This window comes from Oncorhynchus tshawytscha, linkage group LG12 (assembly GCF_018296145.1).
Source record: "Oncorhynchus tshawytscha isolate Ot180627B linkage group LG12, Otsh_v2.0, whole genome shotgun sequence".
Lineage (NCBI taxonomy): Eukaryota > Metazoa > Chordata > Actinopteri > Salmoniformes > Salmonidae > Oncorhynchus > Oncorhynchus tshawytscha.
The window spans coordinates 51,545,541-51,617,629 of NC_056440.1; the positions used below are offsets into that span (position 1 = coordinate 51,545,541).

General features: G+C 43.0%; 1 protein-coding gene across 5 annotated transcripts; it reads right to left on the bottom strand.

The window, feature by feature from the left end:
• Nucleotides 1-8,622: 8,622 nt before the first annotated feature.
• Nucleotides 8,623-59,417, bottom strand: LOC112263452 (AN1-type zinc finger protein 3). Of its 5 annotated transcripts, none has more exons than XM_024439696.2 (6): nt 58,824-59,247; nt 32,110-32,150; nt 29,789-29,977; nt 21,195-21,260; nt 15,769-15,939; nt 8,623-10,775 (listed from the first exon to the last, which is right to left on the bottom strand). In XM_024439696.2, exons 1-6 carry the CDS (start codon nt 58,883-58,885, stop codon nt 10,621-10,623), a joined length of 684 nt encoding a protein of 227 aa, XP_024295464.1. In that variant the 5' UTR covers nt 58,886-59,247; the 3' UTR covers nt 8,623-10,620. The 5 variants fall into 5 exon arrangements, 4 of the variants coding, with proteins under 4 accessions (XP_024295464.1, XP_024295463.1, XP_024295465.1 ...); XM_024439695.2 differs by having other exon boundaries at nt 21,195-21,263; XM_024439698.2 differs by having other exon boundaries at nt 10,639-13,896; nt 21,195-21,263.
• Nucleotides 59,418-72,089: the final 12,672 nt, after the last annotated feature.

Consider the following 72,089-nt stretch of genomic DNA (forward strand, 5'->3'; position numbering starts at 1 on the left):
GTAGGTGAAACAGCTCCCATTTCTTCATCATGCTTGGCTAAGAAATCGACCGGAAAATGCTGCAACTATAACACCGAACATTTTTCAAAATTTGCTCCATAATATCGACAGAAACACGGCAAATGTTGTTTAGGATCCATCCTCAAGGTGTTTTTAACATATATATTCGATAATATATCCATCGAGGCTATTGGTTTCTCATAAGAAGCTATTGGAAAAATGGCTACCTCAGTATTTTATCTGGGTGTCGCCTGTAACATCAGTTCTGTGGCAATCACAGACAATATCTTTGCAGTTTTGGAAATGTCAGTGTTTTCTTTCCAAAGTTGTCACTTATATGCATAGTCGAGCATCTTTTCGTGAAAAAATCTCTTGTTTAAAACGGGAACGTTTTTCATCCAAAATGTTTAATAGCGCCCCCTAATGCATAACTGGTTAATTGAAATGCATTCCAGGTGACTACCTCATGAAGCTGGTTGAGAGAATACCAAGGGTGTTCAAAGCTGTCATCAAGGCAAAGGGTGACTACTTTGAAGTATCACAAATATATTTTGATTTGTTTAATACTTTTTTGGTTACTACATGATTCCATGTGTTGTATTTCATAGTTTATGTCTTTACTATTATCCTACAATGTAGAAAATAGTACAAATAAAGAAAAACCCTTGTATGGGTAGGTGTGCCCAAACTTTTGACTGTTACTGTATATATATTTCAGAGAATTAAGATTAAAATAGCACAACAGGGTTGTAGTGGTGGGCTTTTAAAGTCTCAGGTCCTCTATACAAAAATGTTTTCACATGCAATTTTCAGTTCTCAAATAATCAATGTATCACAAAAGGCACAGCAAATCTTAAGTAGGCACGGAAAACTTCACACACAATTCTACAAGTAGGGATGAATATCAAGTCTCAAAGACTAAAGTGCTCATGCAATAAATAAGGCCTTTGTACTAGGTCCAGGACTACTAGTATCACACATGGCAAAAATGTAAACACAAAGCAGACCAAACTCTTTGGTCTTTTAAAAACCTGCTGTATGTAAAACAAAGTGTGCTATAGCTTGGAAAGTAAATAAATGTGACTCTGGATGCCAACATAATGTTGTTTGTTTCTAACATTACTGCTGTTTCCTGAAGAAGTTCCATCCTCTGTGTGTTTTGTTTCCTGTATCGCAATTCTGGCATCATCCCGGCCCTACTTTATACATATATACAGTAAAACACAATAAATACTTTTTGTGACTGTCTTCAAGTCCCCCCCCACACAACCACAAGACAAGCTGTACTCAGAATACTCACAATGAACGCTTTCAAATGCACAGACTGAAATAGGATTGTCAAATGCAAACTGGAAATTCTTTGACTATGGTTGATGCAGGGACTTTGAGACAGCAGCAGTTCTGTCCCTGTCCTTTCCCAGCTCCAGGAAATGCTGCCATTTTAAAGGTCAACTGCATTTCCTGATTTGGCCTGGTTTTTAATCAATGCTAGCGGCCATGACAGAAGGCCAACAAGAGTTGTCTTGGGGTGGATGTGGGTATTTCTTCACAACAAACAAGGGCAGTAGCTAACAAGTTCAAGTAATTTGATAGCTACAGTAGCTTATAACAAGCAACAAACTTGTCATCAGGTTTGCTTGATTATGTTAGCTAGCAAGGATCAAATCTGTATTCAGGTGCAATGACAGCGATGTTAATCTCACGTTACACGTTAGGTAGAGGCTATGCATCTAGCTAGTTATCATAGCGGCATAGCCTATCAAATAATGACATGTAACTAGCTAGCTATAAACAAAATGTAGCTACTTACCAACAACACACCAGTCGCAGGTTTAACGGTTGACAGCCCAAGTAGAAGCTATTCGGATGTAATCCATATTCTGAGGGGTTTACTACAAAGCGGGATCAATGAGTTAGGCAGCAAACTTTGATAAAAAACTGAACTAACTATTGATTTTTCGGTTCATTAAGAAAGCTAAACTTATGTGTTTTTTGTTTTTGAGTCAATTAGACCATGCCCATTTCAAGCTAACTCATTGATCCTCATTTTTTTATACCCCTCAGGCATCTGCCCAGGATTGTTGAATAACTTTATGGAAGTCCATTTTCACTAGAGTAACTATTTCATGAGCTAGGGCAAGTACTACCCACTGTCTGGGAAGACATTCCAGTGGGTGAGTTTCTTTTGCGTGAACCTGTGCCCCGGGTGGGTGGGTTTACTAGTTTTTGACCTAAAGAGAGGTCTCTGCCTGCCCGGGGCAACGGGAAATGCAAAGCGAACTCACCCAGTCTTTTGCCAGAAAACATGGTGCCACTAGGTGTTAATAGGTATAAGGGGACAGGAATTGTTGACATTTTTTAATCCAAACCCAACCTTAATTTACTCGTTGTGACGCACTCAGGTTCCAAATGCCATTCAAGATGAGACTGACTTTATGACCAAAATGATCTTATTTACACTTTGTTTTCAATTTTGACACTAGAATTAATGTTCTTGACTAATATTGATGCGAAATAAGCTGTTTACAAAGGGTTTATTTTTAATTTTTAGGGGCAGTCATTCTTTAAGATACCAGTTGGATGTGCTCATCACAATCACACCTGCAATCAATTAACACAAACAGACCAATAGCAAGCTCACAGTTCACAATCTCATGATTACCATAATGAATCTAATAGAGGCACCTCCCTATACATGGTCCATGTCCAAGGCTAACGGCATTTCCATTTTTGTCACTTTTATAAAAAGCAGTGGAGACTCAAGCTTGTGCTAGGACACAAGATATTGTTAACTAACCAGAATTCAATGTGAAATAATCAAAACGTTCAGACATGTCACAGCCAGATGGGATGGGGCCGACAGAGATGGTTGCCTTGCGTCGAGTCCTTACGAAACTATGCAGTATTTAGTTTTTTTACGCATTATTTCTTACATTGTTTGCCCAGAAAACTGGATATAAGAGCAATGTCAACATACCAACATTACGACCAGGAATACGACTCTCCCGAAGCGGATACTTTGTTCAGACCACCACCCAGGACATTGGATCTAATCCCAGAGACCGAACCAAAACAACGTCGCCGCAGAAGAGGTAGACCGAGCAGCCTCCTGGTCAGACTTCGAAGGCATACACACCACCCACCAATTCTGAGTATATTATTCGCCAATGTCCAGTCTAGACAACAAGGTGGACAAAATTAGGGTAAGGGTTGCCTTCCAGAGAGACATCAGAGATTGTAACATTCTCTGTTTTACGGAAACATAGCTCTCTCTGAATATGTTGTTTGAGGAGTTACAGGCACCGGGTTTCTTCATTCTTGGCGCCGACAGAAAAATAAACATCTCTCTGGGAAGAAGGGCGAGGGTATATGCTTCATGACTAATGACTCATGGTGTAATCATAACAACATACATGAACTCAAGTCCTTTTGTTCACCTTACCTAGAATTCCTTCAAATCAAATGCCGACCACATTATCTCCCAAGAGAATTCTCTTAAATTATAGTAAGCAGATACCACAACAGCCCTCAAGGAACATCACTGAACTCTATGTAAACTGAAAACCATATATCCTGAGGCTGCATGTATTGTAGCAGGGGAGTTTAACAGAGCTAATTTGAGACAAGGCTACCTAAATTTTATCAGCATTGACTGTAGCACTCACGTGGGCAATACTAAGGACCACTGCTACTCTAACTTCCGCGATGCATACAAGGCCCTCCCCCGCCCTCTCTTCGGCAAATCCGACCACGACTCCATTTTGCTCCTACGTCCTATAGACAGAAACTCAAACAGGATGTACCCTTGACTAGAACCATTCAACACTGGTCTGACCACTCGGAATCCACGCTTCAAGATTGTTTTGATCACGCAGACTGGGAAATGTATACGCTGATTCGGTGAGTGAGTTTATAAGGAAGTGCATCGGAGATGTTGTACCCACTGTGACAATTAAAACCTACCCTAACCAGAAACACTTTCTTTACCCGCTTTGAGGACAATACAGTGCCACCGACACGGCCCGCTACCAAGGACTTCTCCGTGGCCGATGTAAGACATTTAAAAATGTTAACCCTCGCAAGGCTGCTGGCCCAGATGGCATCCTTAGCCGCGTCCTAAGAGCATGTGCAGACCAGCTAGCTGGCTGGTGTCTTTACGGACCTTTTCAATCCCAGTCTGCTGTACCCACATGCTTCAAGATGGCCACCATTATTCCTGTACCCAAGAAAGCAAAGATAACTGAACTAAATGACTACCACCCCATAGCACTCACTTCTGTCATCATGAAGTGCTTTGAGACTAGTCAAGGATCATATCACCTCCAACTTACCTGCCACCCTAGACCCACTTCATTTTGCATATCACCCCAACAGGTCCACAAACGATGCAATCTCCATCACACTGCACAATCCCATCTTCACAAGAGGAATATCTATGTAAGAATGCTATTCATTGACTACAACTCAGCATTCAAAACCATAGTAACCTCCAAGCTCATCATTAAGCTTGAGGCCCTGGATCTCAACACCACCCTGTGCAATTGGGTCCTGGACTTTCTGACTGGCCACTCTCAGCTGGTGAAGGTAGGAAACAACATCTCCACTTCGCTGATCCTCAACACTGGGGCCCCACAAGGGTGCGTTCTCAGCCCCCTCCTGTACTCCCTGTTCACTCATGATTGCGTGGCAATGCACACCTCCAACTCAATCATCAAGTTTGCAGACGACATAACAGTAGTGGGCTTGATTACCAACAACGACGAGAGCCAACAGGGATTGTGGACTTCAGGAAACAGCAGAAGGAGCACCCCCCTGTCCACATCGACGGGACAGTAGTGGAGAAGGTGGAAAGTCCTCGGGGTACACATCAAAGACAAACTGAAATGGTCCACCCACACAGACAGTTTGGTGAAGAACCTCTGGAGGCTGAAGAAATTTGGCTTGTCATCTAAAACCCTCACAAACTTTACAGATGCACAATTGAGAGCATCCTGTCGGGCTCCATCACCGCCTGGTAAGACAACTGCACCAGCCTCAACCGCAAGGCTCTCCAGAGGGTAGTGCGGTCTGCACAACGCATCATCTGGGGCAAACTACCTGCCCTCCAGGACACCTACAGCACCCGATGTCACAGGAAGGCCAAAAAGATCAAGGATCAAAGATCAACCACCCGAGCCACTGTCTGTTCATCCCACTACCATCCAGCAGGCGAGGACAGTACATGTGCATCAAAGCTGGGACCGAGAGACTGAGAAACAGCTTATATCTCAAAGACTGTTGAACAGCCATCACTAACACAGAGAAGATGCTGCCTATATAGACTCAAATCATTAGCCACTTTAATGGATCACTGGTCACGTAATAATGTTTACATATCTTACAGTATGTACATATGAGATGAGTTATGTATTTTATACCATCTATTGCATCTTGCCTATGCTGCTCGGCCATCGTTCATCCATATTTTTATATGTACATATTCTTATTCCATCCTTTTACATTTCTGTGTATTAGGTAGTTGTGAAATTGTTAGATTACTTGTTTGATATTACTGCACAGTCGGAACTAGAAGCACAAGCATTTCGTTACACTCGCATTAACATCTGCTAACCATGTGTATGTGACCAATACAATTTGATTTGATTAACAGTTGGGTTGAAACAAGTCAAAATATTTGAACTTCAATTACTTTTTCGAAAATCTAATTAGTCTTTTGTCAAAACAATGAAATCACACTGAAAATGTTGGTTGAAATAACATGGAAACCATGTAGATTCCACCCGTCTTTGCCCAGTGACAGGCCTACACTTTCCAGTCACGACGGGCTGAAACCTTACCACCTCTGTCGCCCATGCCTGCCTGTTTCCCAGACTCTGCAGGAACCCAATCCTGTATTCATCGCTAATGCTTCATTAAAGATTCATACATTTTAGTGGTTTATTGAGGGCAGTCCAGAAACTGTACTGTCAGCGGCATGGAAAGGTCACAGGAAAAACTGATATTAATAGGTGCACTGGGATTCTTCTGCCGTCGCCATCGATTTTCTCTTAAATGTGACTAAATATCAACGGGTCTACAGGTGGGAGAGCGGCTTCTATGGAACCTGTGTGGGAGCAAAATAGTTCAAGTAAATTTGGAGGTTTTGGGCTTTGACTGGAATAGCAGACATTTCCTATCGGTGAAATTGTATGGTCGTCATTTTGGTGTATAGACGTTTATGTGTGTTTGAAAATGTCTGTTTATAGGCTACTGTGCCAAAAATGAGATATTGGTATCCATACTAGAACCAGTTTCCTGGATTAATATGACCAATTCTGGACCAAGAACTGATTTTTAGAAATCTGTGTCCGGAAAAACTGGCCTACAAGATGCATTAAATACAATGTCACAAAATGCTCCATCCATGAAACACTTGCTGTCTGTGTCCCAAAGGCACCCTATTCCCTACATTGTGCACTTATTTTGACCAGTGCCTTATGGTCAAAAGTAGTGTACTATGTAGGCAATAGGGTGCCATTTGGGACACACACACTTTCAATACTTAGTGCACTGCTAAGGGGCCTTTTAATGCTGTCTCAGATATCAATGCTCGTCTGGTATCGTCACCATCCTCACAGAATGAAATAGAAGCCAAAAGCATCTAATGAAACTTAAACAGGTTGGCTATAGTTTACACAGATTTTAATAATAGTCCTGAGAGCGTTGCGCTAGCAATGCCAAGATTGTGGTTTCAATTCCCGCATGGATCAGACAAACTGTATTCACCCACTGTACTTAAAGGGGAAGTTTCCTGGCACAGATTAAGCCTAGTAGTGGAAGAAAATGTCCAATCAATGGAGAATCTCCATTGAAAATGCTTTTTAGTCCAGGATTAGGTTGAATCTGTGTCCAGGAAACCACCCTGAAATTGCCATAAAGGATTAATATAACAATAGCTGACTAATCATACACTTTGCTGATTGACTGGTTATCACAGACATTATTCGTTCTGAAATGGGCTCAGTTGGTAATAATGTGTTTAAGATGTAACTGAACCCATGCTTTTGTGATAATTGTTCTGGAATCTAATATAAGTCTAATATGCATGGGTTTCACTCGCAGCTCGGACATCAGCCTTTCTATTGCATTAGTAAATGAATCCGACTCCAACTACTGTGTCCACGTCGAGTCTTAAGAGAACACTTTCGTGTACACCTGGGCAGACCTAGCGATATGGGGCCTGGTTTTAAAATGAATTGAAGGGCCCCCCTAACCGAAATTATCCCCCGTAAATTAACTGCTATGATTATTATCTGACAATTAAAAATACCTTGTTCATATAAGTGTTTAATTTCTATGAAGCTGTCACACAATGTAAAATGTATGAATAACATACATTTTACATTAAAAAGTCAGTGTGGGCCCCAGTTTAATTTAAAACCTATGAAACATAGCTAAGGCAGCCTGTGTGTACATACACACACACACACTCGCTCTCAAACTCTACAATTTTGTAGATTCACTGCCTTAAATTGCGCATTCCAAAAACATTTGTGTTCAATTACCTTCTATTAAACAAAATTAGAGGTTAAATTGTGTGTATGGATTACATTTGCATGGCCGGCCAAGAACCAGCTAAATGACAGGACTCCTTGTTTGCTGTGCTGCAAATGGATGTCTTTACCCTTAACAGCATTTCATCTTCAAATCCCCCTTTACCACTATTGAGCCACTGGCAGCTACAGATCCCATTTCCTAATAACCAACACACAAACTCACCGGCTACTCTCTCTCACACACCCACACAGTGGTAATAACAGTGCTAAGATGTAAGAATGAACAGAAAATCAGCTCTGACGATAATGGATAAGATCAAATGAATTATCTGGATTTTAGATTTCTTGAATCGCTCGATTTAAAATAGAACGGATACCAAGCTTAAAACGAGATAGGGAATATGGCAGAAAGGTAACTGGGCTGTGTGCAGACAACTGAGCATATCGGTGGGTTAAGCATCTCTTATCCAAATTGGGGATAGTGAAGTACTACAAATTCTGCCCAAGTGATGTTGGCTGCTGGCCAATGTTAGCGTTCGTTTGAAGCCACCTTTTGATCATACATAGGTTTATCTTTTATCGAAAACACTAATTAGTGGATATAGGATGGCATCAAATACCCACCTTGCCTGTTTGTAAAAATCTCCATACACAAAAGCACATGGGCACCACACACGCAAGCACACGTAAATGCACACACTTAACAAATTATTTTTGTAATTCAGAGCAGATGCAAGTGGGTATACTGCTGCCAATAAACAGCTATTTACATCACCATAAAACTCTGCTACAGCCATCATGGCACAGAGCCAACAGCATGCACAGTGCCAGCAAACACTAAGTAGCAAACTACCTGTTAAATGTGTGAATGTGTGTAGACTGCACAGACACCATACACACGTGCCATTGAAATAGGATGTACGCACATTCATACAAGAGCTGACGACATAGGCATGTTTGTTCTAAGTTGCATATTTCTACCGAAACATTGTGCCCTGCTGAACACGGCCCAGTGTTTGTTCATGCTCCTCCCTCGATCCATCTCTCCATGAGACATGAGACATTGACCACCCTACACCTCCTCTCATCCAGTTTATTACTTTATTTTTTAGCAACAAAAGGGAACAAAAGAAAATGAAGGCTACAGAATTCTCTTAACCATTTTTTCTTAAATGTCAAACAAAAAATGCAGCACTATGCTAATGTGTAAGTAAAATAACATTTCAAAAACAAAGAGGGTTAAATAAGGGTTTTTCTTTCAGATACACAATATTATTTTACGACAATTCAATTTCTATTACATTTTTCCTCCCCGCTCTGCTTGTAGCCCCACAGCCCCACCTATGGCCAGGCCCCAACCTCTCACTCAGTGTTCGCTCTTTGGCAAGAAGAGGTGTGTGTGTGTGTGTGTGTGTGTGTGTGTGTGTGTGTGTGTGTGTGTGTGTGTGCGAGAGCAAGCAAGTGAGAAAATCAATACTGTGGAGAAATGAGAATGAAAGAGGGAAGGATTAATGGAGAGTAAGGTGGGTGAGAGCAAGACATGCTGTCTGGAAACGGAATGGAGAGAGTGAAAGGAGAAAGACAGTGGTGTGCGATGGCAAGGGCAGGAAGAAGAGCATCTGTGAAAGAAAGAGGGAGTTAGAATCCTACCGAGGGGTCGGGGATGGCATCGAGAGACAGAGGCGTCGCAGAAACATTTCAAACAGTGGGAGCTGATGGGAAATTAAGTCCATGGCTAAGATATTATGGGTTATATCGAGCGAAACCAGAACAACCATGAGGGTCCCACTGAAGAACTTTGTCAAAAGGTTCGCCACAAATTCAGCACAGTCCAATGTGTACCACTTGATTTTGCTTAGCTGTCCTTGTGCTCTGCGCATGTGGGCTGAACTGTATGTAAGAGTGTTTGTGTATGTATGTGCGCATGTGTGCAGGGGGAACCAGATTCCGATAGAGGCACATATAGAGGTCTCGTGACAGCTCTTTGCTTTTGTGTCCATCTTAGGAAGTTTATCCTTGGCCAGCACCCGTAGTAGCATGAACATCATGGCCAAAGGAAATCTCAAGGGGTGTGTTTTCCGTCTCCATAGCGACTGAAACTCACTCGGGGAGATGGATTAAATCCCTGACAGACAGACTGTTCCATTTTTAATCCAACCCCACTAACTAAGGGACGATCGGTGCCTGTTGTCTAGAAAGGAAGTTCTCTCTCCCAAGATACAGAAAATGGCTGCTGTGTCAACAGCAGCAGGCAGGTCAGATGGGGAGGGGGTAAGGGAGTTGCAATAGTCCACCCCCCCCCCTGCCTCTCCCCTGTAAACCCCTCTCCTTGGATTCTCCCACAACCTGAGGTGGTGGTGATGATGATAGGGACAGTTGCAATAAGCAGCAGATGGCTTTAGTTTTTTCTGAACAGGGATGTCCCTGATCTGGAGATGGGAGGGGTTAAGGCTGAGAAGCAGTGGTGGGTGTGACACGCTCAAAAGTCATAGGTCAAAATCACAAAACAGTGGAGGGAGAGGGATTCAAGGGATGTCTTGGGGTGGTAGGTGCTCCTTAGGTACAGATCTAAGATCAGCTTAACCTCCCTTGCATCATACCCTTTATCAGTGGGTTGACCTGAACTAAAAACTGACCTTAGATCAGTGTTTAGGGGGTAACTTCATCCCACTCTGTGATAGTGATGACATGAGGGGGCTCTGGTCTTTATTATGAGGTTGGCAGACAGGGAAGTGACAGATAGGTGGCTTTAGCAGTCCCTTGTCGGGGCGCGAAAACTAGAAGTGCTTTGTCTGCTTATTTGAGGTAAGAGCATTGTCACAACAAAAAGTGGCAGTGGGGACAACAGTGAGTATAAAGTGAGCATTTGTCTCCGTCCCCATTTGCCACCCTTTCCCCGAAGTCTCCACTTACACACTTTCTCACATTGATTTAACAACGCAACCAATGCTTTACACCAATCCTATACTTTTAAGAAATCCATGACGGGGTCTGTACAAGTGCACATTTCTGGATAAAGATGAATGATTTAGGACGCAGTCTCCTCTTCCTCGCTCTCATCGTCGGGGTTGGGGATGGGGGGGGTTCAGGTGCACTCCTCACCGATGCGCTGGCATGAGCGGCCCACCTTGCGATCCAGCTTGACCATCTTGAGGATGGCTTCTTCACGCCCGTGCCCCAGGTGGTCGAAGAGGCAGTCGTGCTGCTCGGGCAGCCGGTGGAGCATGCAAAACACATAGCCTGTTGGTGAGAAGGTGAGATGTTTTTTTACTTTTTATATATAGCATGAGTTGACACACCCAAAAAAATGTTGAAGTGGTGCTGACTATGCTCTTTGCCGAACGGAACGAGTGTGATCGTATACTCCCTTAAAAGACCTTGGCTTGAAAAACTAGAAAAACGCATTATCAATAGTAATGTTTGTCCATTTTGAGAAGCTGTAGCCAGTATACACTCAAAATAGTCCGAATTAATCTAACAAGAAGTCTGTCATTCATTCTGCCGTTTTGCCGAATAGATCTTAGTCGCACAATTTTACATCTAAGTAAGATGTTTGGTGAAGTATTTCTCAATGAAAAATGTGCATGAAAATGAGTCGTCTCATTAAAAGACTATTGAAGAATCCATACTGTTGACCAATCACCGATGAAGGGGCGTAGACTTCGGCTCCAAACTTCGGATTGCCTCTGGAAAATAATGTGTGCCTGAACGGCCGAAAAAACCCTCACCGAAGTCCAAAACTAACAAAAACATCACAGAATGTTGTCATAGATATACAAACTCTACCAAACTGTTTCAGCTGGGAAGCATACGCCTTATGGACATTTCCAAACCTAAATACATGTAATGCATTCTTCAACATAGGGGAGTTATGGAGTGGGGAGAAAATGAGGCAGGAGAAACGTTGTTCTCCTTTTTCAATTGGTTTACAGATGTGTCGTTGCACCAATAGTTAAACTCCCTTACTTTTCTGGCCCTCCCCCAGTTTTTTTAGGCAACATTTTGTCCTCTTTGGGAGCACCCTTGTTGTTAGGCTACATATTTTGATGGTGATGGGCAGGAAAGGGGGACAAAAAAGATTAAATGAAGATGTGAATAGATAGAGAGGAGATGGAGAAGGGGAGTAAGGGTGCAGAAGAGTACTTTTTCAAATTCTTTCAAAAGTTAAATTGGGCACAGACCACGATCCCCTAGCTACAGTATAGTGGCAACATTTTCTCTAATACGTCAATACATCCAGATCCAATTCAATAGAACAGAGACAAGCAAATGCATCTCCACGTTGTAAAGCTTCAACCCCAGCTAATGCAATTGCAGCTAATGCAGCTACCAGGGCTTTGTGGAGTGCCGACACAATGGAGACTCAATGGGGAGGATCGCTGGTGGTAGTGGCTTCACTGGCAATGATACTCAGGCAGCTTAGCTCCTAAGGACTGAGAACAGAGTATAGAGAATAAAGTATTCTAATGCTATTATACTCTGTTCTCAGTTCTGTGTTCACGAGAACACCAATGAGTACATCAAACACCGAATCTCAAATCAGTCCTAAGAAGCAACAAGGCCTGTCTTCAATACTCTACGCCTGAAACATGTAATCACAAACCAATTCTTAGGAGCTAGGACTGACCTCGAGTCAGTCATTAGGAGGTACAACACCCACTTTCTTCAATTCACTCCAGCCTGAGTATCATTGTCAGTCAAAGATCCCTGATCTCAAATCAGCCCTTAGGAGCTAAGCTGCCTGAGTATCATTGCCAGTGAAGACACTACCACCAGCGATCCTCCCCATTGAGTCTCCATTGTGTCGGTCCTCCACAAAGCCCTGGTAGCTGAAAGGAGTCTCAATAATACACAGAGAGAGAGTGACTCGTTAGTTACGTTGGGAGTCTTAATGTATTCGTTAATATGCATAATGTTCCTGACAGCGACGAACACTGATTAAAGTCTCAGAGCGACAGCGACCGAAGCGCCCTTTAATTGAAGAGTGGCAGAGGCAATTATTAAGCCATGCACAGGAATGAATAAAGAAAGATGTGGTAGTGTGTGGGGTGGTGTGGTGCTACAGCGGGGCTAGCATGGAGCCGAAGGTAATGGTGGAAGAGGGAGTGGCTGATGGACGCAAAAGGGGAGTGGGATAGGGGAGAGCGTGGCTTGGTGGGAGTATGAGGAGAAAGAGGTTTGGTGACTAAAGTAACTGGTGTGTGTCCCTGAAGTGGTGTGTGTGACTGTTGTGTACATATGGACACATGCACCGTACACACACACCCTCTGACATGTAAAATGCTAACAGATGTACCTACTTGTGTTAACAGTTAACACACAACTTCAAACAGAGCATGGTTAATATAAGATAAAGGGACAAAGCTATTGCACTGAAAAACGTTCACAGCCAAAAACAAAGCACAGCCAATAGATAAACGGATCAAGTGAGGTACTTCTACTGACAAACGGCAGGGAAAGCGCTTTCTCGAGTGATAGTTAACTTTGCTGTGAAAATGCTGCTAGCTCTAAACAGAATGTGCCATCAATTTGGTGGCGAAGCAGTCAGTCACTAACAGCGAGACGTGTCATTAAGCCATCATTAGAATGACTTGTTGTCATAATAAATAGCAGTGCTAATAAAGCACGGGCGTTGGCTTCAGTAATGACACATTAAGTAGCCTACAACTACTGCTTTGTGGCTGAAATGATAGGCTTACTAACATGATATGATTGTTATCAGATATATATATATATATAGCTAAGCCTTAAAGAGGTAGCATATTCAAAGTGATTTAGACTATTGATTTGTACTTGCTGTTGACAACATGAAAATAGGGGTAGTCAACTATGGTAGTGCTAAATATTAGTAAAGTAATCAACACCAAGTTAGTTTAGCTGATTATCTGTATCCATCTAGTTGTCTTTAAGCTAAGGTATGGCCAATCAGAGTTGGGGTCACTTCCCTTTTAATTCAGTCAATTCAGGACGTGACCTGAAATTCCATTGAACCTTTGCTTAATATATATTTTTTTAAACAGTTAAGAATATTGGAATTTCAGTCAACTTCAAGAATTCACTGCAATAAAATGGAATTTACCCCAACATTGTGGCCTATTTCCTTGAGCGAGGCCTAAATCTATGCCTCCAGGTCTGCAGTTCTAGAAGACGAGGGTAAAGCAACTTATGCGTCAGTTCTTAACTCTGATGAGTTGAGTCTATGTATGAAGTTTAATTTTTATGAAAAACAAGTTCATTAGCTCAAAGTAGGTTTCTTAAAACAGTATTACAGTTTTGTGTGTCAAGTACAAAATCTCAGTCCAGTTCTAATGCTCCAGAGGAAAGTAAAGAAAGGGAATCGCTTTCTGTCCCGGAATGAGGCCTAAACAAAAGCAGAAATGTGCTGTTAGATTTGTATTACCACTGAGAAATATCAGAACAGTATTTTTGTCAAGTTTGAGTATATACAGTGCATTTAGAAATTATTCAGGCTCCTTGCCTTTTTCCAAAATTTGTTACGTTACAGCCTCATGCTGAAATTGATTAAATAGTTGCTTTTCCTCAATCTACACACACTCCATAATGACAAAGCAAAAACAGGTTTTTGCAAATTTATTAAAAACAAAAACAAAGAAATATCACATTTACATAGGGATTCTGACCTTTTCCTCAATACTTTGTTGAAGAACCTTTGGCAGCGATTATAGCCTTGAGTCTCCTTGGGTATGACGCTGCAAGCTAGGCACACCTGTATTTGTTTCTCCCATTCTTCTTTGCAGATCCTCTCAAGCTCTGTCAGGTTGAATGGGGAGCGTCGCTTCACAGCTATTTTCACATCTCTCCAGAGATGTTCGATCAGGTTCAAGTCTGGGCTCTGGCTGGGCCACTCAAGGACATTCAGAGACTTGGCCTGAAGCCACTCTTGCGTTGTCTCGGGTGTGTGCTTAGGGTCATTGTCCTATTGGAAGGTGAACCTTCACCCCAGTCTGAGGTCCTGAGCGCTGATGCTGCCACCACCATGTTTCACCATAGGGATGGTGTCAGATTTCATCCAGATGTGATGCTTGGCATTCAGTTCAAAGAGTTCAATCTTTGATTTATCAAACCAGATAATCTTGTTTCTCGTGGTCTGAGAGTCTTTAGGTGCCTTTTGGCAAACTCCAAGCGGGATGTCATGTGCCTTTTCCAGAGGAGTGCTGCAGAGATGGTTGTCCTTCTGGACGGTTCTCCCCTCTCCACAGAGGAACTCTGGAGCGCTGTCAGAGATGACCATTGGGTTCTTGGTCACCTCCCTGACCAAGGCCCTTCTACTCTGATTTCTCAGTTTGGCTGAGCAGCCAGCTCTAGGAAGAGTCTTGTTGGTTAACAAACTTCTTCCATTTAAGAAAGACACCACTGTGTTCTTGGGAACCTTCAACGCTGCTGAAATGTTTTGGTGCCTCGACACAATCCTGTCTCGGAGCTCTACGGACAATTCCTTCAACCTCATGGCTTGGTTTGTGCTCTGACATGCACGGTCAACTGTGAGATATTATATAGTGGTGTGCCTTTCCAAATCATGTCCAATCAATTGAATTTACCACAGGTGGACTCCATTCAAGTTGTAGAAACATTTCAAGGATGATCAATGGAAACAGAATGCCCGAGCTCAAATTTGAGTTGTACAGCAAAGGGTCTGAATACTTAGGTAAATAAGTATAAACTGTATAATTTTTTTCATACATTTGCAAACATTTCTAAAAACGTGTTTTTGCATTGTCATTATGGGGTATTGTGTGTAGATTGATGAGAAACATGCTTTATTTAATCCATTTTAGAATAAGGCTGTAGCCTATCAAAATGTGTAAAAAGTCAAGGGGTCTGAATACTTTCCGAATGCACTGCGTGTCAACACAGGAATGTTAACATACCTGCATTTGTATGAGAACGTGTGAGTGTAAGTATGTATGAGCCTCTGTGTTTGCTTGCATGTGTAAAAGTGTCCCATATGTTTGTGTAACCTTTATTTAACTAGGCAAGTCAGTTAAGAACAAATTCTTATTTACAATGACGGCCTACCCCGGACGACACTGGGCCGATTGTGAGAAGCCGTATGGGACTCCCAAAATTGTCCGGATGTTATACAGCCTGGATTCTAACCAGGGACTGTAGTGACGCACTGCATCTCAGTGCAAGAGGCCTTAGACCGCTGAGCCACTCAGGAGACATGTAGGCCTATGTCTGTTTATGTTTTTATGAGTGCGTGTGTACTGACCACAGCGGCAGGAGCCGAGCTCTTGCTGTACCAGCTCCAGTTTGGTATGGCATTGGTGGCAGCGCCGGCATCTCTTCTGCTTGGGACCCCCATTGGTAGATGACGACTCCTTAGACCCGGGGCCCACCCTTGCGCTCTTCTCTGGGGATGCGTCACTCTCTGACTCAGAGGCTGCTCAAACACAAAAAGAAAACACACACAAAAAGGCCACACCGATCCATTAAGAGTGTGTTTTAGTGAAGGGTCGTACGCGAACAAACGGCTCTTTTTGAACAAATCTTCATGGTGAACGTTAGGAACCTAAACACATCGATGAAAGAGATGTTAATTTGGCTCGCTGATTTGCATACTGCCACTACTGCTTGTTGAGGTCAAAACAAAGTTTTGCAGCAGATAACTTACAAAATAATTATAAGTCTAAGCCTTCGGTGGGTTCTAAGCTGACATATGTAATTTTTTAAAGATAGCTAAATGATCCATAGAATGACTATTAGCAATAAAATACTGAATTTCACCTTTATTATAGTCCAGTGAAATGAACATGATTCCAAGTGTTATTTCATAGATTTGATGTATTCACTATTATTCTACCATACAGAAAATGAAGAAAAACCTAATATATATATATATATATACACATAAATACACACACACACAGTTGAAGTCGGAAGTTTACATACACTTTGGTTGGAGTCATTAAAACTTGTTTTTTTTAACCACTCCACAAATTTGTTATTAACAAACTATAGTTTTGGCAAGTCGGTTTTGGACATCACTTTTTCACCCCTCATGATGCCATCTATTTTGTGAAGTCCACCAGTCCTTCCTGCAGCAATACACCCCCACAACATGATGCTGCCACCCCCGTGCTTCACGGTTGGGATGGTGTTCTTCGGCTTGCAAGCCTCCCCCTTTTCCCTCCAAACATAACGATGGTCATTATGGCAAACAAGTTTTATTTTTGTTTCATCAGACCAGAGGACATTTCTCTAAAAAGTACGATCTTTCTCCCCATGTGCAGTTGCAAACCGTAGTCTGGCTTTTTATGGCGGTTTTGGAGCAGTGGCTTCTTCCTTGTTGAGTGGCCTTTCAGGTTATGTCGATATAGGACTCGTTTTACTGTTGATATATACTTTTGTACCAGTTTCCTCCAGCATCATCACAAGGTCCTTTGCTCTTGTTCTGGGATTGATTTACACTTTTCGCACTAAAGTACGTTCATCTCTAGGAGACAGAACGTGTCTCCTTCCTGAGCGTTATGACAGCTGCGTGGTCCATGGTGTTTATACTTGCGTGCTATTGCTTGTACAGATGAACGTGGTACCTTCAGGCATTTGGAAATTGCTCCCAAGGATGAACCAGACTTGTGGAGGTCTCCAATTTGTTTTCTGAGGTCTTGCCTGATTTCTTTTGATTTTCCCATGATGTTAAGCAAAGAGGTAATGAGCTTGAAAGGTAGACCTTGAAATACATCCACAGGTAAACCTCCAATGGACTCAAATGATGTCAATTAGCCTATCAGAAGCTTGAAGGTAGGCTTTGAAATAAATCCACAGGTATATCTCTAATTTACTCAAATTAAGTAAATTAGCCTATCAGAAGCTTCTAAAGCCATGACATCATTTTCTGGAATTTTCCAAGCTGTTTAAAGCCACAGTCAACTTAGTGTATGTAAACTTCTGACCCACTCAAATTGTGATCGTGAATTATAAGTTAAATAATCGGTCTGTAAACAACTGTTGGAAAAAATACTTGTGTCATGCACAAAGTAGACATTCTAACCTACTTGCCAAAACTATAGTTTGTTAACAAGAATTTTGTGGAGTGGTTGAAAAACAAGTTAATGACTCCAACCTAAGTGTATGTAAACTTCCGACTTCAACTGTACATACCCCAACAAGAAGCCATGGATTACAGGCAACCTTTGCACTTAGCTAAAGGGTAGAGCTGCCACTTTCAAGGAGCGGGACTCTAACCCGGAAGTTTATAAGAAATCCAGGCAAAGCGTCAATACAGGACTAAGATCGAAACGTACGACACCGGCCCGACGTTCGTTGGATGTGGCAGGGCTTGCCAACTATTAGAGACTAAAAAAGGGAAGCACAGCTGAGATCTGCCCAGTGGCACTAGCCTACCAGACGAGACAAATAACTTCTATGCTCGCAATGAGGCAAGTAACACAAACATGCATGAGAGCATCAGCTGTTCCGGACAACTGTGTGATCACGCCCTCCACAGCCGACGTGAGTAAGACCTTTAAACAGGTCGACATTCAAAAGGCTGCAGGGCCAAATGGATTACCAGGATGTGTACTCCGAGCATGCGCTGACCACCTGGCAAGAGTCTTCACTGACATTTAACCTCTCCCTGTCTGTAATGCCAACATGTTTCAAGCAGACCACCATAGTCCCTGTGCCCAAGAACACTACGTAACCTGCCTAAATGACTACCGACCCGTAGCACTCACGTCTGTAGCCATGACATACTTTTAAAAAGGCTTGTCATGGCTCACATCAACACCATTATCCCAGAAATCCTAGACTCACTTAAAATTGTATACCGCACCAACAGATCCACAGATGATGCAATCTCTATTGCACTCCACACTTCCCTTTCCCAACTGGACAAAATGAACACCTATGTGAGAATGCTGTTCATTGACTACAGCTCAGCATTCAACACCACAGTGCCCTCAAAGCTCATCACTAAGCTAAGGACCCTGGGACTAAACACTGGATTCTGGATTCTGTACTTCCTGACGGGCCGACCCCAGGTGGTAAGAGTAGGTAACAACACATCTGCCACACTTATCCTCAACACGGGGGCCCCTCAGGGGTGCGTGCTCAGTCCCCTCCTGTACTTCCTGTTCGCATGACCGCATGGCCAGGCGTGACTCCAACACCATCATTAAGTTTGCTGATGACAACAATGGTAGGCCTGATCACTGACAACGATGAGACAGTCTATAAGGAGGTCAGAAACCTGACCGTGTGGTGCAAGGACAACAATCTCTCCCTCAATGTGATCAAGACAAAAGGAGATGATCGTGGACTACAGGAAAAGGAGGACCGAGCACACCCCCATTCTCATCGACGGGCTGTAGTGGAGCAGGTTGAGAGGTTCAAGATCCTTGGTGTCCACATCACCAACAAACTAACATGGTCCAAGCCCACCAAAACAGTCGTAAAGAGGGCACGACAAAACCTATTCTCCCTCAGGAGAATGAAAATATTTGGCATAGGTCCTCAGATCCTCAAAAGGTTTTACAGCTGCACCATCGAGAGCATCCTGACGTGTTGCATTACTGCCTGGTATGACAACCGCTTGGCCTCCGACCGCAAGGCACTACAGAGGGTAGTACATACGGCCCAGTACATCACCGGGGCCAAGCTTCCTGCCATCCAGGACCTCTATACCAGGCGGCATCAGAGAAAGGCCCTACAAATTGTCAAAGACTCCAGACACCCTAGTCGTATATTGTTCTCTAGGTCCAAGAGGCTTCTAAACAGCTTCAACTCACAAGCCATAAGACTCCTGAACAGCTAATCAAATGGCTACCCAGACTATTTGCATTGTCCCATCCTACGCTGCAGCTACTCTCTGTTACCTATGCATAGCCACTTTAATAACTCTAACCTCATGTACATAATTACCTCAATTACCTCGACACCGGTGCCCCCCGCACATTGACTCTGTACTGGTACCCCCTGTATATAGCCCTGCTATTGTTATTTATTGCTGCTCTTTAATTATTTGTTATTCTTATCTCTTACTTTTTTAGGGATTTTCTTAAAACTGCATTGTTGGTTAAGGGCTTGTAAGTAAGCATTTCACTGTAAGGTGAAACACCTACTCATGTTGTATTCGGTGCGTGTGATAGATAAAATTTGATTTGAGATGTGTTTGTGCCGTCATGTGCATTAGTAGCACAATTTCAAACCTTTTGACATTTGTTTTTACTTATGTTGACTTTCCCATATTGACGTTTTAAGTTTCGGCAAACTTTTCTTAGCGGATGTACAATCATTGCAAATTGAATTATGGGGTGTTTCAGGCCCCAAAGTGAACATCACTGTACACTTGCAAACTCGATCAAAAACAAGGGCTGAGGAGCTTACATTAAGAACTTCCCTTGTTTTGCTAATCATTTGGACCAACTTCCAAGACAGTGACGGGGATTCCCCCAAGGGCATAAGATGAGGGTAAGTGGAAGAGGGTGTCTTTTATGAGTTTGAAATGCAGCCAAGGGCTTGATGATAAGTTGAATCAGGTGTGCTACCTCTGTAATACATCAAATGATTACTTCCGGCGCCGACAGAGATGGCCGCCTCGCTTCGCGTTCCTAGGAAACTATGCAGTTTTTTGTTTTTTTACGTGTTATTTCACAAGCATTTCGCTACACTCGCATTAACATCTGCTAACCATGTGTATGTGACAAATAAAATTTGATTTGAAATGCAAGGAATGGCTGAGGGTCCCCAAGGAGATGTTTGAGAAATGCTGCATTGGGCTAATTAAAGCATGTCCCCCATCACATTCTACAACAAAATAACAGACCACAATGATACCCATATACAGTACTTTAGTTAAAATGGCTGCCATTGACAAAATTAGTCAAGCATCTGCCCATAAGTCAGTTTTAGGTCAGGATTTTTCTCCTCCATCCCAGAGACGTTTCTTTCCTCACTGGTTCGGCTGTGGAACAAAGATCTTCGCTCGATACATTTCTGAGAACTAGGCCAAGTTGACCGGCGAATCTTTGGCATTCACGATCGATTCCTCCGCGCCCATTATCCTATGGAATCTCTCTGGGTGCACCATGTAAGGAATAGGGTGCCATTTGGAATGTAGAAGTTCCTTTGGTATCTCCAGTCTTTCTGCCTTTTTAATGGGTCTTCTTTTTAGCGGCAAGGGCCCTCAATGGAGGGTAGAAACATGTGATCTCCAGCAGAGGAAGAGGAGTTCCTTAGTCGTTTAAGTCTCGCTGACAAATGTGTGTGTGTGTGTGCATGTGTGTGCATGTGTGTCCACTCCTTAATGTCAACCTTAATAAGATAGAAAGGCCATATATTGCAGCCATATTACATAATACTGGAGCGCCTAAAACTATGGTCACTTCACTTACTTGCTCACTGAAATGCGGGTGCAGTTTCAATTGCATGGGGAATATACTTAATGAAAACTACCTAACAAATGTGAGGTAGTCTACTTTCCCCAATATCTCCCCTTATTGCATTCAATTTACAGTCTACCTATCGGGTCAATTAACTCTGCCATTTTGGATCAATTAACAGTGGTTGATTCCAATTCCCTCCGACACCAGTCTCACTCCATTCCGGCTCCGTTAAGTGGAGTTGACAGGCCCGTAGTGGGAACATGGCGCCTGACACGGAAACCTAGTGTTAGGTCCGTCGAGGCGTAGCTACCTGAGTTGCAGGGCCGTTTTGTGGGGGTGGATACTAGTATGCCGTGGGCTGTGTCTGTGCTGGAGACTTCTGGAAGAGAAAGGGGGAAAAAGAAAGAAAAGAGAGACTTGTGGTTGGTACAATCCATCAACTACAAAGAGCAGACAGACATGGAGGGTCAAGGTATGATGCAATCTAGTTCTTTTCTGACTGTGTGTGTGTGTGTGTGTGTGTGTGTGTGTGTGTGTGTGTGTGTGTGTGTGTGTGTGTGTATATATGTGTGTGTGTGTGTGTGTGTGTGTATATATACATACATACATACACACAGTGGGGAGAACAAGTATTTGATAACCTGCAAAATCGGCAGTGTTTCCTACTTACAAAGCATGTAGAGGTCTGTAATTTTTATCATAGGTACACTTCAACTGTGAGAGGCAGAATCTAAAACAAAAATCCAGAAAATCACATTGTATAATTTTCAAGTAATTAATTTGCATTTTATTGCATGACATAAGTATTTGATCAACTACCAACCAGTAAAGAATTCCAGCTCTCACAGACCTGTTAGTTTTTCTTTAAGAGGCCCTCCTGTTCTCCACTCATTACCTGTACTAACTGCACCTGTTTGAACTCGTTACCTGTATTAAAAACACCTGTCCACACACTCAAACAGACTCCAACCTCTCCACAATGGCCAAGACCAGAGAGCTGTGTAAGGACATCAGGGATAAAATTGTAGACCTGCACAAGGCTGGGATGGGCTACAGGACAATAGGCAAGCAGCTTGGTGAGAAGGCAACAACTGTTGGCGCAATTATTCGAAAATGGAAGAAGTTCAAGATGATGGTCAATCACCCTCGGTCTGGGGCTCCATGCAAGATCTCACCTCGTGGGGCATCAATGATCATGAGGAAGGTGAGGGCTCAGCTCAGAACTACACGGCAGGACCTGGTCAATGACCTGAAGAGAGCTGGGACCAGAGTCTCAAAGAAAACCATTAGTAACACACTACGCCATCATGGATTAAAATCCTGCAGCGCACGCAAGGTCCCCCTGCTCAAGCCAGCACATGTCCAGGCCCGTCTGAAGTTTGCCAATGACCATCTGGATGATCCAGAGGAGGAATGGGAGAAGGTCATGTGGTCTGATGAGACAAAAATAGAGCTTTTTGGTCTAAACTCCACTCGCCATGTTTGGAGGAAGAAGAAGGATGAGTACAACCCCAAGATCACCATCCCAACCGTGAAGCATGAAGGTGGAAACATTCTTTGGGGATGCTTTTCTGCAAAGGGGACAGGACGACTGCACCGTATTGAGGGGAGGATGGATGGGGCCATGTATCGCGAGATCTTGGCCAACAACCTCCTTCCCTCAGTAAGAGCATTGAAGATGGGTCGTGGCTGGGTCTTCCAGCATGACAACGACCCGAAACACACGGCCAGGGCAACTAAGAAGCTTCAAGGTCCTGGAGTGGCCTAGCCAGTCTCCAGACCTGAACCCAGTTGAACATCTTTGGAGGGAGCTGAAAGTCCGTATTGCCCAGCGACAGCCCTGAAACCTGAAGGATCAGGAGAAGGTCTGTATGGAGGACTGGGCCAAAATCCCTGCTGCAGTGTGTGCAAACCTGGTCAAGAACTACAGGAAACGTTTGATCTCTGTAATTGCAAACAAAGGTTTCTGTACCAAATATTAAGTTCTGCTTTTCTGATGTATCAAATACTTATGTTATGCAATAAAATGCAAATGAAATACTTAAAAATCATACAAGGTGATTTTCTGGATTTTTGTTTTAGATTCCGTCTCTCACAGTTGAAGTGTACCTATGATAAAAATTACAGACTTCTACATGCTTTGTAAGTAGGAAAACCTGCAAAATCAGCAGTATATCAAATACTTGTTCTCCCCACTGTATAGATTTATTATTATTTATGTATTTTTCCATGGAGGCATTTAATAGACTAATGTTGTTTTGTGGCCCTAAAATGTCAATCTTTACGTCTAGACATTTTAAGTTTGGATAGAGTCACCTATTTAGAAGTGAAACAACGCAGGTTTACAGTTCAATTTGTAGAATTGTAGATAATTATATAGGGGTAAGGCAGCAAATGCTGAATCTGACTTACTCAAACCTTTCTAGACTTGCTGGAACAGCAACTTGGCAGCATTAATCCTTTTCGTGACATATAAATGGTATCCAATGAATGGGATCCAAATTATCTTTACATTTGGCTTACTTAGCTACCTATGATATATTTTATTAGCCCTTTTTTCTCCCCAATTTTGTGGTATCCAATTGGTAGTTACAGTCTTGTCTCATCGCTGCAAGTCCTGTATGGACTCGGGAGAGGCGAAGGTCGAGAGCCACGCGTCCTCGAAACACGACCCAACCAAGCCTCATTGCTTCTTGACACAATGACCGCTTAACCCGGAAGCCAGCCACACCAATGTGTCGGAGGAAACACTGTACACCTGGCAACCGTGTCAGCCCGGCCCACCACAGGAGTCGCTAGAGTGCAATGGAACAAGAACATCCCTGCAGACCAAACCCTCCACTAACCCAGACGACACTGGGCCAATTGTGTGCCGCCCCATGGGTCTCCTGGTCGCGGCCAGCTGCGACAGAGCCTGGACTTGAACCAGGATCTCTAGTGTCTTAGACCACTGCGCCACTCGGGAGGCCCTAGCTACCTATGATATCTAATCTGTGTCTGACATGTCTTGGTCTTACAGAGGACGAATTGAGGTTGAAAAATCAAGAGTCGACTGACAAGTCAAGTATATTACACTAAATCGCTACAGAAATACATTTTCCCGTTCATTTAAATGGGTCCCAGTCATGACAGATCGCTAACGTAAAGTGGACTGTAACCACCTCTTTGTATACATAACCTGGGCAGATCTTCCAGATAGTGGAAGATCTGCCCAGTACTCCAACTGCCTTCCTTTCTCCCACCTCTCTCTCCTATGTATGCCAGGACAGATATAGCCTGGTCTGGGCAGCTCCACCGTTGTTGCAGAAAATAGCAGATGTGTCCTTAGCAATAGCAGGCTCCTGGACTAAAGGAGTAAGTGTGTGTGTTTATTGAAGAAAGCAGACTGTGTCCGTCTCATGTAAACAGGAGTCGCTAGAGTGCAAAAAAGACACGAAAAATCTGTATTAACTGGTGGTCTAGGTACCACAACGTCTCTGACTGTATTGTGCATTCCCGGTTATGTTTTTTAAATATACTATGTATATGACTCGTTTCAGGAAACTAAGTGTATATCGCACTTCACTACTTCACAGTAGCGGCATTTGAACATAAACATTTATATTTTATCAAAATGCATTTTTTGGGGCTGAAATGCCATCTGGAACGTTAACTCTCATGTGCTTTAATAACAAACTTCTATTCCATCCATAAATATGAATACAATTGGTCAATTACCAGCCTAGTCGGTTTAGCCACAGAAAAAGTCAGGAACCTTCCCGCTAGCCATGATTGGCTGAGATAATGGGTGGGCTGGACATGCTGGGAGATGAGTTTGGATTGGTCTGCCATGTAGCATGCTTCGGTCTATAACATAAGCTGTTCAGCACGTCTTGACAGTCCTATCGCACTGTTTTTGAAAGATATAACATTATCCATCAAGAATTACACAAGTTGTGCTACGTTTCTAAACCAAATTGATGCCCTGAATTCAGCAGGTGCTATCGACAGATCAGTTGGAAAAAGTGCTGGGCTAATTTCTGCACACGCCACGGTTAGTGTGAACCCGGAGTGACTTGACACAACGCTGGTCAAACAGCTACAAACAAAAATGGAGTTAAATGGTTCCAATCGGCCACAAAAGCGTTCATCCATGTATACGGGTAGGAATCTAGTTACATTTGCAGATAAGTTTCTAATTTTGTAATTTAAAGCATACTGTTAGATAACTAGCAAACGTTGCTGGCTCGCTAGCTAACGTTAAGTGTATGATCTGTGAAGTAATATGATACAAATCAGGCTATAACTAACAATGTAAATTGGTTCCTAAGGTTTGCTAGCTAACATTGAATGCTAGTTTGTTAGCTTTAGCTACCTGCAGATTCATACTACAGCTATGACAATGTTTTTATTGGTAGTAGTACGAGTTGGGTTCATTGTTTAGCTAGCTAGCTAGCTACATGTCTAAACAAGACTCCACTTCGGCCGGATTATTACATGACCCATCAAATTAGCCAAGTGTGTCTGGGTGATTACGGCCATTTCATAAACATTTTTATTTATTTTATTTATTTCACCTTTATTTAACCAGGTAGGCTAGTTGAGAACAAGTTCTCATTTGCAACTGCGACTTGGCCAAGAAAGCATAGCAGTGTGAACAGACAACACAGAGTTACACATGGAGTAAACAATTAACAAGTCAATAACACAGTAGAAAAAAAGAGAGTCTATATACATTGTGTGCAAAAGGCATGAGGAGGTAGGCAAATAATTACAATTTTGCAGATTAACACTGGAGTGATAAATGATCAGATGGTCATGTACAGGTAGAGATATTGGTGTGCAAAAGAGCAGAAAAGTAAATAAATATAAACAGTATGGGGATGAGGTAGGTAAAATTGGGTGGGCTATTTACAGATAGACTATGTACAGCTGCAGCGACCGGTTAGCTGCTCAGATAGATGTTTGAAATTGGTGGGGGAGATAAGTCTCCAACTTCAGCGATTTTTGCAATTCGTTCCAGTCACAGGCAGCAGAGAACTGGAACGAAAGGCTGCCAAATGAGGTGTTGGCTTTAGGGATGATCAGTGAGATACACCTGCTGGAGCGCGTGCTACGGGTGGGTGTTGCCATCGTGACCAGTGAACTGAGATAAGGCGGGGTCTGGCGACGAATATGTAGCGAGGGCCAGCCGACTAGAGCATACAGGTCGCAGTGGTGGGTGGTATAAGGTGCTTTAGTAACAAAACGGATGGCACTGTGATAAACTGCATCCAGTTTGCTGAGTAGAGTGTTGGAAGCTATTTTGTAGATGACATCGCCGAAGTCGAGGATCGGTAGGATAGTCAGTTTTACTAGGGTAAGTTTGGCGGCGTGAGTGAAGGAGGCTTTGTTGCGGAATAGAAAGCCGATTCTAGATTTGATTTTAGATTGGAGATGTTTGATATGAGTCTGGAAGGAGAGTTTGCAGTCTAGCCAGATACCTAGGTACTTATAGATGTCCACATATTCTAGGTCGGAACCATCCAGGGTGGTGATGCTAGTCGGGCGTGCGGGTGCAGGCAGCGAACGGTTGAAAAGCATGCATTTGGTTTTACTCGCGTTTAAGAGCAGTTGGAGGCCACGGAAGGAGTGTTGTATGGCATTGAAGCTCGTTTGGAGGTTAGATAGCACAGTGTCCAAGGACGGGCTGGAAGTATACAGAATGGTGTCGTCTGCGTAGAGGTGGATCAGGGAATCGCCCGCAGCAAGAGCAACATCATTGATATATACAGAGAAAAGAGTCGGCCCGAGAACACTGTGGCACCCCCATAGAGACTGCCAGAGGACTGGACAGCATGCCCTCCGATTTAACACACTGAATTCTGTCTGCAAAGTAGTTGGTGAACCAGACAAGGCAGTCATCAGAAAAACCGAGGCTACTGAGTCTGCCGATAAGAATATGGTGATTGACAGAGTCGAAAGCCTTGGCAAGGTCGATGAAGACGGCTGCACAGTACTGTCTTTTATCGATGGTGGTTATGATATCGTTTAGTACCTTGAGCGTGGCTGAGGTGCACCCGTGACCGGCTCGGAAACCAGATTGCACAGCGGAGAAGGTACGGTGGGATTCGAGATGGTCAGTGACCTGTTTGTTGACTTGGCTTTCGAAGACCTTAGATAGGCAGGGCAGGATGGATATAAGTCTGTAACAGTTTGGGTCCAGGGTGTCTCCCCCTTTGAAGAGGGGGATGACTGCGGCAGCTTTCCAATCCTTGGGGATCTCAGACGATATGAAAGAGAGGTTGAACAGGCTGGTAATAGGGGTTGCGACAATGGCGGCAGATAGTTTCAGAAATAGAGGGTCCAGATTGTCAAGCCCAGCTGATTTGTACGGGTCCAGGTTTTGCAGCTCTTTCAGAACATCTGCTATCTGGATTTGGGTAAAGGAGAACCTGGAGAGGCTTGGGCGAGTAGCTGCGGGGGGAGGGGCGGAACTGTTGGCCGAGGTTGGAGTAGCCAGGAGGAAGGCATGGCCAGCCTTTGAGAAATGCTTGTTGAAGTTTTTGATAATCATGGATTTATCGGTGGTGACCGTGTTACCTAGCCTCAGTGCAGTGGGCAGCTGCACTGTAGTGACAATAGTGACCCATCCACTTATCTAGATTTGGCTGGGGGTTAGTTACAGCATTTCCTTCACATTACCCATCAACTTAGACAAGTGTGTCGAGTAAGTGTCATCAAATAATGATAAAAATATTTTATCTGGACACTCTGTTTTTGATATTGCTACTATGCAAGTAACCACTTCACTGTATCGTTTACACCTTCTATATCCTGTGCATCTGACAAATAAACTTCAATTATATTTGATATAGGGTGTGTTTGCCACATAGCCTCACATGTGACTCCTTAAAGATATGGATGGGGCTAAAGCTTAAACAGAGTACGGAATGCCATTTGGGTCTTTGCATGTAAAAAAAGATCAGTGTGACGTGTCAAATAAGCTTGTTGACCAATCAGGACCTGAATATGACTGCATGTCATGTAATAATTTAACACGTTGATAAATTTTTTACGTAGTTATTACGCATTGATTACACTTTCACTCATATTTCACAACGATTCGTCGATATGTATGCTATTAAACGCGCACCTACAGTGCTGGTCATTTTTTTTAAAGCTAGCTAGCTCATGATGCATACAATGTTCTTCCCCAAAAACATAGCAAAACGACAATCTGTTTCAGTAGCTATAGTTACCTAGGTGTCATCTAAAATAACCCTAATTTGACAGAGATCTGCTGAAATCACACTGGATGTATTAGACTTTAAAATTGCATACCACTGCTGGCTTGCTTCTGAAGCTAAGCAGGGTTGGACTTGGTCAGTTCCTGGATGAGAGACCAGATGCTGCTGGAAGTGGTGTTGGAGGGCCAGTAGGAGGCACTCTTTCCTCTGGTCTAAAAAAAATATCCCAATGCCCCAGGGCAGTGATTGGGGACACTGTCCTGTGTAGGGTGCCGTCTTTCGGATGGGACATTAAACGGGTGTCCTAACTCTCTGAGGTCATTAAAGATCCCATGGCACTTATCGTAAGAGTAGGGGTGTTAACCCCGGTGTCCTGGCTAAATTCCCAATCTGGCCCTCAAAAAAATCACGGTCACTTAATAATCCCCAGTTTACAATTGGCTCATTCATCCCCCTCCTCTCCCCTGTAACTATTCCCCAGGCCGTTGCTGCAAATGAGAACGTGTTCTCAGTCAACTTACCTGGTAAAATAACAGATAAATAAATAAAATAAAAAATTAGGGGCAAACTTATTTCACTGTACAGCCTTATCTATGGATTGTGGCTCAATGACATGGGGTATCAGTCTACTCATTGACACCCAGAGAACATTAGCGTTGTAGCTCTTATTGTGGGACTCTGAAAGAACTATGAATTGAGCCACATTTACTGTCAACCTATGTGGATTGAACACTATTCCAAAGGAAAAACAACACTGCATGGATGTTTTGGAGTCTGATAACTCTGAGGAGGACGTTGGGAAAAAAATATATTGGGTAGACTGATACCCCATTTCATTGGTCCCCAATCCTTAGGTAAAGCGTACAGTGCAATATGACTGTCAATACACACAATAGACTGACTGGGGAGGGAATTTCATTCACAGTCCCGCGATAAGAGCTACAAAGCTAATATTTGCGTAAACTCTTCACAGTTGTGTTCTGTGGGTGTCACCGAGTAGACTGATACCCCATTTCATTACGTGACATTCCAACCTTGTTTAACATTATCTAGTCTAAATATGGCATGCTTCCACCAATTGTAACCTTTTGCATCACTTTTAAATAGGTACTTTTATTTTGAAAGCAAACACCAAATTCCAAAATTGTGACTAATCCTTATTGTGGCTAGCTTCACAACACATAACCTGGTCCAGCTATTTCTTTTCATGACCTGAAGTTCAATTTCAATAGGCTAACAACAAGTGGCTACCTAGCGAATACCAGAAGTTGTGGCCTAACACAACATTCTACAATTAAACTGTGTTATTTTACATGCCAAATTAAAAGCTTATTTAACGCGTCAACGCGTTATTTGACGTGTATCTTTTTTGACACGCAAAGACCCAAACGGCATTCCATATAAGAGGGTGTGAATGATGCTGAATGGGTATACAAAGAAACCTCCAGTAGGTGTACCAAAACATTCAAGAGTCATTTTCTCAAAAGTTTATCAACTTCCAAATCAGAATTACTTCCCCATTGTTCCTCAACTGCAGTGTATGATATACCATTTTCTAGCTTGGAGTCTCTACTTTTATCCAATGTAAAAAATGAATAAATAAAAATTCACATAAGACCGAATCGAGGCGGTCGATCACACATGTATAAAAAAAAATCAACAGTCCAAACTACAGGATATAGGCTCCTGTCCTTACCATCTTGTTCAGGTAAAGGCGTGGCTTGTGTGTCTCCGGGCAACGGGTCCTCTGAGCTGACAGGCGCTGACGAAAGGGATTGGCTACTGCTGCTGCTTGATTCGCTATAGAAGATGACTGACTGGCTGTTGCTTGAGCTGGGGGCAGGCTCTGGGGCACAGTCCTCGCCTGGCTGCTTCTTCTCAATGTCTGTGGTTATACAAGAGAGTGACGAGCGTGGGTGTGTGTTTGTATGTGTGTGAGAGATGCTGGATTCCAAAATAACTCCTACCCTCTAGACATTTCATTGTGAAGGGGGAGATTGAAGTGTGTGTGCGTGTATGTGAGAGAGTATGTGTGTGCGTACTGTATATGCTTACTTAAGCGTGTGTGTATATACATACAGTGCATTCAGGAAAGTATTCAGTCCACTTTAATTCCCCCCCCCAAAAAAATTGTTAAAGCCTAATTCTAAAATTATTTTAATTATTTCCCCCCCATCAATCTACATCTACATACATCAATACATAATGACAAGGCAAAAACACTTTAAATTAATAAATAAATAATAAATTAATACATTGTAATATCACATTTACATAGATATTCAGACCCTTTACTCAGTACTTTGTTGAAGCACCTTTGGCAGTGACTACAGCCTAGAGTCTTCTTGGGTATGACACGACACAAGCTTGACACACCTGTATTTGGAGAGTTTCTCCCCATTCTTTTCTACAGATCCTCTCAAGCTCTGTCAGGTTGGACGGGGAGCGTCGCTGCACAGCCATTTGTTGCTTAGTTAATTGTCCCGTTGGAATGTGAATCTTCACCCCAGTCCGAGGTCCTGAGTGCTCAGGAGCAGGTTTTCATCAAGGATCTCTCTGTACTTTGCTCTGTTCATCTTTGCCTCGATCCTGACTAGTCTCCCAGTCCCTGCCGCTAAAAAACATCCCCACTGCATGATGCTGCCACCACCATGCTTCCTCTAAACGTGACACTTGGCATTCAGGCCAAAGAGTTCAATCTTGGTTTCGTCAGACCAGAGAACCTTGTTTGTCATGGTCTGAGAGGTAGTTGTCCTACTGGAAGGTTCTCCCATCTCCACAGAGGAACTCTGGAGCTCTGTCAGAGTGACCATCGGGTTACTTGACCAAGGCCTGACCAAGGCCCTTCTACCCCGATTGCTCAGTTTTGGCCGGGCGGCCAGCTCTAGGAAGAGTCTTGGTGGTTCCAAACTTCTTCCATTTAGGAATGATGGAGGCCACTGTGTTCTTAGGGACCTTCAACGCTGCAGAATTTATTTGGTAATATTCCCTAAATAGTTGCATCGACACAATCCTGTCACGGAGCGCTCACGGACAATTCCTTCGACCTCATGGCTTGGTTTTAGCTCTGACATGCACTGTCAACTGTGGGACCTTATATAGGCAAGTGTGTGCCCTTTCAAATCATGTCCAATAAATTGAATTTACCATAGGCGGACTCCAATCAAGTTGTATTAACATCAAGGATGATCAATGGAAACAGGATCCACCTGAACACAATTTCGAGTCTTATAGCAAAGTGTTTGTATTTCAGGTTTGCAAACATTTCTAAAAGACATGTATTCACTTTGACATTATGGAGTATTGTGTGTAGATAAGGATGTTTTATTTTATCCATTTTAGTATAAGGCTGTAACATAACAAAACGTGGAAAAAGTCAAGGGGTCTGAATACTTTTCCCAAATGCAATGTAGGCCTATGTGCATCTCCCCACGTATGTGTGTGCGTCTGCTTGTTGTGTATGTGTTTGAGAGAGTGGTCGAGAAGTCACGCTTAGCCACACACTGCAGGACAGTATGGATCCACTATCCAGCAGTAGGTCTGTGGAGCGTAATGGTGGAGGAGAGAGGGTTTCTCGTCCCTCTCCCTACCTCATCTTCACACAATCCCCCTGTTTACACAGCGTCACTAAAGCCACTCCATGCCGGCCACAGCAGCAGAGCGGGACACCAGCTTGTGACAACACAGCAGCAGGGACGTGAACAAACAGATATACGTTCAGTCATGATGGCACTGGCACACATACGTGGGGTACAGGCACGCATACACGCACACTCACTCAGGCACTACACCCTCTTACATGCACTCAGACGCCCATGCTCACACACAAACTGCACATTTGCATACTCACCTATGCTAACACACACACACTGCAATTCACACAGTCTCTCCCACGCACGCACACCCTCTCCCCAACACACACAAATCTTTGGTATTGCTGCATGACTCAAAGCCGTCTGCTTTAAACTCCCTTAAGGCAAGGGGAAAGGGTGTGTGAAGGGAGTTGAGTGGACCTACCCGTAAAACATTTGGAACAAAGGTTCATGGTTTTGCTGGACCTAAAGAGAAGAGACAATGACAGGTTAGAAAGGGAGGTCAGCCCATCACATTATTATTCACAGGACAGGTGTACTTCGGCAAGCCTGATCGCTGCGTTCAATATTTTATTTTACTTCATCAGTCTGGCATTCCTCCTTATAGAAACAGTTTGATACTATGTCTGTAACAAAGATAGTTTTAAAGAATTAACTTGTCTGGGATTGGGTGGCCTTTAACCAACCAGATGATGGCCTAATTCAAAGCACAGTGTTTAGCCGCATAGGATTTTGTCCTAAACCCACCTGAGAGGTTGCTGATTGGACCGGTATTGGACTTATATGTGAAGTGAAACAGAATGGCGAACGCAGCAATCAGGCTGGTTAATTAACCAGGCTGTAATTTTGCATCAATATTGCCTACAATGAAAATGTCCACAAGAGCGACAGCTTGTGGGCCAGTTTTAACATTGGGCAGTGCGGTTTCCTTTATCTGCAGTTTAAAAATGTAAAGTCTTCAGTTCTAATCAACTTATTTCTCCACATGTAACACGACCACCTAACCAATGCCAAAACAATTGGCTAGATAAGACCAAATAAATCGTGCCACATTCGGTATATAAAAATGGACACCCTAAAATGTGACAAATAGCCTAAATAATATAAGTAAATTCCTTCATTGTATCCAATCCATCATCCTTCACAGTGGACCTGTTTGTCCCTTACCTCTGCCAACTTCAGAACTTTAATCTACGACACTTCGCCAGCTAAAGAGGGAGGCTGGCTCGGCTGGTGCTAGCACATGCATAGATCAAATACACCGTTGCAATGCAGATTAAATGCATTTATATATCCTAAATTTGAATGATTGCTCAGAAAACCAGGTGTTTTAATCAGCATTTGCTTACTTCAAATTTGACCTTTTATTTGGCCGATTAAGATAAGCAGAGTAAGGAGTTTACATCACTATTGCATAATCTGCCTACTGCCATAATGAGTTTAAAATCAAATTATTACTGTGGATGTAAACGTACTCAATGGTGCAGCTGTAGAACTTTGAAGATCTGAGGGCCCATGCCACATCTTTTCAGCCTTCTTTCTCCTCAGACGTGCTGTCGTACCCTTTTCACAATTGTTTGGGTTTGTGTGGACCATGTTAAATTCTTAGTGATGTGGACACTTGGTCTTGATCTGCTCCATTACATCCCTATCAATGTGGTTTCCTGTAGTCCATGATCAGCTCCTTTGTCTTGCTGGTATTGTGGGAGAGGTTGTTATCTTGGCACCACACTGCCAGGTCTCTGACCACCTCCCTATAAGCTACCTCATCGTCTTTGGTGATCAGTCTTACCATCGTCGTGTCGTCAGCCATGCAGTCATGCCACACAGTTGTGGGCGAACAGGGAGTACAGGAGGGGACTAAGCACACACCCCTGAGGGGCCCGCATGTTGATGGTCAGCATGGCAGATGTGTTGTTGCCTACCTTCACCACCTGGGGGTGGCCCGTCGGAATTCCAGAATCCGGTTGCAAAGGAAGGGCTTCAGTCCCAGAGTCCTGAGCTTGGAAGGGAAAATGGGTGTTGAATGCTGAGCTGTCGTCAATGAACAGAATTCTTACATAGGTATTCCTTTCGTCCAGGTGGGTGACGGCAGTGTGGAGTGCAATAGAGATTGCGTCACCTGTGGATCTGTTGGGGCGGTATGTGAATTGGAGTGGGTCTAGGATAATGGTGTTGATGTGAGCCATGACCAGCCATTAAAAGCATGATGCGAAACAATCACTTAGGCAGGTTACCTTGGCGTTCTTGGGCACAGGGACTATGGCAGTCTGCTTGAAACAAGTTGGTATTACAGATGGGGTCAGGGATAGGTTGAAGACACTTGCCAGCTGGTCAGTGCATTCTCTGAGTATATGTCCTGCTATTCGGTCTGGCCCTGTAGTCTTGCGAATGTTAAGCTGTTTAATAAGTCTTACTCGTGGGCCTCCCGAGTGGAGCAGCTGAAGTGCCACTAAAGCCTGGGGTTCGATCCCGGGATGTGTCACAGCCAGCAGTGACCGGGTGCCCCATAGGGCGGTGCACAATTGGCCCAGCGCCGTCTGGGTTAAGGGAGGGTTTGATCGGGGCGCTTTCTTTGGCTCATCATGCTCTAGCGACTCGTGACGGGCCGGGCACCTGAAAATTGACTTCGGTCGTCAGCTGAATGGCGTTTCCTCCGACACATTGGTGCGGCTAGCTTCCGGGTTAAGTAAGCAGTGTGTTAAGAAGCAGTAGTTTGCCTGTCTGAAAAGTAGTTTCATCTTGTGTTTATATTGTTGGTCAGTGTAGAATAGTATGGATTACTTTCTGACCAATATAGATGCAACTTTTACCCCATTCTGGAACGAGGGTTTATCACAGAGATCTTATTTAATTACTAGAGGGGCTATGGTTTAACCTACATTGAATCGGGTCCCATAGCCCATTTATTGTCCAACTGCAACAGCGCAAATGATAAACAGCCCAATAGACCATAGTTTTTACATGCAGAGCATGTATTCTCTCTGCTCACCTTGGCCATTGACCTATTGGCGGTTGCGCTCAATCAAGCCGCAATGTTTCTCTTCCATGGGGAGCAATTTACTAAAATGCACCTTACCTAGGCTAAGGTTCTTGAACCTGGCAATGTTGCTCTGTGTTGGCTCATGAACAGCCTGCTCCGGTGAAGAAGACCTTGCTTGACTGGCAGGCCTATACATTGGACCAGATGCCACGCGGAGGGAAATTAATCAACATTGACCGTTAGGCTAGAAAGGTAGGGATTGTTGAGAGGGTGTGACAGCGGCTGTGTGTTTTGTTTCATGGAATTGATGTATCCTAGCTTTAGAGGCTGATACTGTACCTTAGTCTACCGTAAACTATCCAGCTAGATAAAAAGTGCAGACGTTTATAAAAGGAAAGGCTCTGGATGAATAGGTTGGCATAACATGACCACTGATAGCACAGCCTCAGACCGTATGCGTGCATTTGTTTAAACTTCTGCTCAACAAAACAGTTGTCGGGATATGTGTTGTTGACATTCTCAAATCTTCAGCCCCTTCCCTTCCCTCACATTTCTTCATTCTGGAAGGATGAGCTTCTCAGAGCCCTTGGAAGCTTTTATTTTTGCTGCACCTAATTTGGAGGCAAACCCAATAAAACATGTTGGGCTGAATCTTAAACCGAACACTGACCACTCGATCATGCGATATGCGTGTTCACGAGTCAATCTCAATGGCTAATTGTCGAGTGATCGAGGGCTTCATTGAGCCCTTCAGGCAGCCTCTCTACCGAGTGGGCATCCTGTGTCAACTCGCCGCCCTTGGCAGCAAGTGCTACCCATGAATCTTCATAGTGAATTATGCTACAAAATAGGTTGTGGTAGACTATGCTTGAGAATGGGTTTAGAATATTGGAATATTGACAAAGTGGCAGTTAGGATGGAAGTGCGGATCATCTCAATTCTCTTTTGGCCTGAAATGGTAGCAGACTCGAGTGATCACTATCAATACAGATCAGAAAGTGGCCACTTAATAAAGGGCTCATCGGCCAAGTGTTCCGTTTGAGATTCAGCATAGTAGTCTGTTACTCCAGGCTCCAAAACAACTCAAATCAATTTAAGCACCTCAGTTTATTTAGTGTGTTTTCCCTACAGTACATTTCACCCCTTAGTGGGGCACACACAGGCCACTGAAGCACCATTCAGGGCTGCAAAACAAAAACCACCAAATAATGAAATTGAAACCAAGAGGTCAAATGTTTTTACACCTGGGGGAAACAGAGTGGGGTGACCAGCCTGAGTAACGGTAGTGGAAAAACTACCTGTTGGAGTTGCCATTGGAGACCATACTCTGCACCAATAGACTACTTTGGCATGCACACACACACACTTTATTCTTCCACCACCCATCTTTGATTTGCCTGAAGAAGGTTAACGAACGTGGGCCGCCCGGCTGGTGGAATCTTGATTGGCGCTCTTTGTCGACACCAGCCCTCATAAGCCTTAATTGCGGATGACATTTAACAGGAGATGTCAAATGAATCCCGGTCTCCTGCCTTGTTATACCCCCGGAGTGCTGCCGGCTTGATTGGCATTGAGTGATGGGTTAAAATGAGGGTGGAAGTAAGAAAGACAGGGGGAAGGGAGCAAGAGCCTTCTTTTCTTCCTTCTCTCTTTTTTCTCTCAAATTCAAAGTCCGGCTCAGATGTGTTGCTGTGGTCAGGAAATGTTTTTAACCACAAACCATACCTGGATTAAAATAGGCACAATCTATCAAATACGTTCAAATACTTAAACTGTGCTTGATTGAGCTAGCACTAGAGTCAAGGCAATAGATCAGTCCTAAAAAAAGCAAAACCTGCACTCCAGGCAGGCTCAATCAAATGCTCAAACTCCGGTCTGGTCCAAAACCTTTGTTGACTAGCCTAGGCTAAGGCTATTTGAAAATCCATTCAAACCTAGCTTAAGGATCTTCCTTTGCCATGGGTGAGCCTAACACTCTTTTCAGGGAATCCATGCATGGGCCTTTATGCTTAGTGAAATATGCACTCCGGGATCTTAAGCACAACAAATGCATAACATATTGCACAAAATAGATTGGTAACATATTACACACATTTCAAAAATCGAATATCATACCAATTTCAAAATATGTCACACAATGAAAAATGTGTATATCATCATACACTGCAAAATGTGTAATGTATCACACAAAATAGATTACGTAGTAGGCCTACACATTGGCTGACTTCTTACACAAAAAAAGGGGACCACTTTTGGCTTGTGAGAGTTCCTTTCAGAACTAGTGACTAAAAAGTACACGAGTGTCTCTAACTAAGAAACTGTCAATGGCTGTAAAAGGCATCACACACATTCAACCTGATGTTTTGGCATTGAAAACATGAGTTCAGTCTGTGCACTCGATAGCCCTTTGAGAGGCTTGCTAATGATGTTCTCATCAAATAATATTTTCATAGACCTACAGGTGTGGGTTGAATGCTTCACTGGCATCCCATGCTTGTTTGTGTTAGGTTAGTAAATTAGTGTGTGTGTGCGTGTTAGATTAATGAGAGTGTGTACAGGTGTTTATCTGTGTTAGATTAGTGCATGTGTTTGTGTGTGTTAGATTAGTGAGAGAGAGAGAGAATGTGTATGTTTGATATGTGTGGGTCATTAAGCTTCCTCAGTAACCACGTTTCCATCCAACCATTTCATGTAGATTAATTACCTGATGCATGAAAAAAGACATGACCGGGATGATGGAAACATGAAATGTCGGACCAGGTTATAAAAAGCTGACAGACAATTTGTTTGTTCGACATGGATGTATCTTTTTGAGTCTGTAAAATTGATTATGCGGTGGAAAAGCCACAAATATTGATATAATAACCATCATATCGAAGTAAACTTGGAGTCACGCGATGATATTTGTTTGGTCCACCCATTACGACTTGGGAAAGCATGCCGTTTATTAGGTGACAGATGAAATAAGTTATGATGAATTTCACAGGGTGGTGAATTTGTAAGGTGATGAGCTTGATGCTCCTTTTCAATAAACAGAGGGTCTTATTCTGGTGACATGATGATCGATGCTTGGCTGCAGTTTGACAAAAACAAATAATATCACTTTAATTCATAATAATCTCATGTAGGTAGCCTACCTACACTGTATCTACAAGCTGTTGGCTAGAGCACATGCGCCAAGACCAATTGCTGTATAACAGTTTTTGTGACAAAACCATATGTATAGTTGAAAATGCGATTGAAATGTAACTTATAATTTTCATTCAGTACATGGGAATTTAACGGTAAAAAGTAATGCATTACGTCATCACGCACAGCCGTTTATCCGCAAAAAGTCAGATAGAAACATATCTGGTGTGAAAATATGCAGATTGTTGAATATTGGCATGGAAATCTGTTCCAAACTGGATGGAAACCTAGCCAGTGTAGCTGGTGCTATCTGGCAAACGCCTATAGCCCCTACTCATGTCTTTTAAGGCTCTGCAAATGATGAATGAAAAAAAACATTGTAACAGCCATTTCCTTCCTATTTTCCTAGAACCAACTACATCAAAATGGTGTCAGCAGTTCCTGGTCAGCAATACCCCACTATCAACAATGAACTTGTTTGACATTGTAGCAACTGACATATCTAAGAATCACCTTGCATCGTAAATAACTACAATATTATTTGTAGATCAGTCAGTCACAATTTACCCACATTGAATCACAGATTTGATTCTCTTGAACATGGTCAATATCTCTGAGAACTAGGGATGTCCCTGACAACAACAAAAAAAGGTGTTTTTTCCATATTATATAGATATGAATAAAATCAACTACACGTAGGTTACTGAGCTTGTCTAATGCTTTAAGCACTGTGATTAAAAATGGACACACAAAATACTAACGAGAAAGCCAGAGGTCAATATAGCCTAACCCGCTGCTACTGGCCTTAGTTCCTGAAGTTCACGATCAGCAACCTTTTCCATTTGGAATACCAAGTTATCCTACCATTTCTACTGATCCGCATGATTTTCATATGCACATTTTTGTGGAACAGTTTCATTTATAATAAAGTCTGCATATCTCAAAATCAATTTCACATGGTTAATAAAAATTATACAAATCTAAAAGTAATTTCTATTGCCATTGCCAATATGTAAAAATAGCATACATAATGCCAACAAATAAAAAAATTGCAGCCCGCAGGAAGAAAATACTCTGATAAAAATAAATATGCTAGAAATTGCATGGCCTGTCTGCAAGAAACTTGAAACTGTGTATCAACTATTAACTTGGTCCTGCCTGAAGCGGTGCTAACAAACTTGCAACATTATATAAAATATTCTGGGCCCTCAGTTTCCCATGCCAGTGAGCTCCAGACAGACAGACACAGCTGTAGTCTATTTGCGCAAAGGATAAGAAGTAAATCAGGAAGGCCTTTTTTATGACGCTTCCACCTGATTAGAGCATTTCTTCCCACCTTTCATGCTGAGTGGTTATTAAAAGGGAGAGAGCTAGAAATATTTTTCAAATAAGCTACATTGAGGAACTACTGTCATTTTCAATGGATGCGAAAACAGACAATTTATTTGCTCTGACGCAAAGAAGAAAAAAAAAATCACAGAAGCTCCACAGTGCTCGTGAGTTAAGACAATCAGAAATAGAATCAGATCCCCAAATGGGCACATTTATAAGCCTGTATTTGCATGCAGGCCAGGTAGCACAAAAGACAAATAATAAATAGAATTACATTTACCCAAACTTTCTCACAAGTGTAGTCTTGGTTGTGCGCTCTGTAATAATAACAATAATAAATTGAATGCATTTACAGATATTACAGTAACCAAACAAACATTACAGATTAGAAATGGTGGTATTTAACAGTAAATGTAATACTGATGTGCCATCCCTGCGGCCTCTGCAATGGATTAGGCCACTCAAGACAGGTGTGAATCAGACAGGTGTCTCGTGTGCCAAAACATTTTCTTTATACATTTGCCACTGCTGGACCAACAGCCTATCGACCAAACAAGCAGTCAACTACATGGGGTCAGCCCTACTGCGAACAATGCCTAGTCTGTCACCATCTTTCAATAAAGCTTCCTCTTTGCTCACCACTTCGTCCTCTTTATAAGTCTCCACCTCTCATCCTCCTCCGTTTTGCATCCCTTCTTCACCACCACCACCACCCTTTGCTCTCTCCCATGTCACTCAAGTCTCACCCCCATAGCGACAGAGCCCGACCTGCCAGTCTACCCCAATCAGAGAGCTGTCTCTCGTTCACCAGGCTTGCCATTAGCCCTCGCTGCCTACTTAAAACCCTCAGGGTGTCCTCTTTTCCTGTTTCCCCTAATGTCTTAATAAGCATTATTCCTTAACCCCCTTCCACACACGCATGCACGGACACACACCATCCGTCCTTCCTGATTGGCCTATGATTATGACGATTACCCGTGATTGCCAAATCACGGGTTGCCGTCAACTCAGTGATTGTTGTTACCTGCGCGCCCCTTCCAAAACAGCACCTATATCGGTTCACTCAGTTGGTTATGGACCCCCTCATTTAGAAACGGGGACAAGGTCGCGGAGGCACCCTAAATAATTAGGGTGAGAGTCTGATATGAGTCTGGCGATCATCACGCCTAGCTAGTATGCCTGGAGTGGAGAGCGCTTGACGGTGACGAGCGGAGAACGGTTATTCCAGCAAATAGTCACCCAGCCCAGTGACGTAGCCTATTTGTTTCTCCCCCCTCTCAATTCTAAAGTACGACACAAGGTCAACTCTACCAGGTGAGGTCTAGTAGAACAAACAAAAAGGAGTATCTTAGATTTAGGTAGTGTCGGGTAGGCTACACAATCCAAAAGCAAAGCATGAGAGCAAAACACTCAATGATGAAAGTAGGTGGGCTGTGTGGTTCAGCCCACTCAAAGGGTTAAAGGGAAACCCAGCCGCAAGCTGCCAAGCAACGCGAGCCTACCAGACAAGCTAAATGGAGTGGGTGAAAAGCTTCAAGGACCGTCTGTGTGCACATCAATGACAACTTGAAATGGTCCATCCACACAGACATCGTGGTGAAGAACACAACAGCGCCTCTTCAACATCAGGAGGCTGAAGAAATTTGGCTTGTCACCAAAAACACTCAAACTTTTACAGATGCACAATCAAAAGCATCCTTTCAGCATCCTATCATCGCCTGGTACAGCAACTGCTCCGCCCATAAACCGCAAGGCTCTCCAGGACACCTACACCACCCGATGTCACAGGAAGGCCAAAAAGATCATCAAGGACAACAACCACCCGAGCCACTGCCTGTTCACCCCGCTATCATCCAGAAGGCAAGGTCAGTACAGGTGCATCAAAGCTGGGACCGAGAAACTGAAAAACAGCTTCTATCTCAAGTCCCTCAGACTGTTAAACAGCCACCACTAACATTGAGTGGCTGCTGCCAACATACAGGCGCAATCTCTAGCCACTTTAATAATTGGATTTAATAAAATGTGTCACTAGTCACTTTAAACAATGCCACTTTATATGTTTACATACCCTACATTACTCATCTCATATGTATATACTGTACTCTATACCATCATGGGGCGGCAGGGTAGCCTAGTGGTTAGAGCGTTGGATAGTAACCGGAAGGTTGCAAGTTCAAACCCCCGAGCTGACAAGGTACAAATCTGTCGTTCTGCCCCTAAACAGGCAGTTAACCCACCGTTCCTAGGCCGTCATTGAAAATAAGAATTTGTTCTTAACCGACTTGCCTGGTTAAATAAAGGTAAAATAAAAAATAAATCTACTGCATCTTGCCTCTGCTGTTCGGCCATCGCTCATCCATATATTTATATGTACATATTCTTAATCATTCCTTTACACTATAAGGTAGTTGTGAATGTTAGATATTACTGCACGGTCGGAACTAGAAGCACAAGCACTTCGCTACACTCAAATTAACATCTGCTAACAATATCTATGTGACCAATAAAATGTGATTTGAGCGCATCCTGTCGTCTATATCACCACCTGGTATGGCAATTTCACCATCCACAACCGCAGGGCTCTCTAGAGGGTGGTGCAGTCAGCCCAACACATCACCAGGGGCACAGTGCCTGCCCTCCAGGACATCTACAGCACCCATTGTCACAGGAAGGCCAACAAGATCAAGGACCTCTGCCACCCAAGCCACAGCCTGTTCACCCCGCTATCATCTAGAAGGCTGAGACAGTACACGGGTGTCAAAGCTGCGACCGAGAGAATGGAAAACATCTTCCATCTCCAGGCCTCCGCCCAGTACCCTGTCCTGAACTTAGTCACTGTTACTAACTAACTGGCTACCACCCCATACTCTACCGTGTACTTTAGATTGCCCTATGTACAAAGCCATATTCTATTCATACACTGTCCATAGTATATGAATAGAATATGCTTCATGAGGTAGTCACCTGGAATGCATATCAATTAACAGGTGTGCCTTGTTAAAAGTTAATTTGTGGAATTTCTTTCCTTCTTAATGCGTTTGAGCCAATCAGTTGTGTTGTGACAAGGTAGGGGTGGGATACAGAAGATAGCCCTATTTGGTAAAATATCAAGTCCATATTATGGCAAGAACATATCAAATAAGCGAAGAGAAACGACAGTCCATTACTTTAAGACATGGTCAGTCAATCCGGCACATTTCAAGAACTTTGAAAGTTTCTTCAAGTGCCACCGCAAAAACAATCAAGCGCTATGATGAAACTGGCTCTCATGAGGACTGCCAAAGGAAAGGAAGCCCAGCGTTACCTCTGCTGTAGAGGATACGTTCATTAGAGTTACCAGCCTCAGAAATTGCAGCCCAAATAAATGCTTCACAGAGTTCAAGTAACAGACATATTGACATCAACTGTTGCTGCAAAGAAACCACTACTAAAGGACACCAATAAGAAGAGACTTGCTTGGGCCAAGAAACACGAAAATACACATTACACCGGCGTAAATCTGTCCTTTGGTCTGATGAATCCAAATTTGAGATTTTTGGTTCCAACTGACGAGTAGGTGAACGGGTGAGCTCCGCATGTGTGCTCCCACCGTGAAGCATGAAGGTGGTGTGATGGTGCTTTGCTGGTGACATTCAGTGATTTATTTAGAATTCAAGGCACACTTAACCAGTAGGGATATCACAGCATTCTGCAGCGATACGCCATCCATCTGGTTTGGGCTTAGAGGTTTTATCATTTGTTTTTCAACAGGACAATGACCCAACACACCTCCAGGCTGTTTAAGGGCTATTTGACCAAGAAGGAGAGCTGCATCAGATGACCTGGCCTCCACAATCACCCGACCTCAACCCATTTCAGATGGCTTTGGATGAGTTGGACCGCAGAGTGAAAGAAAAGCAGCCAACAAGTGCTCAGCATTTGTGAGAATTCCAAGGCTGTTGGAAAAACATTCCAGGTTAAGCAAGTTGAGAGAATGCCAAGAGTGTGCAAAGCAGTCATCAAGGCAATGGGTGGCTACTTTGAAGAATCTAAAAATATATTTGTTTAGTTACTCATGGTTACTACATGAATCCATGTGTTTTTTCATAGTTTTGATATGTTATTCTACAATGTAGAAAATGGTCCAAATAAAGAAGAAATCCTTGAATGAGTAGGTGTCGAAACTTTTGATTGGTACTGTATATATAGTCAATAATTCAGGTTGGACACTTGCCTATGCCACTAATTCAGCTAGACGGCTAATACTCCAGAACTGGAAAATGGTGGTTTCCCCATCTATGCAAATGAGCAAAAGCTGTGTGCATTAAAGGAAATGGCTCAAATAGAAGCCTGTCTCTTAGCGCCGTTGTGTAGAGTGATTTAAGCAAATAAATGTCTGGGCTATTAATTGCATTTTTACGGTAGGTCTTAGGCACCGCAGGGGCAAGCCAGTTGAAACAAGCCCATAAGATAACCACAAGCCACACTCTCCCAGAATCAATGGCACATCACCAAGTTCAAAGTCAGCCACAAAATACAGATTTTATTTTTAATATAAGAATGCTATCAGCTGGTGGACTGTTAAAAGTACAACCGGTATGCAGCCCAAGTCTCAAAACAGTTTAGAGTTCCCATGTGTACTGAATACATTTATTTTCTAATTTCAGAGAACACCACATCTCACACCTAATATAAGTTAATTGTTTAATTCCAGCATTTCGTCACTAGAGAGCGATTGGCCGATTTCTAAGGGTCTGTACTCAAAGTTGTTGACAGCTCCTCTGGCATCCAGGATGGCACCTCTCAAAACCTGTGCGTGTGTCTATCTTTTGGAGGGGTTGGGCTAAAAGAAGAAGTCACATTTCAGTTGGACCTTGTGTGCAATTGACCAATAAAGTGACCTGATCTTAATGTGCTTGCCAGTTAGCTAGCAGCTCACAGCTGTTAGCAGCCAATGGTTAGCAGTTTCTTACTGGAGATAAAAACAGACAATTGGCATTTTTTCAAGTCATTAGTGAATTATTTAATGTAACAAATCAAAACATTAAAACTCGTAAACAATTCATGGCAACGTCGTTAACAATTCCTTTAGACCCTGCGTTTATTTGGAAAAAGGTGTTTACTGAAATGTGTGCCATTGCCTGGCTATTAAAAAAGGGACAGGCAGCTATGAGAGACACTGAGTTTAAGTTTACAGTATGCCTGTCCTGACCCCATTGTTTTTAAACAATGTACTTGTATAAAAACAATATATTAAGTGACCTCAAAACTAGGTTAAACTTAGTCTATGAGTGTGATAGTGGTTCCATTGCTCCACCCCATCCCTCGGCTGTTTGCAGGATGACCGTTTTACTCTCGTTTGAACCGCAGATATATTTAAAGACCCATGTGGACTTTAATTATCACTTGTCTAAATCACTTTCATATATAAAATAAAACCCAAATATATTTTTCACAATTTTTTTCCTGAGCTTCCTTGGGCCGCTGAAATACAATTTGAATACATTTATCGAATCGTCAAGAGCCCACTCCCTTAACATAAAAAAAACAAAGGCACATGGTACTCGACCGGTCAGTTTGAGCTGGACACTGAAGTAAGCGAACTTCTACAGGTGTGTAGGCTAGTTTGTTTTGTCAACAAAACAAAAAGTCATACATAATTCATCTTTATTTGCAATATCATTGGTGTAGCGCTTTCAAAAGGTCAGCAGTAGATGCAGATCACCAGAAGATGCAGAGGATGCAGGTACATAAGCTTTTTTCCACATTCATTGCAGAATGCCATGATTATCTACAGGACAGACTATATGGTATAATCTTCAATATCAGAAAGTTGTTTTTTTATTCCAAAATTGACATTGTGATAATGGAGAACTTATTTAAATTACACATTGAAATGTTTTGTTGAAGAAAGTTTTAAAAAAGAAGACAGACTGCAATGAAAGGTTGTCATTCTTCATATATTTCTTTGGTAACATAAAAAAAAAAAAGGTTATAATGAAAGTGTAAATCATGGCATGCAAGTTCACTACATGACCAAAAGTACGTGGACACCTGCTTGTTGAACATCTCCTTCCAAAATCATGGGCATTAATACGGACTTGGTCCCCCTTTGCTGCTATAACAGCCTACACTATCCAGGGAAGGCTTTCCACTAGATGTTGGAACATTGCTGCGGGGACTTTCTTCCATTCAGCCACTAAAGTATTTGTGAAGTCGGGGCATCCAAAATGTGTTCGATGGAGTTGAGGTCAGGGCTCTGTAAAGGCCAGTCAAGTTCTTCGGGCAGGTAGTGTTCGCCTGGCGTCTGTCGGACTGCCAGATGGTGAATTGCAATTCATCAATCCAGAGAATGCGTTTCCACTGCCGCAGAGTCTACTGGCAGCTAGCTTTACACCACTCCAGCCGACGCTTGGCATTGCTCATGGTGATGTGTGTGCAGATGTTCGGCCACGGAAACCCATTTCATGAAGCTCTGAACGAACAGTTCTTGTGCTGACGTTGGTTCCAGGGGCAGTTTGGAACGCAGTTGTGGGTGTTGCAACCGAGGAGACTATTTTTACACGCTACAGCACTCTGCGGTCCCCTTCTGTGAGCTTGTGTAGCCTACTAAGTCACTGATGCGCCGTTGTTGCTCCTAGACGGTTCCACTTCACAATAACAGCACTTACAGTTGACTGGGGCAGCTCTAGCAGGGCTGCCAAATTGAAAGTCACTGAGTTCCTCAGTAAGGCCATTCTACTGCCAATATTTCTCTATGGCGATTGCATGGCTGTGGACTCGATTTGATAACCCTGTCAGCAACAGGTATGGCTGAAATAGCCAAAATACACTAATTTGAAGGGGTGTCCACATACACACAAAAAAGTATATATATATACACACACAGCGCCTTAAAAAAATTTCAGTCTCTCGATGTGCAACACTGATAGAGACATACCCCAAGCGACTTACAGCTGTAGTCGCAGCAAAAGGTGGCGCTACAAAGTATTAACTTAAGGGGGCTGAATAATTTTGCACGCCCAATTTTTCAGTTTTTGATTTGTTAAAAAAGTTTGAAATATCCAATAAATGTTGTTCCACTTCATGATTGTGTTCCACTTGTTGATTCTTCACAAAAAAAATACAGTTTTATATCTTTATGTTTGAAGCCTGAAATGTGGCAAAAGGTCGCAAAATTCAAGGGGGCCGAATACTTTCGCAAGGCACTGTATATATAGATATATATATATATATATACACATACACTGTGTGTGTGTATATATTACATACACGTGTGTGTGTATATATATATATATATATTATATTAGTGTATTTTCAAGTTAATAGTTCACATGTGCTCAAGCTCTGGAAGTGGATCAAGTGTGAGGAAAACAAATCATGGTGAAAGTGAAGAGGTTGTGGCTAAACAAATCAATTGGCAGGAGTCGAGCAGCAACAGAATAGTCATTGATTGGTTAAAGTACAAAAAGTTGTTTTTATTTACATTGTCATCACCCGCTTTCTCAAACACCAACATCACTACACACAACTATAATCTCATCCCATGACAGGAAAGGTGGAAGAGTTAGTATTGCACATAGCTTCTCAAAAAGAACTTGCTTGACAGAATCTGTTGTGATGGTTGGGAAGAAACTTTACCGGAGAATATATCTCCAGGAAGGTTGGTGACAACTCCCCCTACACAAAGTCATACATTCGATCACAGATGTCAATGGGATGGTGCTATCTGTGATCGTATGTATGACTTTGTGTAGGGGGAGTCGTCACCAACCTTCCTGGAGATATATTCTCCGGTAAATGTTCTTGGTTCATCCACTACACTGAAAAAAGTAATATCACTTTTTGTCCCCATAGCAGAACTATCTTGGGTGTATAAAAATGACTATTTTTCAGTACGTGTAATGGCTAAACAATGCCCTTTGACACTTAGTGGGAATTGTCAATGGACAGGGTCTATTTGTGATTGGCTGTATGACCAATAGAAGACATGGTATTAATTACAGGTATCTGGCCTATAGGAGCTGTGTAAGTTGGTGCTAGGTCTATCTGTGCCATAGGAACAGAGTAGTGCTGCAGCCTGCGTAGTCCTTTACATCCATCAGGAGTTCCAGGATGCCAAGAGAACCATGCTGGATGGCTTTGGGAGCTTGTCTGCAGAAAGAAATGGACAGAAACAAACCATGAGCTGTAATACATCTCAAACACTTTCATAGCCATACTTTACTCACACCTTACCTTTTGATTTATGTGGTGACATAAAAATAGTTATTGCTAAATGTTAACACAATCAACAGCCAAAGTATACTTTAGTCGGGCTATGACTTACTATCATTACATATCAGTCAAATAACATTTTATTAGTCACAGGCGCCGAATACAACAGTGAAATGCTTACTTACGACCCCCTAACCAACAGTAGTTTCCAAAAATACAGATAAGAATAAGTGATAAAAGTAACAAGTAATAACAATTATATACAGGGGGGTGACGGTACAGAGTCAATGTGTGGGGGCACCGGTTAGTTGAGGTAGTTTGTACATGTAGGTAGAGTTAATTAAAGTGACTGTGCACAGATGACAACAGAGAGTGGCAGAGGTGTGGAGAGGGAAGGAGGGGGATAGCCATTTGGGTAGCCATTTGACTAGCTGTTCAGGAGTCTTATGGCTTGGGGTTAGAAGCTGTCTAGAAGCCTCTTGGTCCTAGACTTGGCGCTCTGGTACCACTTGCCGTGCAGTAGCAAAGAGAACAGTCTATAACTAGGGTGGCTGGGGTCTGTGACAATTTTTAGGGCCTTCCTCTGACACCGCCTGGTATAGAGGTCCTGGATGACAGGAAGCTTGGCCCCATTGACGTACTGGGCCGTTCGCGCTACCCTCTGTAGAGCCTTGCGGTCAGAGGCCGAGCAGTTGCCATACCAGGCAGTGATGCAACCATGCTCTCAATGGTGCAGCTGTAGAACCTTTTGAGGATCTGTGGACTCATGGCAAATATTTTCAGTCTCCTGAGGGGGAAATAGGTTCTGTCGTGCCTGCTTCACAAGTCATGGTGAGCTTGTATTTCCATCTTAAGGAAGTATGGTTTGAAGTGAAATGATTCAAAAAAGGTATTGGGAAGTGATAAGATCACCAGGCAATAATTGTGTATGATCTTCTGTGTAGAAAATAACATCATTGCTTTCAATGACATGGTGCCTCCCCCCTGATTACTCCTATTATGCCTGGTCCTGTCCACTCTCTGTTCTAACGAGTCCTGCACAGCTTGTGAGCAGCTCGTGTTCCTGACAATCTTTCAGGAATGGGGTCATAATAGCTTGTAGTTCCAACCGTTCAAAAGTTAGAGCCACATTTTCAGGAGGGAAAAAAAACCAAATCAGACTGCATTCAATGGCAGGTTCTTCTCGTAACCCTCTTTTCAAATCAGACTAACACTTTGGGAAATGCGGGGAGGCAGTCGGGTTGCCTCCCACAATGTAAACCTTCCAGCCTACACTTTCCATGGGGATCCAGTTCGCAAGGTAGCTAACTAGCGCAAGATATTGACTTGACATGTACTAAGGCACATGTACATAATAAAGCAATGTGAGAATCGCAAATATAGCCAAATGTCACATTAGTATCCTAGCTAACTGCGGTCTAAATTAGCTAGATACCTAGCGTCCTACATAGGGGGAAAACGTCTAGCTGGCTATGCGGGGAACATTGTGGGAGGAAACGTCTGCCCAGGCGAGCATTGCCCCTTTATGATTCTGACATTACTTTTGAAGTAACATTAGCTAGCTACAAGTACCTAGCTATGGAAATATAATAATCAGCTCAGTAGCCAACGCTAGCTAGCTATGCTGGTTGCGGTCGAGGTTTGTAAGTTAGCTAGCAGCAGCAGCACCACATCATCATGACCTTTACAGGTCTCGACGTTAACACTTGTCCTGGATAAATAAATACATGTCGGACAAGAATAGATTAATTTCCCTGTTTTTATAATTGTCCAAAAACACAAAATCAATTACTCCGATCAAAATCAGAGGCCAACATTGGAATAATTTTAATATTTTTCAATATACATCCATTTTTTTTTAAAGAGACTAAAGTGTAGGTGATAGGAATATTAGCTACAGCTTTATGCCCAAGATGACACGAGGGAGGTACCTGATAACGTAGCCAAACACTTATTTACATAAATATAGGCTAGACGCCAGTCATGTTTGACAAGTACAATGACAGATAATTAACATTAACCTCTAAAGGCTTGATTCTGTCTACACACTGGAGGCACAGTTGGTTCAGACCAAATTGTAACAAGACCATACATAGAGTGAAGGTCAGTGGCTGTTGGGCACTGCACATCAACCTTGAAACTGAGTAGAGGTGGTCAGCATTTTGAAAATATAAAAGTAATTGTTGAAAACATGGACATTTCATGATGCATGTCTTATCTTGTTTTAAAGAAGCCTAGACAAAATACAACCATATAAATGTTGAGGGAATTATTTTATTAACACTTAAATATGCAATTGAAACCAGCATTTTCTCATGTTCTACTGGTATTCAAATCAACGATCTTTATTGACCAGCAGCCAAAGGCATAATCCTAGTCATATTAGTAACACATGCTAGTTGATGCATCTTTAGATCTCCCCCTTTTCTAACTTATGTGGGGGGGGACAAGGGGGCTATCTGAGGCTTGTTGAGCAGGACTAGGGGCTCCAGAGTAAAATAAAACAATGAGAGCTGTCCTAAACAGTATACAAGGCATATTGACAACGGAGGCATAAAGCAATTACCAGTGTTGATTGGGAGAGCTAAGACAACAACGGGTAAACAGCTAAGACAACAATGGGTAAATGGTGATGAATGGGCAGAGGGGGTCAGTTAGTGACACACAGGGCTTGAGTTTGAGGCAGACAGATAAACAAAATAAAGTACCGTGTTAATATACAGTCAAGCAGGAATCAGCTGTGTAGCCGAGTGATCATAGGGTCCAATGAGAAGCAATAGATGAAACAGGGAGCTGTTCGGTAGTTGATTACTACGCTAGGCGAGCGGGAGACACGGCGTTCAGATAGCTAGCGGACCGGAGCTAGCAGATGGATAATTTCCAAAATCCACAACGCAGAAGTCGGTTGAGAGCACATCGGACTAATTATGTCAGCAGACCAGCAGTGATGGATCAGCGGGGCTCCGTGTCGACAAAGGATCCAGGCCAATTGGCAAGAGAGCTATTGTAGTTGGTGTACTTCGTTTGCTAGCCGGGAGATGGGCCTAATTCGAGGCTAACTGGTGCATGCTTCTGGACAAGGGCATTAGCCACAATAGCCACTCGGTAGCAGCTAGCTTGCTGCGAAGATCCGGTGGAATGGTCCAGAGCTTGCGGCAGGATTCCAGTGATGTAGTGGGGGAAAAAGCAGTCTGATGTGCTCAGGGCTGATATCGCGCTGTGCAGACTGGCAGGTATTATCCGAGCTATTGGGGCAAAAACGGCTAGTGTCCGAGCTAAAAGGTAAAGACCACTAACAATGACTAAATAGCTAGTAGCTAATTAGCTGGCTAGCTATTGATGGCTAGCTTCTGATTGAGGTTCCAGTTCTAAGGTCTAAAAAAAAAAAATTGCAGAACCGTACCACATTGGGTGAGGCTGGTTGCAGGAAAATATAATTCAAATACAACATTTTTAAAAAGACAATATTTACATTGGACAAAAACATCTTACTGCTGCGCCATCTTGGAGGTACTGTAAGTACAGAAACGGTTTGCTCACTAGGAAATTAATATTCAATTATTCAGTGACAGCTGTGTTGAGTTAGTGACGGCAACTATGTGAAATTAAAAAAGTATTATAGACACTATGTCCTGGGATTTCCAATGATCTTCAATGTAGAAGAACCCCTTACCTTTTAACAACTCGTGTAGCTTGTGAGTGTCAGAGCAAAACATGTTACATGTGCATAATATAATGCTCTAACTCCAAAAGGTTCTGGGACACTGTAAAGTCCATGGAGAACAAGAGCACCTCCTCCCAGCTGCCCACTGCACTGAGGCTAGGTAACACAGTCACCACCGATAAATCCATGATAATCGAAAACTTCAACAAGCATTTCTCAACGGCTGGTCATGCATTCCTCCTGGCTACTCCAACCTCGGCCAACAGCTCAGTCACACCCGCAGCTACTCGCCCAAGCCTCCCCAGCTTCTCCTTTACCCAAATCCAGATAGCAGATGTTCTGAAAGAGCTGCAAAACCTGGACCCGTACAAATCAGCTGGGCTTGACAATCTGGACCCTCTATTTCTGAAACTATCTGCCGCCATTGTCGCAACCCCTATTACCAGCCTGTTCAACCTCTCATATCGTCTGAGATCCCCAAGGATTGGAAAGCTGCCGCAGTGATCCCCCTCTTCAAAGGGGGACACACCCTGGACCCAAACTGTTAGACCTATATCCATCCTGCCCTGCCTATCTAAGGTCGTCGAAAGCCAAGTCAACAAACAGATCACTGACCATCTGGAATGCCACCGTATCTTCTCCACTGTGCAATCTGGTTTCCAAGCCGGTCACGGGTGCACCTCAGCCACGCTCAAGGTACTAAACAATATCATAACCGCCATCGATAAAAGACAGTACTGTGCAGCAGTCTTCATCGACCTGGCCAAGGCTTTCGACTGTCAATCACCATATTCTCAAATCGGCAGACTCAGTAGCCTCGGTTTTTCTAATGACTGCCTTGCCTGGTTCACCAACTACTTTGCAGACAGAGTTTAGTGTGTCAAATCGGAGGGCGTGTTGTCCGGTACTCTGGCAGTCTCTATGGGGGTGCCACAGGGTTCAATTCTCGGGGCGACTCTTTTCTCTGTTTTCGATTATCACGGATTTATCGGTGGTGACCGTGTTACCTAGCGTCAGTGCAGTGGGCAGCTGGGAGGAGGTGCTCTTGTTCTCCATGGACTTTACAGTGTATATATCAATGATGTTGCTCTTGCCGCGGGCGATTCCCTGATCCACCTTTACGCAGACGACACCATTCTGTATACTTCTGGCCCTTCCTTGGACACTATGCCATCTAACCTGCAAACGAGCTTCAATGCCATACAACACTCCTTCTGTGGCCTCCAACTGCTCTTAAACGCTAGTAAAACCAAATGCATGCTTTTCAACCGTTCGCTGCCTGCACCCGCACGCCCGACTAGCATCACCACCCTGGATGGTTCCGACCTAGAATATGTGGACATCTATAAGTACCTAGGTGTCTGGCTAGACTGTAAACTCTCCTTCAAGACTCATATCAAACATCTCCAATCTAAAATCAAATCTAGAGTTGGCTTTCTATTCCACAACAAAGCCTCCTTCACTCACGCCGCCAAACTTACCCTAGTAAAACTGACTATCCTACCGATCCTCGACTTCGGCGATGTCATCTACAAAATAGCTTCCAATACTCTACTCAGCAAACTGGATGCAGTTTATCACAGAGCCATCCATTTTGTTACTAAAGCACCTTATACCACCCACCACTGCGACCTGTATGCTCTAGTCGGCTGGCCCTCGCTACATAGTCGCCGCCAGACCCACTGGCTCCAGGTCATCAACAAGTCCATGCTAGGTAAAGCTCTGCCTTATCTCAGTTCACTGGTCACAATGGCAACACCCACCCGTAGCACAGGTGTATCTCACTGATCATCCCTAAAGCCAACACCTCATTTGGCCACCTTTCCTTCCAGTTCTCTGCTGCCTGGGATTGGAACGAATTGCAAAAAAAAAAATAATAATAATAATAATAATATATTCGCTGAAGTTGGAGACTTATCTCCCTCACCAACTTTAAACATCTGAGCAGCTAACCGATCACTGCAGCTGTACATAGTCCATCTGTAAATAGCCCACCCAATTTACCTACCTCACCCCCATACTTTTTTAAATTTACTTTTCTGCTCTTTTACACACCAGTATCTCTACTTGCACATGATCATCTATCACTCCAGTGTTAATCTGCTAAATTGTAATTATTCGCCTCCCTCCTCATGCCTTTTGCACACAATGTACATACTCTTTTTTTTCTACTGTGTTATTGACTTGTTTACTCCATGTATAACTCTGTGTTGTTGTCTGTTCACACTGCTATGCTTTATCTTGGCCAGGTCGTAGTTGTAAATGAGAACTTGTTCTCAACTAGCCTACCTGGTAAAGGTTAAATAAAATATTTTTTTAAAAATAGATGGCTTTTAATGGTTTATCGCTCAAATCATTGGCTCTACAGACGTTTTTGGAGAAAGAAAAAAAAAACAGGCCCCTTGTCTCACAAACACCGCTGTACCTCAGTCCCCGTTAATCACTGACGAATGAATGTTTGGCATCTACAAATGCAGAAGAAATAAACTAATCCAATGGTATAACAAAGGAGTCTGTAGCTCCAAAACACGCCGGTGATATGGTGGGAATCATTGGGTTAAAAGGGGCAGTGCTTTATTTTGAGACAGACAAAAATGTAGGTTACATATTCAAGCCTAACTACGTTAACAGATAGTAATGCAAATTATTTTGTTAAGTGGTTCCTTGTGTCATACAATGCTGTAAAAATGGTGTTAGACCATTTTTTACTTTTGGACAACTAAAAAAAAAACATTATCCCTACTTGTCCAAAGAAAGTTAAGTCATGCCCTGCTTAACTTTTAATTAATTATATCTAGCTAGAAGAATAACTATTTAGACTTACTTCTTGAAAAGGTTGCTGCTGGCTGCCACCGCTGGATGCAAGATGTATGGGAAAGAACCTTGGAGGGGGATGAAAGCTGCAAATCCACTGGCTAGTGTAAGTGTAGCTAGCTTCCTACCTTGAAGTGTGCTGTGCATATGCCATATCAAACAAAGTGATTGTTTGCACAGAAGACCGTGCAAAGAAACAATTGCTGCTTTGCAGCCAGCTACTGCACAATCTCTTGCTTTTGGCCATGGATAACTAGATACCTCTCCTGTAAATGTCAATATGAGGAGTACCAGTTTGATAGGGCAAGACCAGCAGCAGGAAGAGATGTTCATCTTTCATTTGCATTATTACAAATCAGACCGCTGGGTGATGATATGACAGACTGAAATTCCAATTTTTTTGTTTGTTTCTTCAAAACAGCTCTTACACAAGGGCATTATTATAAAATTCACAATTTGTGTTATTTCGACCTCCGTGTGGACATAAAAATAAAAGGAAACACATGTTTAACTGCACTGTGCCTTTAACTTACAAATTGAATTGTCTGTGTGAATTGTGTGTAAAACAGGATAAACAGTTTGCAAAGTCACTTTCTGACTACTTCTTCCATGTGCAAACATGTATGGATTTACCCAATATCCCTTCGCTTCACATGCTTGTGTTGGGGAATTCTGAGCCATCTGCTTTTGAAATTAATGACAGTCTGCGCGACAAACAAAGTCTGTAAGCCTTGCTGAAACAGGTTCTTAACTCAAAATGCAAGGGTTTCTTTACCTTCATAAGGCAAGAAAGATAGTCAATGTAGGGCTGTTCCTTGTTCTGCACAACAGCAACACAGATGTCAAACTGCTTAAAATGTAAAATAATTATTGTTCTGACACTGCAATAGTCAATAGCGGTCATGCAGAGAAAAAGAGTAAGGAATGTATCAATACTTTTTTTTAACGGAGTAGGCCTAGCCTATACAACCCACTTCACCAATAAAAATGACTGATGTTCCAGACTAGGCTAAATTTAGCTGAAAAAAAGGCCTTGTGGTTGGCAAGTGTAACCAATGTGAAATGGCTAGCTAGTCAGGGGTGGTGCGGCGCTAATAGCGTTTCGATCGACGACGTCACTCGCTCTGAGGCCTTGAAGTAGGTGTTCCCCTTACTTTGCAAGGGCCGTGGATTTTGTGGCGCGATGGGTAACGATGCTTCGTGGGTGTCAGTTGTCTGTGTGTGCGCAGAGGGTCCCTGGTTCGAGCCCGGGTCGGGGCGAGGGGAAGGACGAAAGCTCTACTCTTACACAAGCTCATGTCAATATTTATAAACAGTATCCTAATGAGTAGGCTAGCCTAATGTTAATCTATTTTCACAAACACACTAGAGATCCCTTCAGTCTCCACAGATTTGGGAAACTCTGCATTTAGAATTTTTGCCCCTAATTTGTGGAACAATATACAGAGTTCACTGCAGTTACATGTGCTAGTGCCATTCAGGCAGTTAAAATATGATTAAGGACCTCTATGTAGTTGAATGTGATTGCTTTTATTTAGTGTGTTTTTGTTATCGTGTGCTGAATTATATTGTTTTATACACATGTATATGTTTTATTGTAATGTATACAGGGGTCAAGTAAAATAATTGGAATCTCAATGTGACCCCGTTTAAATAAAAGGTTAAATAAAATGTAAAATCTGAACAAGCTATTCTGCAACACCTCGCCTCTTGCATCAGTCACCCAGCGAGAGACCATTGAGAACGTAACAAAGTAGCCTACTGCACAGTCTATTATTAAGATGGTAACAACATTCAGTGATTGAAGGGTTTTTCATAGTGAAAACTGCAACAACAAAAAAGGCTACTTCGATGTACATGTAGGCCTGATGAACAATTACATAGTAACTTGCATTAAAAAGTAGCAATTCAATAAGTGTCATTTAGCCTGCCCATCTGTTACAGCATGTCAACAGTGCCTCATTTTCCATTTTTCAAATTGTTGTCAATTCCTTTGGGTCTTCTTTTTCACCATGCTCATCTCACTCGGCTGTCCTGTGCAACTATTTGCAATGCATCAGTGCAACAATTTTATCAGAACTGGACAAAAGTGTTCAAAACACCACTCAACTTTCGACAGTTAATTTGGCCTACTAGGCTATTAAGCATAGTATAAAAAAATATAAAAAATATTTAAAAAATATCTTTTGCAGCCTATAGCTTTTCCTGGGATATCACGAGTAGAGGAATGGTCTATTGCGGAGAGGCTTGTGTATAGCCTATTGCGCACGAGAACAGCTTTTTTTAAATATAAATAATATATATACACACACATACATGCATTAGTTTTATATATCTTTTTTTAATAGTCACATGTACAATGTCCATAGGGGGAGCAGTTAATCTGACTAGTGGTGGCTATTCAGCAGCCTGATGGTCTGGGGGTAGAAGCTATTGGCCAGTCTGACAACTTTCCAATGATGCTTCTATACTGCCTGCGTCCAGCTGATGGAAAAGGGGAGAACAGGCCATGGCTCAAGTGACTGGGGTCCCTGATTATATTTTTGGCCTTCTGCAACACCTGGTGTTGTAGGTGTCCTGTGGGGCAGGCAGTGGGCACCCAATGGTGCATTTGGCTGAGCGTACCACCCTCTGTAGCGCATTGCGGTCAGAGGCGGTGTAGTTGCCGTACCAGGACGCGATGCAAGCCAACTGTATGCTCTCGATGGTGCGCCTATAGAACACTGCGAGGGCCCTCGCATCCTGTGGTTGAAGAGTAGCTGTGCCTTCTTCACAATGGTGTCCGTGTGGTTTGACCATTTCATCTCCTCAGAGATGTGTAAGCCGTCAGAGTGCCTACCTCCTCCCTGTAGGCCGTCTCATCGTTGTTGGTTATCTGGCCTACTACAGTCGTGTCATCAGCAAACTTGGAACTGTGTGAGGCAACAGTCAAGGAAGTACAGGAGGGGAATGAGGATGCACCCTTGAGGTGCCCCTATATTGAGAATCAGAGGTAATGTCTAAATTCACCACCTGGGGGCAGCTCGTCAGGAAGTCCAGGATCAAGTTGCATTGAGAGAAGTTCAGTCCCAGGGCAGGATGCCTTCTGGGCCGCAGCCTTCAAAGGGTTAACATATTTGAATTACTTACTTCTGTGTCCTCTGTGGAGACCATAAGCACATAACCCTCATTGTTCTCAAGGGCTCTCCTCGACCTCTCAAAGTCGTCGTTGTGCTTGAAGCGTGAGAAGGTGTTCAACTCCTCCGATAGGGCTGCATTGGTGTCAGCGACGTGGCTAGCTTTCCTTTTGTAATCTGTGATCGTTAGGAGCCCCTGCCAAATATGCCTTGTGTCTGACCTGCAGAATTGCTAACTTTCATTCTTTAATTGCCACTTTCTCCCTATATATGTATGTATTTCGCCGCCTTGAGCGATCTGCATAGGTCGCATTTGTACTATTTAACCATAACATTGTCCCCGGTCACTTTAGCGTGTTAATAAGCAGCATCTTTCTTCTTCAGTTTCCCTACAGGCTGCCATCAAGACACATTTTTTGAGTCAGATAAGTTTTGAAAGACTCAGAATCACATCTATGCATTGTTTGATGAATCCAGGGACTGATCCAGGGACTACCCGGAACATATTCCCATTCACGTAATCAAAACGTTCTTGGAGCCTGGATTCTGATTGGTCGGACCAAGGCTGTACAGAATTGACCACCGGAACTTCCCTCGAGTCTGTTAGTAGGAGGGAGAAGCAAAATGGAGGTGTGGTCAGATTTACCAAAAGGAAGATGGGAGAGGGCCTTATACCTGTGTCGAAAGAGTGTCTAGCAGTGATCAAGCTCGAAAAGCTACCCTATTGATTCCGTTTTTTAGGGAAAACACATCTTGTCTAGGCCACAACACAATGTAATGAATAATCTTATTGGTTTTCAAGTGGGTACAAAACTATAGCCTAAGGCCTAGGCTGTAAACTGCAGTGAATAGCCATTGTCATTTCAATAATCGCCTGGCGTTTTGAATGCTTAATTTTCTAGCATGCCTGATTAGGCAACCATTTGGATCAGTTATGAGTATTTTATCTGTAGTTTAGCCCTACAGGGTCCAGGCACATTAGCAGGCCATTAATATGGTGCATTTTGTCAGGATGTATAGGCTAACAGAAAGATGTTAATGCAGGGATTTCTAGTGGTGTGGAGGAAGTTGCTTCCATAGGTTTTCCAGTTTGGCTTCTGTTTCAAAAGCGTTCGAAAATGAGGTAGATACAATGGTCACCAACAGTTATACATACGAGTTCATAAAAACATTGTCCTATACTAACTATAGGTCTACTCTGGTCGACATTTTGGATAAAGACTGAGCTCTCAAGGTTAATAAAACAATAACCCGCAAGAGAATTCGGTAGTAGAACACTAACAGTTAGCATATACATCAGTCCCCCTATCGAGGTGTATTGTGAATATTTGGTGTGACCTCGGACATATGACCCATACATATATAATTAGGTCTACTAGCTAACTTAACTTCATATTAAACCAGCTTGCAACATACCGCTGACATTCTCTCGAAACGTAGCTATTGTTTGGATTGAATCTGGCTTGTAATTATATATAATTACACGTTGGTTTAACTGTCAAAGTAGCGTCATAGCAGCAGCACCAAAAGCAGATATTGATATGTTTGTTAGATCGCTCCGGTTAGCTTTTACATTAGCTGTCAAGCTGATGCTAACATTAGCATTACATGGAGTTAGTAGTTACAAATGTACGGCAGACATTAATATTGAAAAACAAAATGACAATTTCCATGAAATTAGCCATTTATCAAATTTAACAGCTAGTTAGATGTTAACTTTAGCTAGTTGAAACAACACATCCCCCACATTCTGCTTCTGTCCCTCTGTACCTAGCTAACGTTAGCTAGCGACAGGCTTCAAGCTATGAAAGACCGGGGGCTAGTGTACATTTCATTAGCTGTACCAAGCTAGAGTTAAGTACATAGCTATATTTATTATTCATAACTAGCTAGTTAACTCTTACCCCCAAAATCCACAGGAACAGCGTGGTGGCGGCTTGCTTCGTTCACTGCCTGTGTCCCCCATGGTTGTCTCCAGTTGATGACCAGTTAACGTTAATGCACGTAGGTGACACCGGGGATAGGGTTGCGGCCTAGTTATGGTACCGTAGATTCCAAGACACGAACTAAAGAAATAACATCCACAGTCAAAAATAAAATAAAAAATATCCGGATGAAAATGTCAACGAACATGGAGTGCTTTCCCGACACGAGCGGCCGCTGTCAACCATACAGTTTTAAATTGATAATTTATAATTAACGGCCGCGGAAAGTCCGTCCTACAACACAGGGTAATCGAGGCCGGTCAGCTGGAGTGAAGGCGGGACCAAAGCGGAAAACAGTGCAGGTGAATATCGAAACCTTGGTGATATACACGCGCGTCTAAATACCGAGGTAAAGTGTTGTTTTTATATTCACACATTCGGACATTCAACAGACATTCGCCAAACGCCATTTAAAAATGTAAAAATCAATAACTAATTCACCGTTTGTCACAGAATCATCGAACTAGGTATGATTTATTCTATAAATTTCTAGCATACTTTTACAACCTTTGTTTTGAGTAGAAATTCCAGTTTTGGCTTGATGGAAATACATAAAATCTATAACAAGCCATTTAAAGCTGTATAAATCAATAACTAATTCAGTGATTGTCACAGAAACATCAAACTAGGTATGATTTATTCTATAAATGTCTAGCATACTTTTACAACCTTTGTTTTGAAGAACATTCCAGTTTTGATTTGATAGAGGGCATGTAGTCCGTTTAGAGGGCACAAAACTTTTTTTATCAGGGTTATCCTTGTATTATTGCACTAATGTTCTATTATCATGACTCTATTTTATTATTCTACTATGAGAGATACTAGATACATACTATGACAGCAATTCACTGTAATGGGTACACACGTTGTATCTGTCACAAGTGATGAGTAAACTGATTTAGATCACAAAGACTACCATTATTGTAATGTTTGATATTACGACATTGATGTGTGATACCTTTTTTATCAACGCATTAGTTTTTTGCAAATGTATGCCTTTATTACAATATGATTTTTTAATGCCTGAATACTCAACGATGATTAACACCTCAGTTATGTCTGCTTCTGTCAGGGTTGTGATCAAATGCATGTAATTTAAAGTCAATATAGCAATTGAACAAAAATCCAATTCAATTTCAAAATGTTTCTAATTGCAAAAGCATATAACATAATTTGGGTATTCCAGATTTGTAATTTACAATTTATAACCCTGTTTTATGTTTTTAATACTGCAGATCGAATGCTCTGTGTGCCAGAGATGGTACCATTCAGCTTGTCTGGGAATGACAAAGAAGGATTTCAACAAAGCCAAAATAGAAAATGATTGGAAGGGGCCTCTTGGCTGAGAAAGACATATAAATAAATTACTGTTGTGCCTTGTAACTACTTTAAAATGTGGAACTGTTGCACTAAAAATGCAAACATTGATTTGGCATACAATTTAAGATTGTAAACATTGTACAACTTTATGTAAACATTATCTAACTTCATATAGAACCAATTGCACTTTACATTAAAAGTTCTTTAAAGCTATTGCAAGTAACTGCATATTTTCACATTTTTTTTCTGAGACAATCACTGAATTAGTTATTGATTTCTTCATCTCTAAATGCAATATTTGAGATTTTATGTATTTCCATCAAATCAAAATTGGATTTTGTTATTCAAAACAAAGGTTGTAAAAGTATGCTAGACATTTATAGAATAAATCATACATTGTTTGATGTGTCTGTGACAAATGGTGAATTAGTTATTGATTTATACCACTTTAAATGGCATTTAATAGATTTTGTGTATTTCTATAAAATCAAAACTGGAATTTTTCCTCAAAACAAAGGTTGTAAAACCATGCTAGAAAGTTTTAGAATAAATCATACCTAGTTGTACGTTTATGTGACCAGCGGTGAATTAGTTATTGATTTACACAGTTTTAAATGACATTTCATAGATTTTATATATTTATATCAAGTCAAAACTGGATTTTTTTTTTATTCAAAACAAAGTTGTAAAAGTATACAAGACATTTATAGAATCAATCATATCTAGTTTGATGATTCTGTGACAAATGGTGAATTAGTCATTGATTTACACAGCTTTAAATTGCATTTTAAAGATTGTATTTTAATCAAAACAAAGGTTGTAAAACTATGCTAGACATTTATAGAATAAACCATATCTATTTTTATGTTTCTTTGAGAATCAATTAATTAGTTATTGATTTTTACCATTTTAAATGGATTTTGGCGAATGTCTGAATATGTGAATATAAAACCAACTTTTCCTTGGTCGTCTAAATGAGCTGTTTCACAGGAATTAATAACAAAAAGTTAAATATGAATTTATATTGTTTGACGTTCTTGACACCACCTCAGTCAAAGAGTTTTTCTCCGATGATGAAAATGGAGTCAGCCATACAATATTGCCAATGTCTTTTATATTTTAACTGTTTGTTATTAATATTTTACTATCTTCTTTAGGTCGTATAAGTAGTACACTGATATTATCTTGCTTATTTGATAGCATATGCACAACCATTGGCAATTTGTCCAAACTCAAATCATAGCAGAGTGACAAAACATCTAGAATGCTATTCAGGTAAAGAAGACAAAATAATATTCTCTTGCCACAATAATGTGACTGACAACTGGGTAAAATAGAAGGGAACTCAGTTGGACATAACCACATCAAACAAGAAAGCCCTTTTTACATTAGCAGATGTCACAAAGTGCTTATACGGAAACCTAGCCTAAAACCCCAAACAGCAAGCAATGCAGATGTACAAGCACGGTCATTAGGAATAACTCCCTAGAAAGGCAGGAACATAAGAAGAAACAGCCAGGAGTCATCAGGCCAGGTAGTCCTAAGGCATGGTCTTAGGGCTCAGGTGGGAGGAGAGAGAGAGAGAGAGAGAGGGATGGGAGAATTAGAGGGAGCATACTTAAGTTAACACAAGACACTAGATAAGACAGGATAATTACACCAGATAGGACAGACTGACCCTAGCCTCCCGGGCACATACACTATTGCAGCAAAGATACTGGAGGCTGTGACGGGGGGGTTCAGGGGACACTGTGACTCTGTCCGACGATACCCCCGGACAGAGCCAACCAGGCAGAATATAACCCCACCCGCTTTGCCAAAGCACAGCCCCTACACCATTAGAGGGATATCAAGAGACCACCAACTTACTACCCTGAGACAAGGTTGAGTATAGCCCAATAAGATCTCCTCCACCGCACGAGTCCTACGGGGTGCAAAACCAGACAGGGAGCTCACGTCAGTGACTCACCCACTCAAGTCGAGTATAGCAAAAAAAAGCCTGGCACGAAGTGACACACCCCTCCTATAAAATAAACAGTATAAAATAAACATCTTACAGATTATACAGAATAAGAATTTTCTCTTCATTGAGATAGAAAGGCACAAATGTGAGGGGGAGACAGATAGGTAGAAGAATACAGATATGAAGCTGAACGCAGGCAGGGTTTGAACCCATGCCACAAGGGGTATGCTAATGAGTTTAACCTATTTAACTTGGCAAGTCAGTTTAGAAAAATTCTTATTTACAATGACGGCCTACACTGGCCAAACCCGAACAACGCTGGGCCAATTGTGCACCGCCCTTTGACACTCCCATTTACAGCCGGTTGTGATACAGACTGTATTCAAACTAGGGTGTCTGTAGTGACGCCTCCAACACTGAGATGTAGTGCCTTAGACCGCTGTGCCACTCGGGAGCCCCACTGCAATGCACATTCTGTCATGTCTGCTCCTTGCATTGGAAAGCCACCAAAAAAGGTGTGTAGGTGGCCTGTCTGGTCTAGCGGTATTGCATTAACCTCCAGCACACACTTCGACAGTGTCAGCATAGATTTAAATCCGGCCTACTGCCCTTTGAGACAAACTATCTTTCTCACTGTGGGATATCAACAGACACTGTCATCCTCTCTCTGTCTGTCCAACAAAGTCAGAAAAAACCTGACATATTTGAAAGAAATGATGTGTAGGTCTAACACTCACTTTAGAATATACACTACATTCCCTCCATCAGTTATTTTGAATTCTTTATTTCAATAGTTGATTTTTTTCTAAGAGATTGTCAGTCAGATATGCTCTCTGCAAGGTTTTGTATGTCTTGTAGTGAAATACGCTATGGGTTGGACGATTCTCTTCTGCAACAGATATCGTCCTCTTCGTCTGAGGAGGAGTAAGTATCGGACCAAAGCGCAGCGTGGTAAGTGTTCATGATGATTTTAATTAAAGAAAGCACTGAACACTGAATCGAAACAATAAACGAATACGTGAATTTACAAAATCGAAACAGTACCGACAGCTGCCTCTAAGAACCATACTAGGCCGAACTCAAAAACCAACATAGAAAAACAAACATAGACTGCCCACCCCAACTCACACCCTGACCATACTAAAACAAAGAATAAAATAACAGAACTATGGTCAGAACGTAACAGTACCCCACCCAAAGGTGCGGACTCCGGCCGCACAACCTGAACCTATAGCGGAGGGTCTGGGTGGGCGTCTGTCCGCGGTGGCGGTTCTGGCGCGGGACGTGGACCCCACTTCACCATAGTTTTTGTCCGCCTCCTCCACCGCCCCCGTGTCCTCTTATGAGCGGCGACCCTCGCCGCCGACCTCGGACTGGGGACCCTCGCCACGGGTCCCGAATGGACGGGAGATTCTGGCAGCGCCAGACAGGCGGGAGACTCCGGCGGCGCCGGACAGGCGAGAGACTCTTGCGGCGCTGGACAGGCGAGAGACTCCGCCGGCTCCTGGCTGGCTGACGGCTCCGGCGGCTCCTGGCTGGCTGGCAGCTCCTGGCTGGCTGGCGGCTCCGGCGGCTCCTGGCTGACTGGCGGCTCCGGCGGCTCCTGGCGGCTCCGGCGGCTCCTGGCTGACAGGCGGCTCCTGGCTGACAGGCGGCTCCGGGGGCTCCTGGCTGACTGGCGGCTCCAGCGGCTCAGGACAGACTGGCGGCTCTGGACAGACTGGCGGCTCCGGCGGCTCAGGACAGACTGGGAGACTCCGCGGCTCAGGACAGACGGGAGACTCCGGTGGCTCAGGACAGACGGGAGACTCCGGGCGGCTCAGGACAGATGGGAGACTCTGGCGGCTCAGGACAGACGGGAGACTCTGGCGGCTCAGGACAGACGGGAGACTCTGGCAGCTCAGGACAGGCAGTAGAACCTGTAGGGAGAAGACAGAGAGACAGCCTGGTGCGGGGGGCTGCCACCAGAGGGCTGGTACGTGGAGGTGGCACTGGATAGACCGGACCGTGCAGGCTCACTGGAGCTCTTGAGCACCGAGCCTGCCCAACCTTACCTGGTTGAATGCTCCCCGTAGCCAGGCCAGTGCGGCGAGGTGGAATAGCCCGCACTGGGCTGTGCTGGCAAACCGGGGACACCATGCGTAAGGCTGGTGCCATGTACGCCGGCCCGAGGAGACGCACTGGAGACCAGATGCGTAGAGCCGGCTTCATGGCACCTGGCTCGATGCCCACTCTAGCCCGGCCGATACGAGGGGCTGGAATGTACCGCACCGGCCTATGCACATGCACCGGGGACACCGTGCGCTCCACCGCATAACATGGGGCCTGCCCGGTCCCTCTCGCTCTCCGGTAAGCACGGGAAGTTGGCAGGTCTCCTACCTGACTTCGCCACACTCCCCGTGTGCCTCCCCCCAATACATTTTTGGGGCTGCCTCTCGGACTTCCAGCCGCGCTGCCGCTGCTTTAGCCTCCTCATAGGGTCCGGCGCCTCTCCCAAGTCCAGGAGTCTTTGTTTTCGGCCGCTGCTGCCTCCAGCTCTGGTCCTCTTAGGGGGTGTTTCTGAAATTCCCCTTCGTCTGAGGAGGAGTGTTGCCCAGGGTCCCTGAACACTGAATCAAAACAAAAAACAAATACGTCAAAACAAAATCTCCTCCCAAGTCCAGGAGTCTTGTGTTTGATTGAGAACCATAAAAACAAACATAGACTGCCCACCCCAACTCGTTATTTGTGTGTGTCTGTAAGTTGTTCATATGTGTATGTTTTTATTTGGTGTAAAAAACAACAACATTGAATTAAAACATTTTAATTTAAAAAAAGAATAATATAGGCTACATTTTACAAGTTAAAAATGCAAGTTGTGTGAGTCCATATCAGTGTTTTAGCCTAGTACTTGACTGGGACTCAAGTCACGATTTTCATGACTCGTGACTCGACTCGGACTCGACCAGTTGTGACTCAGACTTGAACAGTTTGACTTTGTTGTGAGAAAATCTCTTCTCTTTTGCATAATTCAACATACTAGCTACAACAGCAAATGTTAGATAGCTGTAGGACCTATTTAGCCTTACAAATGTTCAACAGTGTAATGAAATTTAGCTTAAAGAAATGGTTGGACAGCTACTTTTAGTACGACCAAGGGACTCGTGACTCGACTCATGACTCGAGTATAAAGGACTTGGACTTTGACTCGAAAACACAAGGGACTTGGGACTCGACTCAGACTGAAGGTTTAGTGACTTGACTCCATCACTCATCCAGTCCACCACTTGAGGATGCACTTGATAACAATGACCGACTCAGAGACATAGAATTACATATTAGAACACCTATAATTTAATAGGATCTCTGTGCTCAGAGCCATTAACATCACACTTACGTTCTGTTTATTGTATTTACCTTGGCCAACATTTGACTTCATATATGTGTGTATGCTTGCATGGATATGGATTTAGGATCTTAATTTGATCATTCTTTTGTTGCTGAGAATGTTCCTGCAAAGCAGGAAATGCAAACTTGTAGTGTCTTTGAGTTTTAAAAAGGCTTCTAAAGTTAATAATTTCTACTTTGAAATTTCAAACTTGATTTCTCCCACCGAAAAAATTAATCAACTCCTAAACAAATGTCCATTAATTAAAATCCACATAAGAATTCATGTTTAATGTTATTTCCCTGCTATAGCAAACTGTCTCAAAAAACTATGGTGAAGTGTGGTCCACGTCCCGCCACCGCGGACAGACGCCCACCCAGACCCTCCCCTATAGGTTCAGGTTGTGCGGCCGGAGTCCGCACCTTTGGGGGGGGGTACTGTTACGTTCTGACCATAGTTCTGTTATTTTATTCTTTGTTTTAGTATGGTCAGGGTGTGAGTTGGGGTGGGCAGTCTATGTTTGTTTTTCTATGTTGGTTTTTGAGTTCGGCCTAGTATGGTTCTTAGAGGCAGCTGTCAATTGTTGTCCCTGATTGAGAATCATACTTAGGTAGCCTGGGTTTCACTTTTGGTTTGTGGGTGTTTGTTTCCGTGTGTGTTTTTTGGCCACACGGTACTGTTTCGGTTTTGTAAATTCACGCATTCGTTGTAGTGTCTTTGAGTTTTAAAAAGGCTTCTAAAGTTAATAATTTCTACATTGAAATTTCAAACTTGATTTCTCCCACCGAAAAACTTTATCAACTCCTAAACAAATGTCCATTAATTAAAATCCACATAAGAATTCATGTTTAATGTTATTTTCCTGCCATAGCAAACTGGCTCAAATTAGGATCTTACATCTTCAATTGAAAACATGTTACCTTGCAACATTCCTCTTTAGAAAAAGCTTGTTCAGTTCCACAATATTCTTGGTATGCCTGGTGTGAACCGCTCTCAAGATCATGCCACAGCATCTCAATTGGGTTGAGGTCAGGACTGACTGGGCCACTCCAGAAGGCATATTTTCTCCTGTTCAAGCCCTGTTCAAGCCATTCTGTTGTTGATTTCCTTCTGTCTTTTGAGTTGGACAGCAGTGGCTTCTTCCATGGTGTCATATATTATTATTAATATATTAAAGTGTTTGTTTGTTTTACTGTCTGTTACCTCCTTAACCAGCTCAACTCACAGGTCAAGCTTTTGAGGTCCCCTTCCCTGTCGAATAGGATATCTCCGCTCCTCCTGGGCTTCTGGTGGTGGGCCAGGTTCGGGTGGAAGGTCAGGCTCTGTCTCTCCCTTACGTCCACAGTCAGGAGAATAGTCCTGGGGGTCGTTATTGTTCTTGTTCTCTCGGCATGTCTCTGCTGGGGTGTTGGACCGTAGCAGATGATCCACATGAACATTGACCTGTCGATGACCAATTTGGACTTGGTAGGTCAAAGGTCCTCTGCGTTGCAAGATCACACCTGAGTTCCACAGGCGCTTGGGGTGTCTGAAATCACGTACTATCACCATCTCTCCCTCTTTGAATTCTCTGACAGTCTTTGAGTGTCTGTCATGAGCCCTCTTCTGCTGTAGCTGGTGCTTTGCCACAGTGCTTGACAAGTCTGGTTTCAACAATGTCAGGCGGGTACGTGGATGGCGTTTCAGAAACAGTTCAGCTGGTGTACATTCCGTTACTGTGTGTGGTGTGGTACGGTAAGTAAACAGGAACCGGGGGAGCCTTTGGTGGGTGGGCACAGACTGAACCTCGAGTCTAGTCCAGGCCTTCTTAAAGGTTTGCTCTCTCCGCTGCTCCGTTTGATGCCGGATGGTAAGGTGGTGACAGGATGTGCCTTACTCCGTTGTTCTTGAGAAACATTTCAAAATCGTTTGACCTGAAAGGAGGGCCATTGTCCAATACGAGCTCCTTGACTAGTCCAAAGAATGCGAACAGGTGTCTGAGAAGACTGATGGTCTTCTCAGCTGTGGTCAGTTGAGTAGGGAACATGTCCATCCACTTGGAATGGACATCGACGACAACAAGGAAATGTTGCTTGTCAATCTCGGCGTAATCCACATGGATGCGTTCCCAAGGTGTAGCAGCCCAGGACCATGGATGAAGAGGTGCAGCAGCAGGCTTGTTGCGAACAGCTTCACAAGGTGAGCAGTGGTCTACATGCGGTTGAATGTCCTGATCCAGTCCAGGCCACCACAGATAACTGCGAGCAAGTGCTTTCATTCGAGTGATCCCTGGATGTCCCTCATGCAGGTCAGATAGCAGTCTCCTCTGGAATTTGTGAGGTACCACCACCAGTGGACAACTGGTCTTTCTTGTAGATGAATGGACGAAGGTTATCGTCAATTACGAAGGTTGGCCAACCGCCTAATGTTAAGTCCAAGACTTTGGAAAGCACTGGGTCTTTCCTTGTTTCCTCTGCTATGTCTGAAGCAGATATGGGCATATTATTATTATAGATATTCGTCAATGAGAGAGATCTGGAAAACTGCTCTATCATCTTCACTGTCGGAGTCACTAATGTATGTAGTCTTGATAGTGCATCGGCATTTGCGTGATCACTGGATCGTCTGTACTCAATCTCGTAGTCGTAGGCTAACAATATCAGAGCCCAACGTTGTATTCGAAGTGCAGCAAGGGTTGGTATAGCTGATTTTGGTCCAAGGATGGCCAACAGAGGCTTGTGATCTGTCAGCAGTTGGAACTTCCTTCCATAGAGGTATTTGTGAAACTTCTTCACTCCGAGTATTACGCTCAGGGCTTACTTCTCAATTTGAGCATAATTTTCCTCAAATGCAATAGGGTGTTCTTCACCTGACGGTAGAACATGTGAGATGACGGCTCCTTCTCCGTATGGAGATGCATCACACGCGAGTCTCAGCTTCATCTCTGTGTTGTAGTGGGCAAGCCACTTGCTCTTTAGCAGATGCTGTTTGCAAGTCTTGAATGCTTCTTCGCATTGTGGGGACCAATTCCACTTTGTATCGGCCTGCAGCAGTTGGTGAAGCGGATGCAACAATGTGGACAAGTTTGCCACAAACTTTCCGTAATAGTTCAGGAGCCCCAAAAATGACCTCAGCTCTGAGATATTTGTGGGTGCTGGTGCGTTTACGATAAGGTTCCACCATGCTGTTGGTTGGGTGCAGGCCTTGTGCATCAATCTTGTATCCGAGATACTCCACTGAGTCCTGGAGGAACTCACATTTGCTGCATTTCATTCTCACTCCATATTTCTCCAGTCTTGACATCACTTTGTCCAGCACTACAAGGTGCTCTCCAATGGTTGGTGCTGACATGAGGATGTCGTCCATGAAGCACACAACATTGTCTATACCGTCCAAGATATGATCCATTGTGTGTTGGAATATCGCTGGAGCTGTCGAGATTCCATAGGCCAAGCGATTGAATCTGAATAGCCCCTTGCGTGTATTGATGGTCAGATACTGTTCTGACTCCGGATCCAGCTTCAGTTGCTGATAAGCGAATGCCAGGTCCAAAACCTTCCCACCAGCTAGAGTGGCAAACAGCTCTTCAGCGTTTGGTAGTGGATATTCCTCTGGTAGTATGCAGCGATTTACTGTGACCTTGTAGTCACCGCACATTCTGACGGTCTTGTCTTTCATTGGGACTACAACAATCGGAGCGGCCCAGTCGCTCCTCGCTACTTTCGTCATTATGTTATTCTTCTGTAGGCGGTCCAGTTCCTTCTCTACTGCTTCCTTAAGAGCATAGGGAACTGGACGTGGTTTGTGAATGATAGGCTTGGTTCCTTCTTGCACTCTGACTTTTGCTGTGAAGTCTTATATTTCACCGTAGCCATATTTGAAAAGTTATTTGTGCGTCTCCAGCATGTTAGTGAGTGTAGCCTGACTCACTGGTTTGTCATTTCTCAGACTGAAGATTTCTCCCCAGTTCAACTTGATCTTTTGTAGCCAGTTTCTGCCTAACAAGGCAGATTTTTCTCCTTTAACAATGACAAGTGGTAGCGTCCACTCCTTCCCCTCATACCGGACTGGTACCTGGATCTGACCTAACACAGGAATAGTGTCACCAGTGTATGAAGAAAGGCGGATTGAAGAGGGCACTCTTTCAGTTTTTCTTTGTACAGTCTCTCTGGAACCAGAGATACAGACGCTCCGGTGTCCAGCTGCATTTTTACTGGTTTTCCCGCTAACTCCATGTTGAGATAGATTCCATCTTTTTGTTGTGGAGCTGTGTACACTGTGAACAGTTCCACTACTCTTTCAGTTGTACCTTCCTCTTCTTGTGCTGCGTCTGACACTTTGTGCGCTCTTGCTGTGCGTTTCGAGGTTTTACACACTCTCTGTAAATGTCCAACCTAACCACAATTGTGGCACTTTTCATTTTGGAATCGACATTCACTGTGCTGATGATTATCTCCCCCACATCTGTAACAACTTGGCTTAGACCTTTGAGATGTGGGCTGCTTTGTTCTTGTGTAACCTTGAGGACGGGACTGAGAAAAGTGTGACTTTTGTGAGCCTTTTTCACCACGTGCATCACTGACCTTGTGAACATCTTTCTGATGTTCTGCATGTCCCGATAGCTCAATAGTATCCCTGTGGGCAAGCTCGAGTCGAAGTGCTATATCACAGGCTTTCTTAAAGGTCAGGTCCTTCTCTGACAGAAGCCTTCTGAGATATGCTTCACCTGTGAGACCACATACAAACTTGTCTCGGAGAGCATCATCAAGAAATCGTGCAAACTCACATGTACTTTAAAGCAAGGATGTAGTCAGCCACGGTTTCCCCTTGACCCTGGTGACGTTGGTAATATCTGAAACGTTCTGCAATGAGAATTGGCTTAGGCTTGAAATACCTTGAAAGAGTTTCAGTCAGTTCTGCATAGTTCAACTCCACTGCTTTTATTGGTTCAATGAGACCTTTCAGCAATCCATACTCAGTTGGACCCAAAACACTGAGAAATAACGTCCGCTTTCTTTTTATCTTTGATTTCATTTGCAGCCAGCCAACGCTCAAAACGCTCCAAATAGGAATCAAAATCCTCTTTTGTAGCCTCAAACTCTGGTACTCGACCAATGGTTGCCATTTTCACAGTTAATTGTTCAGTTTCCTTATTCCTTGTATTTTAATTTTTTTCTGAATTTTCATCTAATTCTTCACTTCAGAAGTATCTGCAATTACTTCATTCACTGCACTCATTTGCAATAATGTACACACCGTGTTACGTTCCTTCTTCCTTTTTCTTTCTTGACAATATTTCTCCACTGAGATCGCCTAATTTCAATGGGTTCAATAACAGTTTTTTTATTTAACCACCAGAGGGCAGTGTCTCTATTCTGGCTCCCAATAGTCTTGCTACTTGGCAGCTCCTGAATACTGTACCTACTAGCAGTGCTTAGCCTTCTCTACTGGCGAAAGAAAATAAAAAATAACTGACGAATTACATAATTATTTTGAGTTTCATTACTCACGCAATATTCTTCCCTTCAAGCAATGTCCGTTTATGTAGTTTAATCACCTCGTCGCCACTGTAATATTTGTGTTGTGGAGAAATGACCAGGCAGGAGACGGGAGTACAGTTATTTTTCGTTTAGTCAAAAACCCCTCGTGCTCTACAGTTCGCGGCACCCCAGTGCGCATGTGCATTTCCTATTAGGTGTAGTAACGTAACACTGCCGTAATACATTACTGCTTAGTAACCGCATAGTAACTAATATAAACAGATGTAGATCCCAGATACTACATGCTCTTGCAGTCATCTTTGCAGGATGGCCACTCCTAGGGAGAGTAGCAACAGTGCTGAAATTTCCATTTATAGATAATTTTTCTTACCATGAACTTTCTTTTAGGGATACTTTTGTAACCCTTTCCAGCTTTATGCAAGGCAACATTTCTTAATCTTAGGTCTTCTGAGATCTCTTTTGTTCGAGGCATGGTTTACATCAGGCGATGCTTCTTGTGAATAGCAAACTCTTCTGAGTGAATTCCCAGCACAAGGTGCACCTTCTGTTTAATCAGCATATTGATATGCCACACCTGTCAGGTGGATGGATTATCTTGGAAAATAATAAATTCTTATTAACAGGGATGTAAACATGCTTTTTGTGCATATTGAGCATATCTGGGATCTTTTATTTCAGTTTATAAAACACTTTACATGCTGTGTTTATATTTCTGTTCAGTATATAATAATCTTGGTCCGGTTTCTCAGACCCAGAAAAATAATCAATTGAGCATGCTTTTTAGTCCAGGAGGAGTAGGAGTAATCAGGTTCCGGGATGTGGTTGTACTCAAAATATGAATATATTTAACTGGACATGCCGACGAGGACTATATCCCACAAAATGCATGTTTTTCAGGTAAACATATAGGGATTTTAAAAATATATATGTTTTCATTTCACCTTTATTTAACCAGGTAGGCTAGTTGAGAACAAGTTCTCATTTGCAACTGCGACCTGGCCAAGATAAAGCATAGCAATTTGACACATACAACAACACAGAGTAACACATGGAAT

What these genes read in the sequence shown, in the direction of transcription:
- LOC112263452 (XM_024439695.2), bottom strand. Translation starts at nt 58,885, where the DNA reads ATGGGGGACACAGGCAGTGAACGAAGCAAGCCGCCACCACGCTGTTCC. An exon ending in AAAACGGCCCTGCAACTCAG is followed by an intron (nt 15,940 to 21,194) that starts GTAGCTACGCCT and finishes GTGTTTGAGCAG; the next exon opens with CCTCTGAGTCAGAGAGTGAC. An exon ending in GCTCGGCTCCTGCCGCTGTG is followed by an intron (nt 10,776 to 15,768) that starts GTCAGTACACAC and finishes TCTCACCAACAG; the next exon opens with GCTATGTGTTTTGCATGCTC.